This window comes from Triticum aestivum, chromosome 1B (assembly GCF_018294505.1).
Source record: "Triticum aestivum cultivar Chinese Spring chromosome 1B, IWGSC CS RefSeq v2.1, whole genome shotgun sequence".
Classification (NCBI taxonomy): Eukaryota; Viridiplantae; Streptophyta; class Magnoliopsida; order Poales; family Poaceae; genus Triticum; species Triticum aestivum.
In genome coordinates, this window is record NC_057795.1 from 1,156,256 (window position 1) to 1,227,787 (window position 71,532).

The following is a 71,532-nucleotide window of genomic DNA, read 5'->3' on the forward strand; positions in this document are numbered from 1 at the left end:
CTCCATAATTTTCTAAAATACTAGTCCACATTTAATATACAATTGACCAAATGGTTGGGTGTCAAAAACTTTGATCCACCTCACGTGAAAAACAAAAAATTCAGCAGATTCAGCTAGAAGCGGGTCAAATTTGAACTGCAGCAGCCTCATAGTTTGCTCTTTATTTTCTCCAAAAATCATTTAAAGGTACGTAAGTATCTACTTAATCGTAGAAACATAAAAAAAATTCCAAGATTCAACCACTAGCTAGGAACGGTCATTCTCGTCGTTTTGACCGCATTTCAAAACGGGCATACAAAATTCAAAAAAAATCAAAAAATTGGAAAACCTTCGCATTGTGTCATTACATGTGACCAAGTTACCAGGAAAAATAAGAAACTTGTAATACGACAATTCTTTTTAAAAAAGTGTTCTCAGAAATGAGCTATCATGTGTGAAGATTCATGGCTTTCATGCCAAATGATCAATCTTATGGCCACATTCATGGCATTGTTTGTTCAAATGATCTCATATTGTGCACAAGGGTGCATCTTGGGATGGAAAACAATGTTACCTAAGGAAGTTTTCATTTTCTTTGGACGAAAAATTCATTTTCTCTTTTCCGAGTGCCCAAAATGAGTTTTTTGTGAAGGACCTACCATATATTTGTCGCAATATTGGACCAAATCATTTTTATAAAATAATAGGGCATATTTAATGCAGAATTGACCAAATGGTTGGGTGTCAAAAGATTTGATCCACCTCTCGTGAAAAAGACAAACTTCCGTCGATTTAGTAGGAAGCGGGTAAAATTTGCACTGCAGCTGCCTCATAGTTTGCCCTTTATTTTTTCCAAAAATCATTTCTAGGTGCATAGGTTTCTATTTAATCATAGAAACACCAAAAAAATTCCAAGATTCGACTAGTAGCTAGGAACGGTCATGCCCCCCGTTTTGACCGCATTTTCAAACGGGCATAAAATATTAAAAAAAATAAAAAATTGGAAAACCTTCGCATTGTGTCATTATATGTGACCAAGTTACCAGGAAATATAATAAACTTGTAATACGGTAATTATTTTAAAAAAGTGTTCTCAGAAACGAGCTATCATGTGTGGAGATCAATGGCTTTCAAGCCAAATGATCAATCTTATGACCACATTCATGACATAGTTTATTCAAATTATCTCATATTGTGCACAACGGTGCATCTTGGGATGGCAAACAATGTTGCCTAAGGAAGTTTTCATTTTCTTTGGACGAAAAATTCATTTTTTATTTTCTGAGTGCCCAAAATGAGTTTTTTTTGAAGGACCTACCATATATTTGTTGTAAATTTGGACCAAATAAATTTTATAAAATACTAGGCCATATTTAATGCACAATTGACAAAATGGTTGGGTTTCAAAAGGTTTGATCCACCTCTCATGAAAAAGACAAATTCCCGCCGATTCAATAGGAAATGGGTCAAATTTGAACTACAGTTGCCTTATAGTTTGCTCTTTATTTTTTCCAAAAATCATTTCTAGTTGCATAAGTATCTATTTAATCAGAAATACATGGTTTCGTGGCGATACATCGAGGTTTGGACGGTGGCCGAGGGCCCCAACTCTAGAGCGCGTAAACTCGCATGCCCGTCGCGTGGTCACCGCATGACTGTGGAGTTGCCATACGTTCTGGGTGGCCTAGGCATGTCTAGTGGGTTGGGCATCATATCATCAACATATATATATATATATACTCTAGCTAGCTAGCTAAAAAACATTGTAGTCGTCATTATCACTATTTAATCATCATAGTCATTACCGCTATCTAATCACCACCAACAGTAGCTTAAAGAAGAAACATTCACTTGTACCAGGAGCAAAAATATCATCGAGTTCAACATGATTGTCATGATATTATAAGCGTTCATATATAACACCACAAAAGCAAATCACTCTTTGAGATTAAGTTAAAAACGAAGAACACGGACATGAAAGGACAAGTACTAAGAGCAGCATGAACTAGCTAAATCACTCCTGCTATCTACTCTCTCTCTCTCTCTCTGGTAAAATAGCATAGAACATGTATAGCTCTCCCGATTCATCATACTGGAGCATGCAGATGAACCTGTCTCCTAATCGTGAGTTGCGCTTCTCATTGCTGCCCCCTAGTACTTCTCTGCGATCGTTAACAATTTTGCTCCAATCTTTCACTATTAAGCATTCATCGCTTTTAGAAATCCTGAATGCACTCATGTGCAATGTAGGATATCTTGGTCGTAAGCTAACCATTGACATGTGACCTTTAGTCTCGATCCACTAAGGCACAATTGTCATCGGGAGTCCATGTTGAAGAATATCGTATAGTAATTAATATACTTAGCAATGAAAGTTTAGCAAAAAATAATGTATCCAAAAGATGCACTGAGGACAAATAGTAAAAATATTACCATCTTTCGTAAATAGATGTGACTGTTGTTCAATACGATCACTATTGGTCGCACATTTTGAGTACTAACATTTCTAAGTGCAGGAAGAATATTTGTCTTGACAGTATGAAGATCCTCAAGCCATGAAACATAATGACTTATCTCCTCACAATTTAGTTCAGCTCCGGGACAGTAGTAGGTCATGTCTACCAAGCGCCGGACATGTTTGCTTGAATGGAGATAAGCTGTCAATAGAAATTGGTTGTCAATTATTTTTGAATAAGCAATATCAAAGACAAAAATATAGTTGAGAAGAACTCACATAATGGTAGAATTGGAGGCGTCTGCACATCGACCCATATGTCTCTATTACCTTCAATATCATCTTCCGGACGAATATCAAAGATGATAACCGTACCAGGCTCAAATGCATAAGCCTTGCATAGTGCTTGCCAAGTTTTGCATTTAAAATAGGTGTACGTGTGTGCATTATATACATTGACGTTGAAAGTATAACCATGCTCAGTTTTCAGGTAAACTCTCTTTACCTCCATAGTTTCCATATCATTGAAACCTATCTTATCCAAGACAAAAATTCTTGCATGGCAGGGGATGCGCTAGTAGAATAGTGAAAATAAAAAATTATAAGTCAGGCAAATGAAGCATATATAAGTCATGCTTAATTACGAAAACAGACTTGTCGTTGTGACTTACTGTATCGAATTCGAAGTTCTCATCCAGCTTGATGTTGAATCGCCTATCATCAACAAGGAAATTTCTGTCGCACTGGCCGCGCTGGTCTTCACAGTATTGGCACATAATGAAATTTTTTCCGTCGTCAGACGACATTTCCTATATATGTTCATATTAGGCGAAACATTAAACACTTACTAATTCAATTAATTCAACTAGTTCAAATAATAATCTCATATACGCACCTAAATTTTCTTACTAAAAATAAACTATTTCTATTAATTCAACTAGTTCAACTAAACATTTACTAAAAATAAACTAGTTATATTAATTCAATTAGTTCAACTAACCATTTACTCAAAATAAACTAGTTCTATTAATTCAACTAGTTCAAATAATCTCATATACATAAATTTTCTTAATAAAAATAAACTAGTTCTAATTCATCTAACATGCATTAACATTTCTAACATTCTAAAAATAAACTAGTTATATTAATTAATTCATCTAAACAATAGAAAACAGAAAATGTGTGTGTGTGTCACTAGTAGAAAACGGAGCTTTAGCGCCGGTTCGTAAGGGCCTTTAGTGCCAGCTCTATAACCGGCACTAAAGCCCCCCCCCCCTTTAGTACCGGTTCGGCACGAACCGGCGCTAAAGTGCCACCACGTGGCGTGAGCTCGCGCCCTGGTATGGGGGACCTTTAGTACCGTTTGGTGTTATCAACCGGTACTAAAGGTTTTCTTTGAATTTTTTTTTTTGAAAATTTTGGAAAAAAAATTTGATTTTTTTTCGATTTTTAATTTTTCTAAAGTATTTGATGATTTATTCTCTAATCACCTCTCTTAACTGCTCAAATGTGGATCACTCATTCCAAATCATCTAACTTCCCGACCGGTCACCCATCCCTCTCACTACTCTAGCCCGAGCACGCTTAACTTTTGGGTTCTATTCTCCTTCGTTTTCGAGTCTGCACTTGTTGTTTTCCTGACAATAGTAGGATGTCAATCCTATTAACTCTTGGGAGTTTAGCTTGAGCATGAACTCACACATTTCACCGTTTGAGTTTGAAACTATTATTCTAAAAAACTGTGATTATTTAGTAACGCTAATATTCCTTGAATAAGTTTGACCATAGTTTGACCACAGTTTGACCATAGTTTGACCACAGTTTGACCATAGTTTGACCAGATTTGACAAAAATTCAAAAAATTGAAATAATTATTTAGTAACACTAATATTCTTGAATAATTATGTAGTAACATTAATACTTCTTGAATAAGTAGTTTGACCAGATTTAACCAAATTTAAAAAAACTGAAATTTGACCATATCTTTTTTCCTTTTGGAATTTGCGGATTCTAAAAAAATTCCAAACAGGCTGTAGGCGGTCTCCATTGGATGCGGATTTTCGTGCTAAATTTTTTGATATATTATACGTTTTTTCCCGACATCGTATGCAAAAGTTATAGCCGTTTTACGTTTTCCCTACACTTTTTGCAAAACATGTCCAAATTGTAGTTTTCAAATTTTCCTAACTAGTAGATGTAGTAATATAACTACCTCTCGAAGGATTTTATTTTTTGAAGTTTTTATCATTTTCTTTTGATTTTTTCAGAACTGAAATGGCGACACACGGGGGGGGGGTAGAGTTTGAAAATTGCCCTATAGTGCCGGTTTGTGTCACAAACCGGTACTATAGGTCAGACCCCTTTAGTACCGGTTCGTGGCACGAACCGGGACTAAAGGTCTCAACCCCATTAGCACCGGTTCGTGCCTCAAACCGGGACTAAAGGTATAATCTTTAGTCCCGGTTTGAGGCATGAACCGGGACTAGTGGGCATCGCACCCTTTAGTCCCGGTTTGAGGCACAAACCGGGACTAAAGGGCACATGTGAACCGGGACTAATGCCTTAGCCGCATGAACCGGGATAAATGCTCACATTAGTCCCGGTTCATGATTGAACCGGGACTAATGTGAATATTGGCCCGGAACCACTGCCCTGTTTTCTACTAGTGTCTTGATGATTTAGTCAGTTCATGGCCACCAACGGAAATATTAGGGGGACATGATAAGGAGCTGTAAAATACAAAGAGCCACCGAGACTTATATCAAATAGTAATGCATATATTCAGGAATATGAAGTTCGCCAATTGTTCCAAAAAACAAGGAAAATACTTGTTGATGTTTCAAGTGCACCAGAATAGATCAAGTCCCAAGCATCCAGATGACTACTGTAGTCGATTGATACGAGTAAATGTATACAACAACAAACACTGCTTGACAATTGAGGTAATTAAACATTAAAGAACTTATTACATATGCTTTTCTTCATCCAGCATGATAACATGTTACTGCTATGATATGTGATTAACAGAGTAAGATTTCATCAAGCCTATGTCATGCATAATAGGAACATATTATAAAATACAGAATAGTAGTACAGTGCCTTCAAGTGTTGAATGACTCATGGTACAGTAATAATCACAATAAACTATCAGTACTTGTGTGGCTAGTTGCAAGGTGTCTATCATCAGACACATCCTCATCACAGTGGAGTAATATAGTGTAGACACATACCATGAGAGGATTGTTCCTTCCATTATGACAACAACATTGTTGCTGCTGCTGATGGACACCTCGCTGCTGCGGCCGTTGTGTCCGCGAGCATCAGACACCTTGCAACATTATGACAACAACATTGGCTTGGACTTGTCAAAATACAGAGGGAGAGGGACCTTCTCCATGGTTGAGTCCATGGGCATCAGGTAGTGGAATGGAAGAAGATGAAATCGAGAGGCGGGGTCGAACCTTGCTGCTGCTGCCGTTGTGCCCTTGACACTGGAGCTGGCTCCGTGGACAGCTGTTGGAGCTGGAGTATGGGGGTGACCTTGTTGAAAGAAATATTCTCCTCCTACACAAGTTGACAACAACACCAACTTGAGAAACCAAGATTGAAGATTGAACACCAATTTGAAAGCAAGACCAATTTTCTGTCTGGATCAACAAGTGGTAACCGGGAGCCTTGCTCTAGGAGGAAATTAAAGAGAAGGGAGTAGAGGAGATAGCCCTGCTTGCGTCTGCCTTGGAGGAAGAACCACGATGAGGAAGTTGCTCTCCTTGAGCTTGCTTGATGGGGATGAGGGTTTGCAGGGGCCTGGTCAGCGAGACATCTCCTCGTCGCTGAACTGCATCAGATCCGCGGGGAGGAAGGCGGAAGCGACAATGGAGGAGCCGTCACCGGAGCCCACAAGGTCGATGGGCTTCCCGAGAAAGACCCGTCGACATCGAGTGAGGTTCATGTCCCCCGCCAGTGCCGTTCACCGACACCATCGCTGGAGTGGTGGTGCGGATCTGACCTCTCGGACGCCATCACCTATAGGTTGGAGGCGAGGCTAGGGGGAGCGTAGGAAGAGGCGTGGTAGTGACGGGATCCTCCCGGACAAGGGAGATATGGTGGGTGTGGTGCGGCGGCAGCGGGGGGGAGCACGGCAACCGGTGGATGCGGCGGTGGGGGGTGGGGGAGTCGCAGGAGAGGAGGAGAAGAGATAGAGTGAGTGAGAATGGGCTTGGGGAGGGAGGTGGCAGCAGTGATCTGGAAGGGGAGGAAGCGACGAGTGGATGGGGAGGGAGGTGTCGGCGACGATCTTCATGGACAGGAACTACGTGCGTGCAGCGAGCGCGGGGCGCGGGGTGGCGAAGCGACAGGCGAGGTTGGAGAGGTAGGAAGGAGGAGGCGGCAGCGAGCGGGTGGGAGGTGGGGAGGGCGAGGGGCAGAACGTGCGGCGGCGGTGTCGATCTGAATCGGGGGAGAGGATGAGATGGGATCGACGGGAGTTAGGGTTTGGGGTTGTTGGGCTGTGGGTGGGGTTCTTTTCTCCTTTTTCCTTGTAGATAAATGGGATGGATGGATGGTTGTGGGATGGAGAGATGGATGGATGGGTGGGCGCCATGTCATCGATCTGTGGGAATGCTTCTTACTGTTTCGAAAAACCAGTGATTTAAAAGAGTTTCCAAGTACTAAAACTAAAGGGATTTTGTGAAGTAGCTATCAAAAATATTTTGCAAAAGGGTACCACACAAATTTTCACTAGAGTTGGACAACATTTTGTGGATAAGGACCAATTTGTAGGCATTTCTGATCTTTCTAGCTACTTTTAATCATTTTTCGAGTGGCAAAAATGGTTTTTTGTGAAGAACCTATGAAATATTTGTTGTAGAACTGGACTCCATAATTTTCTAAAATACTAGTCCACATTTAATATACAATTGACCAAATGGTTGGGTGTCAAAAACTTTGATCCACCTCGCGTGAAAAACAAAAAATTCAGCAGATTCAGCTGGAAGCGGGTCAAATTTGAACTGCAGCTGCCTCATAGTTTGCTCTTTATTTTATCCAAAAATCATTTAAAGGTACATAAGTATCTACTTAATCGTAGAAACATAAAAAAAATTCCAAGATTCAACCACTAGCTAGGAACGGTCATTCTCGTCGTTTTGACCGCATTTCAAAACGGGCATACAAAATTCAAAAAAAATCAAAAAATTGGAAAACCTTCGCATTGTGTCATTACATGTTACCAAGTTACCAGGAAAAATAAGAAACTTGTAATACGACAATTCTTTTAAAAAAAGTGTTCTCAGAAATGAGCTATCATGTGTGAAGATTCATGGCTTTCATGCCAAATGATCAATCTTATGGCCACATTCATGGCATTGTTTGTTCAAATGATCTCATATTGTGCACAAGGGTGCATCTTGGGATGGAAAACAATGTTGCCTAAGGAAGTTTTCATTTTCTTTGGACGAAAAATTCATTTTCTCTTTTCCGAGTGCCCAAAATGAGTTTTTTGTGAAGGACCTACCATATATTTGTTGCAATATTGGACCAAATCATTTTTATAAAATAATAGGGCATATTTAATGCACAATTGACCAAATGGTTGGGTGTCAAAAGATTTGATCCACCTCTCATGAAAAAGACAAACTTCCGTCGATTTAGTAGGAAGCGGGTAAAATTTGAACTGCAGCTACCTCATAGTTTGCTCTTTATTTTTTCCAAAAATCATTTCTAGGTGCATAGGTTTCTATTTAATCAGAGAAACACCAAAAAAATTCCAAGATTCGACTAGTAGCTAGGAACGGTCATGCCCTCCGTTTTGACCACATTTTCAAACGGGCATAAAAAATAAGTAAAAAATAAAAAATTGGAAAACCTTCGCATTGTGTCATTACATGTGACCCACTTACCAGGAAAAATAAGAAACTTGTAATACGGCAATTCTTTTTAAAAAAGTGTTCTCAGAAATGAGCTATCATGTGTGAAGATTCATGGCTTTCATGCCAAATGATCAATCTTATGGCCACATTCATGGCATTGTTTGTTCAAATGATCTCATATTGTGCACAAGGGTGCATCTTGGGATGGAAAACAATGTTGCCTAAGGAAGTTTTCATTTTCTTTGGACGAAAAATTCATTTTCTCTTTTCCAAGTGCCCAAAATGAGTTTTTTGTGAAGGACCTACCATATATTTGTTGCAATATTGGACCAAATCATTTTTATAAAATAATAGGGCATATTTAATGCACAATTGACCAAATGGTTGGGTGTCAAAAGATTTGATCCACCTCTCGTGAAAAAGACAAACTTCCGTCGATTTAGTAGGAAGCGGGTAAAATTTGAACTGCAGCTGCCTCATAGTTTGCTCTTTATTTTTTCCAAAAATCATTTCTAGGTGCATAGGTTTCTATTTAATCAGAGAAACACCAAAAAAATTCCAAGATTCGACTAGTAGCTAGGAACGGTCATGCCCTCCGTTTTGACCGCATTTTCAAACGGGCATAAAAAATAAAAAAAAATAAAAAAATGGAAAACCTTCGCATTGTGTCATTATATGTGACCAAGTTACCAGGAAATATAATAAACTTGTAATACGGTAATTATTTTAAAAAAGTGTTCTCAGAAACGAGCTATCATGTGTGGAGATCAATGGCTTTCAAGCCAAATGATCAAACTTATGACCACATTCATGACATAGTTTATTCAAATTATCTCATATTGTGCACAACGGTGCATCTTGGGATGGCAAACAATGTTGCCTAAGGAAGTTTTCATTTTCTTTGGACGAAAAATTCATTTTTTATTTTCTGAGTGCCCAAAATGAGTTTTTTTGTGAAGGACCTACCATATATTTGTTGTAAATTTGGACCAAATAAATTTTATAAAATACTAGGCCATATTTAATGCACAATTGACAAAATGGTTGGGTTTCAAAAGTTTTGATCCACCTCTCATGAAGAAGACAAATTCCCGCCGATTCAATAGGAAATGGGTCAAATTTGAACTACAATTGCCTTATAGTTTGCTCTTTATTTTTTCCAAAAATCATTTCTAGTTGCATAAGTATCTATTTAATCAGAAATACATGGTTTCGTGGCGATACATCGAGGTTTGGACGGTGGCCGAGGGACCCAACTCTAGAGCGCGTAAACTCGCATGCCCGTCGCGTGGTCACCGCATGACTATGGAGTTGCCATACGTTCTGGGTGGCCTAGGCATGTCTAGTGGGTTGGGCATCATATCATCAACATATATATATATATATATACTCTAGCTAGCTAGCTAAAAAACATCGTAGTCGTCATTATCACTATTTAATCAACATAGTCATTACCGCTATCTAATCACCACCAACAGTAGCTTAAAGAAGAAACATTCACTTGTACCAGGAGCAAAAATATCATCGAGTTCAACATGATTGTCATGATATTATAAGTGTTCATATATAACACCACAAAAGCAAATCACTCTTTGAGATGAAGTTCAAAACGAAGAACACGGACATGAAAGGACAAGTACTAAGAGCAGCATGAACTAGCTAAATCACTCCTGCTAGCTACTCTCTCTCTCTGGTAAAATAGCATAGAACATGTATAGCTCTCCCGATTCATCATACTGGAGCATGCAGATGAACCTGTCTCCTAATCGTGGGTTGCGCTTCTCATTGCTGCCCCCTAGTACTTCTCTGCGATCGTTAACAATTTTGCTCCAATCTTTCACTATTAAGCATTCATCGCTTTTAGAAATCCTGAATGCACTCATGTGCAATGTAGGATATCTTGGTCGTAAGCTAACCATTGACATGTGACCTTTAGTCTCGATCCACTGAGGCACAATTGTCATCGGGAGTCCATGTTGAAGAATATCGTATAGTAATTAATATACTTAGCAATGAAAGTTTAGCAAAAAATAATGTATCCAAAAGATGCACTGAGGACAAATAGTAAAAATATTACCATCTTTCGTAAATAGATGTGACCGTAGTTCAATATGATCACTATTGGTCGCACGTTTTGAGTACTAACATTTCTAAGTGCAGGAAGAATATTTGTCTTGACAGTATGAAGATCCTCAAGCCATGAAACATAATGACTTATCTCCTCACAATTTAGTTCAGCTCCGGGACAGTAGTAGGTCATGTCTACCAAGCGCCGGACATGTTTGCTTGAATGGAGATAAGCTGTCAATAGAAATTAGTTGTCAATTATTTTTGAATAAGCAATATCAAAGACAAAAATATAGTTGAGAAGAACTCACATAATGGTAGAATTGGAGGCGTCTGCACATCGACCCATATGTCTCTATTACCTTCAATATCATCTTCCGGACGAATATCAAAGGTGATAACCGTACCAGGCTCAAATGCATAAGCCTTGCATAGTGCTTGCCAAGTTTTACATTTAAAATAGGTGTACGTGTGTGCATTATATACATTGACGTTGAAAGTATAACCATGCTCAGTTTTCAGGTAAACTCTCTTTACCTCCATAGTTTCCATATCATTGAAACCTATCTTATCCAAGACAAAAATTCTTGCATGGCAGGGGATGCGCTAGTAGAATAGTGAAAATAAAAAATTATAAGTCAGGCAAATGAAGCATATATAAGTCATGCTTAATTACGAAAACAGACTTGTAGTTGTGACTTACTGTATCGAATTCGAAGTTCTCATCCAGCTTGATGCTGAATCGCCTATCATCAACAAGGAAATTTCTGTCACACTAGCCGCGCTGGTCTTCACAGTATTGGCACATAATGAAATTTTTTCCGTCGTCAGACGACATTTCCTATATATGTTCATATTAGGCGAAACATTAAACACTTACTAATTCAATTAACTCAACTAGTTCAAATAATAATCTCATATACGCACCTAAATTTTCTTACTAAAAATAAACTATTTATATTAATTCAACTAGTTCAACTAAACATTTACTAAAAATAAACTAGTTATATTAATTCAATTAGTTCAACTAAGCATTTACTAAAAATAAACTAGTTCTATTAATTCAACTAGTTCAAATAATCTCATATACATAATTTTTCTTAATAAAAATAAACTAGTTCTAATTCATCTAACATGCATTAACATTTCTAACATTCTAAAAATAAACTAGTTATATTAATTAATTCATCTAAGCAATAGAAAACAGAAAATGTGTGTGTGTGTGTCACTAGTAGAAAACGGAGCTTTAGCGCCGGTTCGTAAGGGCCTTTAGTGCCGGTTCCATAACCGGCACTAAAGTGTGGGCACTAAAGCCCCCCCCCTTTAGTACCGGTTCGGCACGAACCGGCACTAAAGTGCCACCACGTGGCGTGAGCTCGCGCCCTGGTATGGGGGACCTTTAGTACCGGTTGCTGTTACCAACCAGTACTAAAGGTTTTTTTTGAATTTTTTTTGAAAATTTTGGAAAAACAATTGTTTTTTTTTCGATTTTTAATTTTTTTGAATTATTTGATGATTTATTCTCTAATCACCTCTCTTAACTGCTCAAGTGTGGATCACTCATTCCAAATCATCTAACTTCCCGACCGGTCACCCATCCCTCTCACTACTCTAGCCCGAGCACGCTTAACTTTCAGGTTCTATTCTCCTTCGTTTTCGAGTCTACACTTGTTGTTTTCCTGACAATAGTAGAATGTCAATCCTATTAACCCTCAGGAGTTTAGCTTGAGCATGAAGTCACACATTTCACCGTTTGAGTTTGAAACTATTATTCTAAAAAACAGTAATTATTTAGTAACGCTAATATTTCTTGAATAAGTTTGACCATAGTTTTACCCCAGTTTGACCATACTTTGACCACAGTTTGACCATAGTTTGACCAGATTTGACAAAAATTCAAAAAATTGAAATAATTATTTAGTAACACTAATATTCTTGAATAATTATGTAGTAACATTAATACTTCTTGAATAAGTAGTTTGACCAGATTTAACCAAATTTAAAAAAAAACTGAAATTTGACCATATCTTTTTTTTCCTTTTGGAATTTGCGGATTCTAAAAAATTCCAAACGGGCCGTAGGCGATCTCCATCGGATGCGGATTTTCATGCTGAATTTTTTGATATATTATACGTTTTTTTCCGACATCGTATGCAAAAGTTATAGCCGTTTTACATTTTCCCTACACTTTTTGCAAAACATGTCCAAATTGTAGTTTTCAAATTTTCCTAACTAGTAGATGTAGTAATATAACTACCTCTCGAAGGATTTTATTTTTTGAAGTTTTTATCATTTTCTTTTGATTTTTTCAGAACTGAAATGGCGACACACGGGGGGGTAGAGTTTGAAAATTGCCCTATAGTGCCGGTTTGTGTCACAAACCGGTACTATAGGTCAGACCCCTTTAGTACCAGTTCGTGGCACGAACCGGGACTAAAGGTCTCAACCCCATCAGCACCGGTTCGTGCCTCAAACCGGGACTAAAGGTATAATCTTTAGTCCCGGTTTGAGGCATGAACCGGGACTACTGGGCATCGCACCCTTTAGTCCCGGTTTGAGGCACAAACCGGGACTAAAGGGCACATGTGAACCGGGACTAATGCCTTAGCCGCATGAACCGGGATAAATGCTCACATTAGTCCCGGTTCATGATTGAACCGGGACTAATGTGAATATTGGCCCGGAACCATAGCCCTGTTTTCTACTAGTGTCTTGATGATTTACTGAGTTCATGGCCACCAACAGAAATATTAGGGGGACATGATAAGGAGCTGTAAAATACAAAGAGCCGCCGAGACTTATATCGAATAGTAATGCATATATTCAGGAATATGAAGTTCGCCAATTGTTCCAAAAAACAAGGAAAATACTTGTTGATGTTTCAAGTACACCAGAATAGATGCAAGTCCCAAGCATACAGATGACTACTGTAGTCGATTGATACGAGTAAATGTATACAACAACAAACACTGCTTGACAATTGAGGTAATTAAACATTAAAGAACTTATTACATATGCTTTTCTTCATCCAGCATGATAACATGTTACTGCTATGATATGTGATTAACAGAGTAAGATTTCATCAAGCCTATGTCATGCATAACAGGAACATATTATAAAATACAGAATAGTAGTACAGTGCCTTTAAGTGTTGAATGACTCATGGTACAGTAATAATCACAATAAACTATCAGTACTTGTGTGGCTAGTTGCAAGGTGTCTATCATCAGACACATCATCATCACAGTGGAGTAATATAGTGTAGACACGTACCATGAGAGGATTGTTCCTTCCATTATGACAACAACATTGTTGCTGCTGCTGATGGACACCTCGCTGCTGCGGCCGTTGTGTCCGCGAGCATCAGACACCTTGCAACATTATGACAACAACATTGGCTTGGACTTGTCAAAATACAGAGGGAGAGGGACCTTCTCCATGGTTGAGTCCATGGGCATCAGGCAGTGGAATGGAAGAAGATGAAATCGAGAGGCGGGGTCGAACCTTGCTGCTGCTGCCGTTGTGCCCTTGACGCTGGAGCTGGCTCCGTGGACAGCTGTTGGAGCTGGAGTATGGGGGTGACCTTGTTGAAAGAAATATTCTCCTCCTGCACAAGTTGACAACAACACCAACTTGAGAAACCAAGATTGAAGATTGAACACCAATTTGAAAGCAAGACCAATTTTCTGTCTGGATCAACAAGTGCTAACCAAGAGCCTTGCTCCAGGAGGAAATTAAAGAGAAGGGAGCAGAGGAGATAGCCCTGCCTGCGTCTGCCTTGGAGGAAGAACCACGATGAGGCAGTTGCTCTCCTTGAGCTTGCTTGATGGGGATGAGGGTTTGCAGGGGCCTGGTCAGCGAGACATCTCCTCGTCGCTGAACTGCATCAGATCCGCGGAGAGGAAGGCGGAAGCGACAATGCAGGAGCCGTCACCGGAGCCCACAAGGTCGATGGGCTTCCCAAGAAAGACCCGTCGACATTGAGTGAGGTTCATGTCCCCCGCCAGTGCCGTTCACCGAAACCATCGCTGGAGTGGTGGTGCGGATCTGACCTCTCGGACGCCATCACCTATAGGTTGGAGGCGAGGCTAGGGGGAGCGTAGGAAGAGGCGCGGTAGTGACGGGATCCTCCCGGACAAGGGAGATATGGTGGGTGTGGTGCGGCGGCAGCGGAGGGGAGCACGGCAACCGGTGGATGCGGCGGTGGTGGGTGGGGGAGTCGCAGGAGAGGAGGAGAAGAGATAGAGTGAGTGAGAATGGGCTTGGGGAGGGAGGTGGCAGCAGCGATCTGGAAGGGGAGGAAGCGATGAGTGGATGGGGAGGGAGGTGTCGGCGACGATCTTCATGGACAGGAACTACGTGCGTGCAGCGAGCGCGGGGCGCGGGGCGGCGAAGCGACAGGTGAGGTTGGAGAGGTAGGAAGGAGGAGGCGGCAGCGAGCGGGTGGGAGGCGGGGAGGGCGAGGGGCAGAACGTGCGGCGGCGGTGTCGATCTGAATCGGGGGAGAGGATGATATGGGATCGACGGGAGTTAGGGTTTGGGGTTGTTGGGCTGTGGGTGGGGTTCTTTTCTCCTTTTTCCTTGTAGATAAATGGGATGGATGGATGGTTGTGGGATGGAGAGATGGATGGATGGGTGGGCGCCATGTCATCGATCCGTGGGAATGCTTCTTACTGTTTCGAAAAACCAGTGATTTAAAAGAGTTTCCAAGTACTAAAACTAAAGGGATTTTGTGAAGTAGCTATCAAAAATATTTTTCAAAAGGGTACCACACAAATTTTCACTAGAGTTAGACAACATTTTGTGGATAAGGACCAATTTGTAGGCATTTTTGATCTTTCTAGCTACTTTTAATCATTTTTCGAGTGGCAAAAATGGTTTTTTTGTGAAGAACCTATGAAATATTTGTTGTAAAACTGGACTCCATAATTTTCTAAAATACTTGTCCATATTTAATATACAATTTACCAAATGGTTGGGTGTCAAAAACTTTGATCCACCTCGCGTGAAAAACAAAAATTTCAGCAGATTCAGCTGGAAGCGGGTCAAATTTGAACTGCAGCTGCCTCATAGTTTGCTCTTTATTTTCTCCAAAAATCATTTAAAGGTACATAAGTATCTACTTAATCGTAGAAACATAAAAAATATTCCAAGATTCAACCACTAGCTAGGAACGGTCATTCTCGTCATTTTGACCGCATTTCAAAACGGGCATACAAAATTCAAAAAAAATCAAAAAATTAGAAAACCTTCGCATTGTGTCATTACATGTGACCCACTTACCAGGAAAAATAAGAAACTTGTAATACGGCAATTCTTTTTAAAAAGTGTTCTCAGAAATGAGCTATCATGTGTGAAGATTCATGGCTTTCATGCCAAATGATCAATCTTATGGCCACATTCATGGCATTGTTTGTTCAAATGATCTCATATTGTGCACAAGGGTGCATTTTGGGATGGAAAACAATGTTGCCTAAGGAAGTTTTCATTTTCTTTGGACGAAAAATTCATTTTCTCTTTCCAAGTGCCCAAAATGAGTTTTTTGTGAAGGACCTACCATATATTTGTTGCAATATTGGACCAAATCATTTTTATAAAATAATAGGGCATATTTAATGCACAATTGACCAAATTGTTGGGTGTCAAAAGATTTGATCCACCTCTCGTGAAAAAGACAAACTTCCGTCGATTTAGTAGGAAGCGGGTAAAATTTGAACTGCAGCTGCCTCATAGTTTGCTCTTTATTTTTTCCAAAAATAATTTCTAGGTGCATAGGTTTCTATTTAATCAGAGAAACAACAAAAAATTTCCAAGATTCGACTAGTAGCTAGGAACGGTCATGCCCTCCGTTTTGACCGCATTTTCAAACGGGCAAAAAAATTAAAAAAAATTAAAAATTGGAAAACCTTCGCATTGTGTCATTATATGTGACCAAGTTACCAGGAAATATAATAAACTTTTAATACGGTAATTATTTTAAAAAAGTGTTCTCAGAAACGAGCTATCATGTGTGGAGATCAATGGCTTTCAAGCCAAATGATCAATCTTATGACCACATTCATGACATAGTTTATTCAAATTATCTCATATTGTGCACAACAGTGCATCTTGGGATGGCAAACAATGTTGCCTAAGGAAGTTTTCATTTTCTTTGGACGAAAAATTCATTTTTTATTTTCTGAGTGCCCAAAATGAGTTTTTTTGTGAAGGACCTACCATATATTTGTTGTAAATTTGGACCAAATAAATTTTATAAAATACTAGGCCATATTTAATGCACAATTGACAAAATGGTTGGGTTTCAAAAGTTTTGATCCACCTCTCATGAAAAAGACAAATTCCTGCCGATTCAATAGGAAATGGGTCAAATTTGAACTACAGTTGCCTTATAGTTTGCTCTTTATTTTTTCCAAAAATCATTTCTAGTTGCATAAGTATCTATTTAATCATAAATACATGGTTTGGTGGCGATACATCGAGGTTTGGACGGTGGCCGAGGGCCCCAACTCTAGAGTGCGTAAACTCGCATGCCCGTCGCGTGGTCACCGCATGACTGTGGAATTGCCATACGTTCTAGGTGGCCTAGGCATGTCTAGTGGGTTGGGCACTCCCCAGGTAGGTACTAGGAATAAAACTACAACATAAGATTCTCATGAGGAGACCGAACTATGCTCAAACATGAATTAGCAGCCAAATGTTTGATTAACGGTACGGAAAATGCACATGGCCAATGGGCGTGAGTTTTGGCTGAGGATGATCACCTACTAAGAATACTGTCTTCACAAATTTTCAGCTCAAAAGGAGGAGCCTTGGTGGTACTTGCTTTGCAAAGTACAAAAATATGAATGTTGAAGCTGGGCTCAAAATAATGAATGAATTGAGCTGAAATTTGATGGAGGATGGTTATTTAAGCATAGGAAAGCACTGTAGAAAATTGATACCATTTGGACATGCCAAAGTGGTACTTCCTTCACAATGCTCTTCTCTGGACAGAAACTTGGAAAAATTAGCGAGAGAAATTTGATAAATGAGATGAGCTCAAATTTGGTGCAGGTAAGTTACATAGGTATGGTCATGCACTGGTAAATTTTCACATCATCTGGGTAAGCCTAGCTAGTACTTACTTCACAAAGTTCTCTTGAGATAGAAACTTTGGAAATTTTTTGAGAAAATTTTACCAGGAAAATGGAGCTGAATATTATCACGTGGCAATTATTTGGGTATGGAAGAGTGCCCAAAAAGTTTGAGGGTAATAGGAGGGGTCTAGATAACACTTGCTTTGCAACGTGTCAATCTAACCATAAAATATAAATTGAACCTGGGCTCACATAGATGATTTGACTAAGCTGCAATTTGAAGGAGGCTGATAATTTGGGCAAATAAAGGAACTTTACAAATTTCATGTCATTTGGATATATAAAAATGGTACTTCCTTCACAAAGGTTTTAGGTGGACAAAAACTTTGGAAATTTCCCGAGGAAGATTTACTGGGCAAATGGAGCTGAATTTTGTCATGAGGTAATGATTTGGATAGGAAATAGTGCCCAAAATTTTTGAGGGCAATCAAGAATATATAAATAGCACTTCCTTCACAAAGTGTTGTTTTGAATAGAATAGGAAAATGAATATTGTTGAATTATTTTTGAACTAGGCAAGGAAGGGTTTTTACATATTTGACAAAGATATGACCCAAAGAATTTATGAGATTTTTTTGGTAATTTTGGGAATGACAGAAATATAGGTTGCTTCACAACCTAGGGCAAAAATTGACACATGGACATGACACATAGGCAAAACTGATAAGGTTATGACCATCTATATTGGTCGTGATCAGCTAGAAATAAGGCAGCAGACCACTGCTGTCTGCTTTATGACCATTTCGTGTAAGGAAATTACGACCTTTCTGACCAAAATGGTCGTTATAGTTTAGGGTTTGGAGCCCCCTGGACAGCTTTTGACCAATTGGTCTGAAATGGTCATAGATCTATGACCAATTCTTCCAAGGTCACTGAAAGAAGGTCACTAGTTGACATATTTCTTGTAGTGGACACGAGGACGGCATAGGGGGAGCCATGGCATAGACAAGGTCGACCAGACGGTGTCCAACAGCAAGGGGAGCACCAGATCCGCTGCAAACACCGCCGCCTCTTCCACCGCCGCTACCTCTAGCACAAATCTAAAATCGTAGCCGCTGCCGGTGGTGAGGCGGTAGGGAAGCAAGGGGATAGTAGCTATGAGTGAGCGAGTGAAAGGGGTGAGGCAAGATTTGGCACCGGGACGGCGCGGCAGATTTCCCATCTCCCCCCCCCCCCCTCGCCCTCGTGTCGCACCCGCCCGTGTGACCTCGCGCCGCACTCAGCCTGGATCGCGACAAACTGCCCATCCAAGAGTTTCTAGCGCCAGGCTCTGGGCTGCTTTGAGAAGCGTGTGATGCAGGCCCAACAGTGAAACTAGGCAACCAAACAGGCCTCTTCCTTCCCGCGCGGGCCTGGTTGGGCTCAATGCGGGCAACCAAACACGCCCCTAGTTCATTTGTTAATTGGAATATACTCACTCCGTCTCGTAATATACTATATCACTAAGCTCGCAAGGATTGGAGGCCTCACAATCAATTGAGGTCTCCAATTGGAATTTGGTCACCCAATTTTGATCGGGTCAACAATTTCTTAAAAGTCTCTCATTTCATTTTTTTATACAATACACTATGCTTCCTAATTTTTAAGCTTCACAATTAATTGAGGCTTCAATTTATAATTGGGTTACCGATTTTGACCTGGTCAACAATTTCTCAAGGAGCTCCCCCATTTAATTATTGTAATTCTCTATGTTACCTAATTTTAAAGCTCTTTCATTTGATTGAGGTATTCAATTTATAATTGGGTTACCGATTTTGACCTGGTCAATAATTTCTCAAGGAGCTTCCCCATTTAATTATTGTAATTCTCTATGTTACCTAATTTTAAAGCTCTTTCATTCGATTGAGGTATTCAATTTTTAATTTGGTTTATGATTTTGATCGGACCAACGATTTTTTGAATCAATCGGGAACAACCGGCCTATAAAAACATATCAACATATCGCAAACTCCGTTCACCCAGAAAAAAAGCGCCACCATGTGATACTATAGCATGAATATAGTACATACAATCACCAACGCAAAAAAAATCCCAAATAAATATGGGTTTATTAGCGAATAACACAAAAAACACCACGAAAGGCCTACCAAGTAACCACACTATAATTAAACATAAAATACACTTCATCATCCCCCCACCGGCTAACTAAATATTCCGTCAGTTTCAACATATAAGGGGTATTAGTTTTTTGGAAAGTCAAATTTCTTTAACTTTGACCAAGTTCGGAGCCAAAAATATCGACATCCACAACATTAAAAATAATAATATGAAAATCCATTTCATGATGAATCTAATAACACCGATTTCATATTATGGATTTTTAATTATTTCTCTACAAATTTGATCAAACTTAAAGAGGTTTAACTTTAAAAAAAATTAATACACCATATATTTTGAAATAGAGTGAGTAAAGAAATTTAAGAATCTCAACATAAACGGCGCAGCAAAGTGCGCCCAACCCTTCTAGTGTAAGACGCTTTTTGACACTAGCTAGTGGATGGAGGGAGTAGTATTTATATATAACAAATTGGTACTTGTCCTAAACTTCGCAATGCTTGTTAGTCCAGTATAATGTAATTTAATTCTCATAAGTATTTTGCAACATAATACAACATTATTGTATGTACCATTCGAGTTTTACCTCGCCATCGAATTCCAGGGACTCCGGGACTCTTGCACAGCGCATGGGTCACCCGACCTCAACCATGAAAAGATGCCCGTGGTATGCCAGTGCGCGTCGTCGAGGCACTCCTGCACCAAGCGCTCATCACCATGTACTTCGGTGAGGGGCTGGACCACGGTGTCATCATGTCCGTCAACGATCTGATTCCATGCTGTCGATGCATACAGAGGAGCTATTCATTCTTCTAATTAAACAGGCACGTGGCACCTACACCTATGCCGACTCTGTCCTCTACCTCCCGGGCCTCCTGATCCATGAAGACGGCGGCAGCAAGATCACTGAGAGTGAGCTGAGGCACCTGGACACCTCCTATCATTACCCTCCAGTATTGCTTTGAGATGTGTGCTCGACAACTAACTTACTATATGATTTTTTTTGATTCATCTAAATAAACAACATATGAACTTCAAACTTTGCAAGACAATAATAAATTCTTACTAAAATGTAGGGAAAAAAGTCAGATTTTTTGTCCGACACAAATATACAAAACGAGATTTTTTTTGAGTAAAAAATATTATTAGTAGTATTTATGATTCATGAAAAAATGTAAAAGTTTTTTCCCACGTTTTAGTTAGAATTTTTTCCATGCAATATACAAAATGAGATTTTTTTTTTTCTTCTGAGTAAAAAAATATTATTAGTAGTATTTGTGATTCACAAAAAAAATCTAATTTTTTCCCCACATTTTAGTTAGAATTTTTTTCATGCAACATATGAACTTCCGCGAATCACGATGAAAAAAAGCTAAATGTTTTTTCCCACATTGAAGTTCATATGTTGTTTTATTTGGAAGAAACAAAAAAAAAAGTATTTGCATGAATCACGCTGTAGAAATTGATGGCTAGATAAGGAGGTGCACCCAAACCTAAGCTCTACAACATATTTTGCGTGAGCTGGTGCGCCTATGGTCCGTACTTCCAAGCTTTAGTTGGTGCTCCATTTGCTGGCCATTAGTGTTGGTGTCGGATCCTGTCGACCTGGCCTCTAACGTGGATGGAGACGTGGGGATCGACTCGTGCCAGGGGTTGCGGCTGCCGCCCCGGAGATGGTTGCGCGTTGACGTGCTCGCTCTAGCCAAAATCTCAAAACAAGATGGTTGCTGCGGGCCAATCCACGAGGGCATGTGGCGTATGGTTCCCATGTGTCCATGACGGAAGTGGTGGAAGTAGGCCGGCTGAGGGAGAGAGGAACAGTGCTGATCTATTGGTCGTGTGCTCCTGATCTAGCTATGATTGTACTCTGCGTGAGCTATGTTGATCGGCCTTGGGTGCTCCGGCTCCGGCCATGCCGGTTCCTGGGCAGCGTACTCTCCAGCGAGGTTGTAGTTGGTGGTGCTGTTTTTCATTATCGATGCTGGTCCTTATGATGACCAAATCTGACATGACGATGTTGGAATAGCTGCGGATTGCGGTGGCCACCAAAAGGTATGAGACCTGGCGCGGCGTGACGACCATGTGCCGATCGAATTCGTCGGTTGGAAGTTGAGCTATTATCGAGCTGAGGCCTTAAGCCAGAGCGCCAGGTATTCAATGGCGTGAAGATTATCTCCTTCTGCTACGTGGACCGCAAAAAGAAAATCCTCGTTCCATACCTAGGGGTCCATGGTTTTATTGTATTGCTCGATGTTTGCTGCTTAAACACTGCTGGGAATTTGTGCTCCATCACCTCTTCCGTAAAACAGACAGGGTGAGACGCTCCATGGACCCATGCTATGGCATGTCGCACATTTGACGGAGCAATGCTACACTCACGGAAGGATTTTGACAGATTTCACGAACCTGCACAGCTGGCATCTTTTGATTGGGATTAGGAAGAGAAAGGGGCCCACCCACCTGAAAATCAAGGGGGTGGAAGTTAATTAGCATAAGAAGGGTCCGTAAAACGCCCGTGTTTGTCCGTGAGTGTAGGATAATTGCATCTGACGTGGGTCCACCGTGATTCCTTATGTAGTCGCGCACATCACTGTTTTTGGCAAGCCAATCTAACTATCCCGCCTGTCCAGCAGGTGGGAATTGCCTGGGCCGATGGATTTACCGGGGAGGTGGGTCCTTGGCCCATTCGGGTACGGGCCTTTTATCCCGTGAATTTTCTCTCGGGCTTCCCGACCTGCGCGGTTGAGTCACGTCCTTATCGGTTCTTGGGCACCTCAAGGCATGCTTGCCGGCAACAACCAAGCCTTCGTTTATGCGAGAGGGTCGGTCGTGGTTCTCAGCCCACTTGCACGTAGATATGGTGCTGTTATCGGGGAGCTCCTGTACGCCGCTCGCTGCGGCAATGTGCCCGCCCTTCGCACAGGAGCGGCTAGCCTGGGCCCATTTACAGTTACACGCGGCGGCATCCCGAGATGAAAAATCACAAAAAATAAAACAAATAGCGCTACCGCTGAAAGTCGAACTGGCGACCTCGTACTAAATGGCCCGGCGTGCAAACCACTCGCACAAAGACAATCTCATGTTCAAATCCGCAGCGCAACATTTAAAAACACATGCGACAGCGACAAAACTAGAACATTATTTCGCAAAAACCCCCAAAAACTGCAGTCAATGTATTGGGTCGAACCGAGGACCTACAACTGAATTTTTTAAAATTACAAATATTTTCTTCAAAACAAAAACATTTTCTCAATTTTCGAACAAATTCTGTAAAACATAAACATTTTGATTACGTGAACAAATTTGGCAATGGGGAACATTTCTTGAATTTGTGAACAAAATCTAAAAATGTTTACATTTTTTCAAACTTCCAGAACAGTTTTTGAAACTCTTAAAAAAATGAAAACACGAACAATTTTTATAAATTTGTGAACAATTTTTTAAAACAGGAACATTTTTTGAACATTGTCAAAAATTTGAAAAGAAAAACATTCAAACATTTTTTGTAAAACAAGAAGATTTTTTGAAAACTCCAGAACAATTTTATTAGAGTTCAAAAACGCGAAATTTTTCAAAAATGCAAACAAATTTCGAAGACTTCAAAAATGCGAAAAACTATTTTATATTTTTTTCCTATTTGTGAATATTATTCAAAAAAATGCGAGCAATTTGAGAAGATTTAAAAAATTCGAAATTGTTTCAAAAATGCGATTTTTTGGAAAATTTCAAAAATGTGAACAATTATTTAAAAAGAAACATTTTTTCAATTTGTGAATTTTTTTAAAAAAATGCGAATAATTTTTGAAGATTTGAAAATGCGATTTTTATTTAAAAAATGAACTTTTTTTTAATTTATGAATAACTTTTTGAAACACAAACATTTTTGTAAATTTTGAACATTTTTCAAAATAGGAACGTTTTTTTAAATTTTCAGCAATTTTCAAAAGATGGTCTTTAAAAATACTAAAAAAATAAATAAACAAAAAAGCAAAAGAAATAAACAGAAAAAATAAGAAAGAAGAAGAAGCAACAAAAAGAGCGGAGAAAAGAAGAAAATAAAAAATGAAAAACGAAAAAACTTAAGAAGAAACAGGAAAACCGGGCAAAAAGAAAAAAAGGATACTGTAGCAAGGTAATCCAGCAGTAGTGGACGGGCCATGTCGCTCGCTCGCTCTAGGGTTCGTTGTGCGTTCGTTGACAATTTGCCGCAATTAGCGGCAAATAAGATATTCCCTCTATCGGCCGCGGTGTCCATCTCTCCGAGGAGATTCCTGCGAGGTGTGACCGTTCTGCGGGGTGTGCCATGGGTATTTCTTTCACTATATATACTAGAACTATCTAAACAAGTCATGTACCCATATGTACGAGCGTGCGTGTCAAAGAAAAGGCTTGGTCTAAGCGGTAGTAAATTTAACTTTCGGACATGAGCTATTGTCATCAAGGAATTTTGTACGTGAGAGAAAGCTCCACTAGAAGAAATGTACAATATTTATGTATTGCAATCTTGAGCTATTTCATCCTATTTTTGTTCTGGTAAAGTATAATGTTCCTATTTTCCAGGTTTGATGTGTAGAGTCAAATGTAGAGTCAAATGTAATTGTCCATTGGAGAGTTTATGTACATGTGTAAGAAAATTAAATAATATAAATGTAAAATGTGGGATGCATAAATATTTTATCATCGTGTGACCTACTATTAATTTTGAATCAACTATTCTAAACTAGACAATTGCCTGTGTGCTGTAATGGGGAATAAATATCCTAGCACATTAGCCCATGATTTACTTGACCATGTTAATATGATTGTGTAAAAAAATGTTCACAACCGACGGTGAGATCGATCATCATGCATCTCATTCGACGGCCCATGCCACGTCCAATAGGAAACAATGGACCAGCAATCTGATCCTTATGCTGGTTGTAATGGTAGTACCATAACTAGTATCATACATATCAACTAGGCAATTATAATGAGGTAACATAGAATTAAATGAAAAAAAAGAGTTGAGTATCATATCATTTAATGTGCACTAATACAACTGTCATGTTAAAATTTAGAAAATTTCAGTGGTCATTTGACCTTTTAAAAACGTTTAAGTGATTTTCTAGCCATTTAATGACCGTAATTCAAATTTGAACTATATCTACATGCAACGGCTAACCATAACGGTTTGAAAAAAGAACATATTTGCGTACTTGTGTGTGAGTTAATTCCATGTACAGTAAGTTAAAGCGAATTTTCAAAATATTGGTCTCACAACATGGACACATGTACATACATGCATGGAGTGTCATGGCATTTTAATTTCAAAAAATCAAAAAGTATCAGAGAAACATGAAACATTGATTGATGTAATGTAATGCCACCAAGATGATGTGGTAAACAAATTGGCCTGTTTGACAAAATTTTGGACACACACCCCTCACAAACCGGAGCAACTCACTAGAAGGCTCGTGGTTCCGAGAGGCAACAACGCATGTTTGGTGATGAACGAGAGATAGCTTCCCCTTAAGGCCTTCAAGTTTTTCTACGTTTAACATGAACTAATACAACTGTTTGTGCAAATTTGGAAAATTTCAGAGGTCATTTGACATCTTAAAGACATTTAGGTGATTTTCTAGCCATTTAATGACCGTAATTCAAATTTGAACTACATCTACATGCAACGGCTAACCATAACAGTTTGAAAAATCATATTTGCATACTTGTGTGCAAGTTAATTTCATGTCCAGTAAATTAGAAGGAATTTTCAATAATATTGGTCTCACGGCATGGACACATGTACGTGCATGGAGTGCCATGGCATTTTAATTCCAAAAAATTAAAAAATGATCAGAAAACATGAAACCTTGCTTGATGTAATCTCAGGCCACCAAGATGATGTGGTAAACAAATTGGCCTGTTTGACGAAAGTTTGGACACACAAACCGGAGCCACTCACTAGAAGGCTCGTGTTTCCGAGAGGGAACAATTGATACGTCTCTGACGTATCCATAATTTATGATTGTTCCATGCTATTATATTATCCATCTTGGATGTTTATGTGCATTTATATGCTATTTTATATTATTTTTGGTACTAACCTATTAACCTAGAGCCAGTGCTAGTTTCTATTTTTCCTTTTTTTTGAGTTTCGCAGAAAAGGAATATCAAATGGAGTCCAAATGAGCTAAAAATTTACAGTGATTTTAAAAGGATCAGAAGAAGCCCCAGAAGAGTCTCGAGTCAACGACAAGGTTGGGGGGCACGCCCACCCACCTAGGGTGCGTTCCCCTACCTTGTCGTGGACTCTGGAAACCCCCTGACTTGTTTTCGACGCCAAAAATTGCTATAAATATAGAAACCCCCTAAAAGAAAACTAGATCGTGAGTTCTGCCGCCGAAGCCTCTATATCCATGAAAAACCAATCGGGAGCCCGTGCCGGCACCCTGCCGGATGGTGAAACCATCACCGGTGGCCATCTTCATCATCCCGGTGGTCTCCATGACGAGGAGGGAGTAGTTCACTCTCGAGGCTGAGGGCATGTACCAGTAGCTATGTGTTTGCTCTCTCTCTCTCTCTCTCTCTCTCTCTCTCTCTCGTGTTCTTGATTTGGCACGATCTTGATGTACCTCGAGCTTTGCTATTATAGTTGGATCTTATGCTGTTTTCTCCCCCTCTACCTTCTTGTAATGGATTGAGTTTTCCCTTTGAAGTTAGCTTATTGGATTGAGTCTTTAAGGATTTGAGAACACTTGATGTATGTCTTGCATGTGCTTATCTGTGGTGACATAGAAATTGTGGAAATGATAAGCTACAATAGGCATTGTGTGAGAACAATTACGAATCTTGTCTTTGAGAGTACCCAAGTGAATGATATGCTTTATTATACTAATGCATCTTGCGAAGTTCCGTTAAGTTTTGTGTGATTGAAGTTCTCAAGTTTTGGGTGAGATATCGATACGGGGAGAATAAGGAGTGGAAAGACACTAAGCTTGGGCATGCCCAAGGCACCCCAAGGTAATATTCAAGGAAGATCCAAGCAACTAAGCTTGGGGATGCCCCGGAAGGCATCCCCTCTATTGTCTTCAACATTATTGGTAACCTCACTTGGAGCTATATTTTTATTCATCACATGATATGTGTTTTGCTTGGAGCATCATTTTCTTTCTGTTATTTAGAATAAAGTTTTAGTATCTTTTATTTCAATAAAAGTGTCAAGTATAGCCTTACCATGCTTATTTTGCAAGTATATATATATATATTGCTATTTGAAAACAGAAAGTTTTCTATCATTGTCTGAATTCTTCTGGATAGTCCGAACGTGAAAAATTCTTGACATTTTTACACAGTGATCATGAATAAGTTCTCTGTAACATGGTAATTTTTCAAAAAAAAATAGAGCTAGGCAAGTATGAGCACAATTCCACTCTTTATAAACTGTGCTGTTTAGACAGATTGCTGTTATGTTTGCATTTTGTGCATATGCTTGCATGTTAAATGACTCTATTTGAGAATATGAGTATTAAATATGCAAAGGCATTTAGTATGCAATGTTAAATTATAATTTTAGTAATTTTCTACAGTAGGGAATGATAAGGTTTTGAGTTGATTTATGCTAACTTATCTCACGAGTTCTTGTTGAGTTTCGTGTGAATGAAGTTTTTGAGATTTTGGAAAACCGCAGCATGAGAGGAATTAAGGTGACACAAAAGCTCAAGCTTGGGGATGCCCAAGGCATACCGCATTAATATTTCAAGAATTCTCAAGCATCTAAGCGTGGGGATGCCCTGGTAGGCATCCCACCTTTCTTCATCAACAACTATCGATTAGTATCTCTAGCATGATACTAAGAAGCATCTAAGAAGTTTTTGCTTCTTCACATGATATGTGCTATCCTTGCAATGTCATTTTATTTTGTTTTGCTTGTTGTTTGAATAAAATACTTAAGATCTGAAATTCTTAAATGAGAGAGGGTCTTCTCATAGCTAGTTAATTATTTGACTACTCATTGATCATCACTTATATCTTTTTGGAGTAGTTTGTCAGTTGCTCTAATGCTTCACTTATATCATTTTAGAGCACGGTGGTTTGTTTTTTTTTTGAAGAAATTGATGAACTCTCATGGCTCACTTATATTATTTTGAGAGTCTTTAAGTATTTTATTATGAGTCTCATTGATCGGAAAGTCTGTACATATGAGAGCATAGGGTCTTCTCATATCTAGTTAATTATTTGACTACTCATTGATCGGAAAGTCTGTACATATGAGTTCAGACTGAGACTGAGAGAGTGATATAGATTTGCTCGAGTTTACGAAATATATTATGTTGTTACTTGCATCTTTCTTGGATTTTTTTCCTTGCATTTCTTCTTCTTTTCCCTACCATCTGTTTTATAGAAGTTTCTACATCAAATTAAGCAAGTACATTATCCGTTCTTGTCCAAGTTTATCTTATTCCTTTCATCGGAAGTCTGTACAAATGAGTTTGGACGAAGAGAGTGACATAAATTTGCTTGAGATTTTGAATTATTTTCTGCTTTTGGGTTTGCATGCTATACTGCTTGATTAATGATTATTGAGGAAAATTAGTGGCAAACGTTGGTTGAGAAAGCTCCTGCATTTACTGTAATGCACGGTAGTTTATTGCAATATGATCTGCACGGTAGAAAGCACTCATATTTGATTTGATTCTGTTCTGTGCTTGCCAATAGTAATAACTTGAAATATGCTTTTATCATGATTATAAAGTTTATTGATGATGCTTTGTTTCAGGATATGTGTAGAGGCTATTTGCAATGTGTTCAAGGCAGATAGTAGATTATATGGTTAAGCATCTCACTTATATTGGTAATTTTTATTTGTTTTATTTAAATTAAAATGGTTTATGTATTCTGCTCTATAGGTGAATTTGCTCCAATGATTCTGCAACCCTCGAGGAGGTGACATTTCCATCAAATGATTTTACAGTTCGTTTGGTGTCAACAATGGGTGGCAGTAAACTGCATTGCTACTAAGTGCGGAGTAAGGACTAAAGCATTTGTCTTATTATACACACATTACAAATATCAAAATGACCATGAAGGATATAGTTGTTTCCTCAGCTTCTGTCTGCCAAGGACGTGGTGGATCCAAAGAAGTTTCTGATGCAGAGTTAGCTTTGGAAGGAACTTCTTCTGCTCACTGTTTACATGCTGGTGGTACTCTTGGTGTTTTGCCAACTGGAAAGAAGATAGTTAGCATGGGCATTATTCATTCATCAATGCCAAAACACAAAAGGCTTAGACAACAAAAAAGAATGCCCGTTTTTCAGTGGTCTATTGAAGAAAAATCAAAGGGGACAAAAGATAATACTCCCTCCATTCCGATTTACTCGTCGTGGTTTTAGTTTAAATTTGAACTAAAACCACGACGAGTAAATCGGAACGGACGGAGTAGTATTTCTAAAGGTATTTTTCTGGAGATCCGACATTATCCATTTCTTATATATTTTTCCTGAAAATAAGTAAATATATTAATTAGAAGTATCAGGTATAGAACTATTCTAAAGTGATTTTTAGTATCACTAGCACTACCAACAATTGGCATGTGGGCTTGTTTTCCTTTGTAAGACGATGATGACAAAGTTATCCCCGGGTCTGAGTGCCTCAAGTGTGCATACAATGGCTTACATATTAACTGAATATTGGGTTTGATCTTCAGAGAATTCTCAATGCGTAGAGCAGTCCTCTCCATATTAACACATAAAGCCCCATTCCCTCCCAACACTGGCCGGTGGCGGAGCTTGGCAACGGTTAGATTCTTTTATGCTGCCTCTTCATTTCCTGATAAATGAAATTGAAATCTAATTCTATGATGTGGTAGGTGGTGATGTGGAGGCGATGACCATCATGGAAGAGGGAAATATGCTGCTAGATACTGATGTTGATTGCAACGACTCCATGACATTGTAAGTTGGTTAATGGAACAATTTTGAGCTTACATATATTATAATGACATCTTTCTTGGAACTCGCAGTGGTAGAGAATCTGTTGTTTGCATAGGCAAAAAATTATAGAGGCCAACATTGGCCATAATATCCCCTTTCGCTTTGAGAACTGATGATGCATAACAAGAGGCAAATATTTGTAGGCTTGAAACCATGACCTTGGTCCTCTCTGCAGCCTCAGTATTCAAATTTAGATTTTCTTTGTAATAAGTCGGTATTTTGCCACCTTATAGATGGCCTACCATTAAGTATCATATGCTCCAAAGCTATATTTTGTTGTCGCATTGCTGCTTTAGTATTCTTCGCTTGCATATCAACAGTGCAACTTACACCAGGGGCAATCCATGTGAGATGACACCATTGCTAATACATCTCCTAACGAGTTCACCTTTTCCCTCTCATATGGAAGCAGCATACACCATGGACAATCTATGTGCTGTCCCAGTAGGAAGTACTGAGCCCCCAACTAAAATCGCCGAACATTCAGTCTGAATCATAAACGGTGGACCCTTTCCTGGATTCATAAATTTGGTCAGGTCGAGAGCGCAAGATTTCGACTTTAGTTCTTGGAGATGATGAAAGAATCTCAGTGCCTTTTAATTATTCACATCTCAGTGCCCAACCCGATTATTATCAGACTGTAAACTGTGTCTTTGAGTTGCGTGTAGGTTATTTGAATGTATTGAATTTCTACAGTAATATTAAGATCCAAATTACCAATTTTTGTAGGTAACGAGGGGATACCGCAATGGACAAGGCAGAAATCTTGTTCAGAGGGACAATGCCCACGGGTGACTGCGGTGTGAGCTGGTGTTGTCCTGTCATGGCAATAGGGACGCAGAGGCAAGGTGGAGGCCAGAGATGGCATGGAGAAAAATTATGACGAGCAAAGCAGTGACATTGTACAGTAACACGGTCATGTGTGTGGCCTCTGCGCAGCAGCGACAGGTAGCCATCGGAGCAAGGACAACGGCGCACACACATGTTTATGATGCTGCTCGAGGCCACAGGGCCAACCAGGATTTGTTATTCCTTCAAAGTGATATGAAAACGAAGATTCTACTTGTATAACTAAAGTTTGATCTTCAGTCCTACTCCCTCCGTCTGGAATTAGTTGATGCTCAAATGGATGTATCTAGATGTATTTCAATGCTAGGTACATCCATTTGAGCGCCAACTAATTCCGGACGGAGGAAGTACACAACACATCCTTTTTAGCGGAATAAAAGGCCACAACTTCACCACATATGAGTGTAACTAAATCTCATGTTTCATGCTCTAACTTTTGTACTAAATTTTTGTTAGATACAGGCAGTGGCGGGTGGCGGAATAGCAAGGCATCCGGTCAGATGACATGGGTCGATGGGGAGTTGGTGGCTCTCGACTACAACAAAGATCATCGAGGCAATCTATATTGGTTGGTCAATTACTAACAACCTAACACAACATGTTTCGAATTGCATTTTTTCTGACTAAAAGTAGCAGTTGTTGCTGTTGTATTAAGATATCAACGAGAATCCAGAATAGGATCTTAAGGGAGCAAGGGTGTTTGGCGCCTGGAGGAGCGTCCGGGTTCAAGGATCTGGCCCCCGCCATCGAGACGTATGGGGTCGTCGCCGAGTACATCTGGTACGTACACATGAACCTCCCTCCACTCCAATGTCGCTGTTGTTTGTTTCGTCTGTCACTATGTTCCTAGAGACCACAACAGTAGCTTCAGGATAGGGGGCCAAACCTGCATCTTTTTATGATTTCTTTTTATTAGATTAGCACGGGAACGAGCAGTGCAGTGAGGATTTGGCCCCTTAAAGACTTGGTGGGTGATAAGTGACGTCCATATTCTGTAAACGTCTTGGTCCCGGTTCCAACTCATTGAATACATCTTTTTAATATGTGAATAAATTCACTTTTGGTCTGTTTGCTAACTTGCTAATTGCCTTCTTACACCCCATGGCGGATCTGTGTATGAAAGTGTGATTGGCTATAAACATGAAAAAATTACCAAAACAAATAGTAGACCGTACTTCATGTGTGCATTGAGATGAAGTGTAAGGATCACGTGATATATATCATTTCATATATCATGTCAGCAAAAACATGCTGTGGTGGTCGCCATCGGCTGATGGCGTACATTCCTTGGCACTGGGATACCGTAGAGGGGGAGGGCGACGTCGTGGAGGGAAGGGGAGACGACGCTGGAATGTCGTGGCATGCTTTGATGCCAGCAACGTCAGTTTGGAGAGAAGCTGGGGGTAGATATGAGTGTGAGCATTGCTATGAAATGCGATATGATGGTGAGCGTTGTGCCATGCAATGAGAGAGTGAATTGCTTTTTCAAAAATAAAAAGAAAAGGAGTGACATTTTTTTTTTGGGAAAGTATTTGATTGCGATCAGAGAAATGTCACATACTTTTATATAGTTGAAAATATCAGATACCCTAACAAGTCATGTTTATAATGGACCAGACCAAAAAATCATTGAGTTTTAACAATCATAAGAGATGCATACAAATAATGCTTCTTAATATATTTGTTACACATGATAATACAAAAGGTGTGTTTATATATATTCTTAATATATTTATTTATTTTCGTATGAGAGAGATAAAGATGGATTATGTCAATGTTTGAAAAAAAAAACCCACCAAACAAGGGTGTAGGGACGATGCTATTGAAAGAGGTAAAAAATTCATCGAGTTTTGTACAACAAAAGGCCCGTGGCAACGCACGGGCATTCTACTATATAGATTGTATATGAGTTTTTTTTTCTTATTTTAATATATGTTTATATGTTCACCTTTATATATCAAAGACAAAAACTGGTAGCTTATGATTGTGCTTTGAAAATGCTGATTGGCAAAGTCATTGATGTAACTATGATGGGCTGGCCTAAAAGCATGATTTCACAGAATTAGAAGAAATGCATACAAATAATTGTTCTTTTTTGAGAGATGTTGCACATGCATACAAATGATTGTATTAATTTATTCTATAGCAACGGATCCACTGTGGTAGTAGTAGTGGAGGCGGATATAGTGTTGTAAAAATGTTCGGCAATACCGGTTGATTTGTATGAGGATCTGCAAGGACACGACACATGTTGAACCATTGAAATATTTAAGTCCACTAGATAAAAGGATGGACAGATGAGCTCAGGACTTGGTTGTGGGCGCTGGACTCGGAGAAGGTGCGGCGTTGTGGTGAACAGGTTGTGTCGTTGTGGTGGTCACCCTCGGCTATGATTGCGTGCAACCCTTGGCAGTGGGAATTGGCCTGGGATGCCGTCGAGGGGAGAGGAGGGGCGGGTGACTCCGTGCAGGCTAAATGATGTGCCGTTGAGGGGAGGACAGTGAGAGGCCGTTGTGGGCAGAACAGTCCGGGGGGAAGGAGATGTGAGTGTGAGCGATATGTCGTGCTATTAGAGAATAAGAGGGCATATTGATTTTTTTAAGATAAAAATAGGAGTGGCTGCTTGTTTTTGTAGCGAAAAGCGATTGCTTGCTACAAGAGGCATGTCTCATTTTTTTTTATATAGTTAAAAATATCACAAACCCTAACGAGTCATTTCTGGAGAATAATTATCAACAAATAAATTACAGGAAGCACACATGTTATTAAAATTTTGATGTGACTCACTCTACTAAAAAGCACAATGCGACTCACTGTGACTAAAAATGGTCACCTGCTTATATGAATATAGATTGTATATGAGTTTTTTTATTATTTTAATATATGTTTATATGTTCACCTTTATATATCAGAGATAAAAAGTGGTAGCTTCTAATTATGCTTTGAAAATGCTGATTGGCAAAGTCATTGCGTAACTATGATGGGCTGGCCTAAAAACATGATTTTACAGAATTGGAAGAAATGCATACACAAATAATTGTTCTTTTTTGAGAGATGTTGCACATGACAATATAAAAGGTGTATTTCTATATATGTTTAATTTTGCAGGTTATGAGAGAGATGGATATGAATTATGTTGACGTTCAAAAAGAAACCATCGACAAGGGACAATAATGATGAAAGGGGCAAAAAATTAACGAAATTTTAAGTATATATGTGCAATCAGAAAAAAATTATTTAAAAGGCCTGTAGCAACTCATGCAAGGTGCTCTCACGGGTGTAGGTTTGTCCATCGCCATTTGACTTTATAACCGTGCAAGACAGTTGACAGCAGATCGCTTATGGTAGGACCTAGCTATTACCAATGATTTATACTATCAAATGCAGTGTCAGTGAATGGTGTTCCTTTATCATGGTTGAAGGTTGCATGTCTTCTGCTAGGTTCATTGATACTTCTCGGTATGTACTTGAATGTTTCTTACCTAATTTTTTAGTGGCTACTATTCTTAGTGGACAGATATAAGGTTTACATGATAATTGTTGTCGAGTCACTCAAATACATGCATGTTCGTCTGCTCTGACGGCTACAAGGAGCAAGAGATAGTGGGATGAAGGATGAGTGGGGATAGGGCGAGACGGAGCTATATAGAGAGGGGAAGAGTGGAGAGATAAGGTTTACGTGACAATTATTGTCGAGTCACTCAAATACATGCATTGTAGCCCGTAGCAACGCACGGGCATTCTGCTAGTTTACATAGTTAGATGATGTTTACATCTAATATTTCCTACCAAGTTCTAAAAACCAACCGATGTATGATGTTCGGTGTATTCTTTTGTGTGTGCATCCGAATGGCATATTAATAGTTGTTGGTGTTTTCTCATGATGTGTTTGCAACTCCGCATGAAAAAAGAGACTGAGGTATGATGTTGTTGGTGTTTTCTCATAGTTGTTGGCAAAGGATGTTGGCAAAGGATGATTGACGAGGCCAAATTCTTTCTCCTTCACGAGTTTCTGCATTCCGATGAGTATTTGAGAAGGAAAAAAAATCAAGTCTTTAAAGAATCGATTGTGCCAACGAGAGGTTGTGTTGACATTGGACGGTCGTCATGTCCCTCGTTGGTCCTTGATCCCATCGCCGCAAACACTTGAACCCGAGCCCGTGATGGAAAACAAACTGGCCCAAAACACTGGAACGACCGGCCCAAAGCTGGTTGGTCTTGTTTGTTTTTTTGAGAACTCGAATTCACAAGTGGGATTGGGCCGGCCCGCCATGTTTCTAGTAGTTAGTTATTATCCTCCTCCTCCTCCTCTTCCGTCCGTCTTATCCTGAGTCTGTGAGTGAGTCTAGTTTGGCATCCATCCATCCATCCATGGCGTCCATGCTGTGCTCCTACTCCGTCTCCATGCCCGCCGCCGCCAGGGCTCCGCTCCTCCGGTCCAACTCCCTCGGGTTCGCCACCTCGCAGCTCGCCGGCCTCAGCCTCGGCCTCACCTCCACGGCCGCGGTCTCCCTCCCCACCAAGAACACCATCGTCGCGCGTACGTCCCTCCCTTCCCCTCCCTCCCTCCCTTTGTTCCCCTGCCAAGTCTAAGTTGCATTGCTCTGCTTTTCTTCAGAGTTGAGTTCAGGCTTGAAAAGAGATACATACATTACATAGCATAGGTAGTGGATGAACATGCATTATTATCTTCCCAAAAAGAGTATCTATCTATCTATCAATCAGTTGAATGAATTCAGTAGGTAAGAAAGAAAGAAAGAAAGAAAAGAATGAATGTGAATCTGATGTGTCATGGTTCTTCAGGCCGGATCTGCCCCTTCTTGGAGAAGAAGACGAACCGGGCCAACAAGGTGTCCTTCTCCAACCACAAGACCAAGAAGCAGCAGTTTGTCAACCTGCAGTACAAGAAGCTGTGGTGGGAGGCCGGCAAGCGCTACGTCAAGCTCAGGCTCTCCACCAAGGCCCTCAAGACCATCGAGAAGCACGGCCTCGACGCCGTCGCCAACAAGGCCGGGGTCGACCTCAACAAGAAATGAAATGGTCCATACAATTCAGCTTGAGACCAGGCTCCTCCCCTAGCTACATGGTCTCCTCCTCTTGTTGGTTTTCTCACATGATGCATCTACCCTCTCAGTGTAATGTAGTATGCAAAAAAGATCTCCCCCCGTTTTGCTATTTATTATCTTGATTGATGAGTTCATGTTAAGCATCATACTGTGGGTTTGTGCCTTGCAGCTACAAACCAAATTGATGAGCGGAAAGTGATTTATCAGCAAAGAAATTGTTACTCCCTACGATCCAAAAAAAAAGTGTCTGGATTGGGGGGGGGGGGGGGGGATGATGTTTTGTTCAGCTTCCTTCCTTTGAACCTCCCAACCTGAGAAATGCATCATGCCACTCTGGGCTGAACATGAATTAAGAGGCTGGCAATTTTGTCAGTTAATGTTAAACATGTGATTGTTCAGCTGTCCATTGCTCCCAAATTGATGTGGAAAGGAAGGAAAAAGGAGAAGGAAGCTGCAGAGAATCAATGGGGATTTGCATGTCTCCAAATTTTGAGCTATTTTCTAGTTTATTATTCCCATTCTACCTTTAGTACTAGTACATAAAATAGATAGTATTTCCGTTCAACAATCTGTTGATACTAGTCATTTATGAGATGATGGTAACACATCGTAGGAGGAAGCAAAAATATTCACCAATACTGCAGCATATGAATTCAAGATCATCCGGAAAACCGAAGAAGGTTACGTGCTTTTACCCCCACACACACCCCGCACCGTAAACCCGGGCAGATACATTACCCGTGTCCCCGCAATCCCACGTAACATTTATGTGTCATATCATCCAGATTTAACACAAATTCAAGTCATTTTATGTGTTACCCCATGCGCTGGATTTATGAACTCATCAACATATGCCAAAAATAAGACACAAAATATTGATCGTTGGTCATGTATAAATCATCTTCATCGTGTAGCTGAGTGTGGCTTGAGAAATGGCGTCGATTACCAACCTCTTACCACCACTTCTCTTGCTCGCCGCCCTCTTTCCTGCGCTTACACTATGCTATCTCAGCCCATCCGCCACGAGGGTACAACAAAATTGCCACGAAAAACTCCGCTCACCGTTCTTACATCGTGCTCGTCGAGCCACAGCGCCCGAACGCCGACGAAGACGCCCACCGCCAATGCCACGCCTTCTCCACTCGTACGTTCAAGTGTTCAGCGGATTCGCCGTGAGGCTCACCGACGCTGAGCTCAACATGGTGGCCAAGAAGCCGGGGTTCGTGCGTGCACGTGCACGTGTACCCAGAAGCATGGGTACCATACCAGGGCGACATCCAGCATGCATGCCCTCTAGTTGGTCGGTTTGTCTACCGTCGTGATGTCGGTGATCGTTTGAACTTTAGCTGGGTTCAGCCGCCCCGGGGCCGTGCACGTGTATCGGATGCCCTTGTTGTCCTGAACTTGTGCTATTTACGTGAAGCGTTGTTTTTTTATGTGACCTGCTGCATTTCGATGGTGAGGCCGTCACGTTTGAAAGGGGTGAGTAGAACACTCCACGGTGCGTACTTGCATAGCACGTAAGCAAACAACAACTGTGGCTTGCGTCTGCTCACCCCTGAAAGCATAAATATCATGTCCTAATCTGATCACTGTTACTCCCTCCGTTCCAAAAATAGATAACCCAACTTTGTACTAATTTTGTACCCTCCGTTACAATGCAGACAACCAAACAATATCAATGTGGTGTGGAAAGGAGTAAAGAAGACATTGATGGTTGAACCCACCCGACACCAAGACCAAGACCAAGGAGAAAAAAGTTGTAAGGAGGAGCACGGAGCCACCGGATCCACAGATCGCCCTTCCCCCCCTTCGTCTCCGGCGCCCTCATGCTCATGGACGACGCCCCACCACCCGCGGCCCAAACACTCGCGCTCGCCGTGGAGGACAAGGGGGCCAAGCGCGCGCGCAAGAGGAGCAGGTACCTCGACGACTACGAGACCCCCACCATCCTCAGCGCCCTCCACGGCGGCGACACCCCGCCTCCAAGAAAGGGGGCGGCGAGCGAGGGCCCGGCGCTGCTCCTCCGGCTCCAGCAGGCCGACGTCGCCGCGCCCGACCTGCTCGCCGCGCTCCGCCGCTGCGCCGCATCCCCCTACGACTACGAGCCCCTGGTGGGCAACGTCGACGCCGGCGCCCTCCTCGCCTTCTTCGCCCTCCACAGGGAAGCCTCCGCCTCCGTCTCCGTGCCCGCCACCGGCCGCGCCGGCAAGGACGACGCTGCCCTGGTCAGCAGCACAGGTCAGCATCGCTCTAACGAAGCTCCTGCCACCGCCGCCGCTCGCCCGAATCCATGCCAGGCCATGGCCGTCGCCGTCCCCCACGGATCTGCCGGCAAGGAACAGGCCGGTGGCATTGCCATTGGACACGCACAAGCCCACCACCACGTTGGAGTTGGACCAACGAATGCAGCAGCAGCAGCACCAGGAGGAGCCGGACCCAGCAAGAGGAGGAGGAAGAAGAAGGTGACATTCGCACTCGGCGCGCCTACTAGTGCCGCCGACGCCGGTTGCTCTGCTCAACTCGCTGCCACCCACAACGGCGGCGCCGGTTCCGCACCCAAGAAGCCGGCCAAGAACAAGAAAGCTGTCAACGGGCAGCAGCATTTCAGCAAGCCGGTGGCCCTCATCCTGCAATTCGCCCCGGGCACCGCCGCCGACCAGCTCCCTTCCAAGGAGCAGCTCCACTCCACACTCCGCGGCTTCGGGCCCCTGATCGAGCCCAGCACCGAGATCACCAAGAAGCAGGCACGCGTCGTGTTCCAGAGCGGCGCCGCGGCCGAGGCCGCCTACAGCTGCGTGCACACGCTCGGCCACTTTGCCGCGGCGCGGCTGCAGTACCTGCGCCCGCCGCCGCCCCCTCCAAAGATCCCGCTGACAGACGTCCGGAAGAACCTTGAGAGGATGATCGCGTCCCTCACCGGCCCCTCTCTGCTCGGCAAGGAGGACAGCGCGTGGAGCCTCGCCGGAGAGATGCAGCACCTGCTGGTCAAGGTCGACAGGGCGCTGAATGCCGGCGGGGCAGGGCCTTCCACCTCAGTTGCTGCTCATCGCCATTGATCTCTCAGCTTGGATCAGCTCTGCTCTGCTCTGGTCTGCTACATGGAGATAAGCTCTCCCTACCTCCTAGTATAGTTTGTTAGTGATCCAGGTGCTCTTGTATATTACTAGCTCTAGTCTAGTTCCACCTCAGCTGCTGCTCATCACCATTGATCTCAGCTCAGCTCAGCTCTTCTGTGGTCTAGTCTGCTACATGGAGATAAGCTCCTCCTACCCCCTAGTATAGTTAGTTTAGTCAGTGATCCAGTTGGTCTTCTTGTATATTATGAACCCTAGTCCTCCTTAGGTACTGCTACTGCTCGAATAATCGTAGCTGCTAGTCTCACTCGGTATGTTTCAGTGTCGATCCATACTGCCTGCAGCGACGATCGAGCTTCTAATCTCATGTGTAATATATATCTACCTGCTACCAATGAACTAAGCTATGGTGTGCTTGATCCCTCCCCTTGGCATGATGATGATGATGATGATGATAAAATGCAGTTGGTTTCATTGTAAGTACCTTCCATATGTGGTTGATAGGCCAGAAAGAAACTGCAATCCTGGAGTGAGTTGATCTGGTTGCCATCTTCATTTCAACCTGAGACAGCAAACAGAACCAAAAAAAGGAAAGCTTTTATGCAGAGCTGCAGGCTGATGATAATAAAACCAAGCAAGCAAAAAAAAAATGATGTTTGCTGAAACTAACTGACATGAGTGGTCAGGCTGCTGGCTGGCTGGATCTGCATCAGCAGTCACCACATGATTCAAGATCCAACTGAATTTTGGCATCTTGGGTGATGCATGCACAACAGGATACCAAAAGCCCTCAATGATGGATACCAACATCATCAACAAGACAAGAATGCATCATAGCTCACAACCATAACAGTCTTTTCTTGTTATTTTTCAGTATACAGCAGATAGTATACATAATCTAAAATTCACAATCACATATAGCTAGATTTTAAGTCTGGCTTATTCTTTTATTCCATCACTAGCCACAATCCAAACACTCGTCACAAACTTATGACAAACTGCCATATGTAGTACCAGGCTCTGGCCTAGGACTTTTAGATTGTGTTGCGGTTGTCGGATGGCGCAACTGTTGTTTAGACGGCTTCCGCCTGCTGCTCTTCGATCTCGCTGCGTCCAGCATCGATTGCGGCACTCCCATTAACCGGCACCTCAGCGGCAGCGACGGAAGGCGAGCTCGCGGCGCCGTTCACCTGCACCTCACCAGCAGCCTCGGACGTGTCGCTAGACGGTTGCTTCGTAAGGGACTTCTGTTGACGGATGGCGGCCGCCGCTTCCGGCATGGCGACACCTGGAGGCTGAGGGGGGACCCACTGGCGCTGAGGCGGCGGCCTTTCCACAACACCGCCGCCGTACGCCAGCGGCCTCGGCTCCTCTGCGTGGAAATCAGGGGCCTTCCCGTTCTGGTGGTACGAGGGGGCATAGTTGTCCTGAGCTTGAGAGTACGATCCATCCTCGCTCAAGTAGGCGTTGGATCTATAAGCAAGCTTTTGCTCTGCGTGTTGCAGCATCTCCAATGCCTGCTGCGTCTAGCAATAGAGATAAGACACTGTTAGTTATTATTATTACAAGTAATAAGAAGCGCTTTTGTTTGCAGCAAAGATAAGGCTCAGGGTCATCATATCATACCTTGGTCCCAGAAGATCTATTATCCCCTCGCTGTACCGTCTGCTGAAAGTCGGAATGTCATGCAAAGACATGTCAGACAATATTCAAGAAATAAGGTGTCAACACATGTATATGTAATGAAGAAATGTCACACGAACTTAGATATATACATCTCATTGAACAGGCTACGACAGGGGTAGTCAGAATGTCAGATTTTGTATAAAAAAAAAGTAAAATACGGCGACTCACTGGAGTCAGGTTTTCGATACACTAGCAAATTGTGTTTGGTCAACATGCAAATTTTGATATATAGTTTACTGGAATACCAAAGCTGGACAGGAGGTTATAACTACAGAAAACGACATAATCTGTGCATCATACAACACCAAATTGTGTGTTGAAGAGTCAATCCAGCTCATTCACTATTTCAGCAAAAGCAAGGTGTATATGATTGGTTTCTTACCTCAACATAAGATCTTGAATATGACCCAGAGGTAGGTTCAGTAGGTGCTGGCGCAAACGAAGGCCTCCCTGCTCAGCAAACACCCAATGGTAAGTAGCAAGAAAGATGGAATCATCCAACTAGGAGCTTAGCAAGAGATGCTGACCTGAGCCGAAGTCACTGTTTGGAGCACCATACATATTAGGTTGCTACAAAAAAGGAAAAGCAGTTCAGTAATAGGACAGTTATATCCAAAGCATGAGCATATTATTGAAAGTGTTATTATAACAGGATGAACAAAACAAGTGCACACCTGAGGAGGTCTCCATGGAGTGTTAACAGGGCCTGAACATTGTGGTCAAACAAACAATAATTTGGTCAGATCCTCGTAGTTATCGGCATCAACAATCATTAGTAAAATCTGTCTGGTCTAGGACATGCATGCTTGCATATGGCTTTATATGGCATTTTCACAACATAAGCTGTACACGTTCCGATACAGGGTGGATGGAAGGTTGAACAGCATAGAAAGGACCTTCTAAATGGTGGAGAAAGGTAGAGGCAAAGGTCTTTACCATTGTTCCCTCTACAATTAGATCAGCTTTGAAGCGTGTTTGATGCAAAGAAAGAACAACGAAGTATGAAACGGTACAGGTGGGTTTATACAGCATTATGAAACGGTACGCATGGATTTATACATAAGGTGGTATCTTTTGATGCAGGTGAAAAATAAGCTTAGCGTTGGCTAATGTGAAGTGGAACAGCATAGCAAAACAAGCCTTCCCTTTAAATGATGGGCAACGATGGTCTTTAAGGTTTTCAGCGTGGTTCCTGCTGTAGCTAGATTAACTTTGCATCCTAAATCAAATACAACAACAAAGAGAAATGCTACACAGATTTGCTTGATACTGACCATTCCTCGCGGCAGAGGGGCCATGATCCTCCAGTGGGCGGTAGTGCGAAAACCTATCCTCCCTGGTAATATTTACGGAGTCCCGGCTATTATGGCTCAACGACTCGCTCAGCGATTTCAACACCTTTGCTTGGGAATCCAGGGCCTGCGTCAAAGTCACAAGTATCTTCTTTTCTGCCAAAACATAAGTAGAATGGATATACTATTATGTAAGATAAACAGAAACAGTGTGATCAACCTGAGATGAAGATATAAAGTTGCATCTGTGGTTAACTGAACTAGTGTGATGAACTAAGAAGAAGCAGTGTTTAGTAGGTAAGGACACCTTCGTCCTTGGAAGCGAGCAGCTCCTGGTTGGTCTGGGCGATGGCGGAAACGGCCGTCGCGGAGGCCTTGACGGCCTCCCTGGTCTCCTCGTCGATCTTGGCCTTGAGCTCGGTCGCCTCATCGCCCTCGGCGACGACCCTGCGGATCCATGACTTGAGCCTGGGAAGGAGCAGCTTCTGTGCAACAGATAGGTAAACTTGCTGTTAATGGCTGAGTCACAAAGGCTAAAAGAAGACCTGCAGGCAAGATATGAGAGGTGAAGATAAATACTACCTTGACAAAGACGGCGGCGCTGGCTCCGAAGCCGAGCAGCAGCCCGGCGGCGACGAAGGCGCGGTACCAGGTGAGCCTGGGCTGAGGCGCGGCGACGATGATGGGCCCCGCCGCTGGCTGCGCGTAAGCTTGCGGAGGCGCGGCGGCGGCGGGGACCTGGGCCTGGGCCTGGGCCTGGGTCGGAGGGGACGCGGTGGTGGGCGGCGGATCCTGCAGCAGAGCAGAGCAGAGCAGGTTAGCTGGAGCGAGCAGGAGTAGATGGAGGAAGGTGACTGGAAGAAGAAGGTGCGTACGGGGACTCGGCGGAAGGCCTCGTCGATCTCGTCGGCGGTGAGGCCCTTGTTCTGGAGGAAGGAGCGGCGGTAGACGACGGCGGAGCCCCTGACCTTGGGGTGGGAGAGGAACTTGACGGCGTTCTGCACGTACTCCTCCCTCACCGGCTGCGGCGCTGGCGCCTCGAAGGCCGGCTGCTGCGGCTTCTCGCCGGCGTCTGCTGCTGCTGGTTCCGGGCAGAATTGATTGGTTGGGTTGGTCAGCAGCGATCGAATTGGGGAATCGAGGGGGGGCAGAGAAAGAGAGAGAAGCAGATTACGGACCTTGCGGCGGCTGCGACGGCGGATTGGAGTCCATCCCCCTCCGATGAGATGAGATGAGACGGGAGTCGCCCCCTGAGCTTGAGATCTGTGTGGGCGTCAACCCAGCAAGGTCAAGAAGAGATCTTTTTTCCGATCGATGAGTTGAGGAGGCGATGCACACGGCGCCGCCTCCCTTCTACAGCAGCAGCAGCAGCAGCAGTTTGAGAAGCAGCTGGGTTGGATTATCCTCCTCTCTTCTCTCCTCTCCCTTCTTTCTTTGCCTTCCACCCAAAAATTACAATTTGTGTGTTCCTTCTTTTTTTTCTTTTTTTCAAAACTAATTCTTCTTCTTGTATTTTTTGTATTATTATTATTAGGGCAACTCCAATGCCGTGCATCAAAACGGCACTACAAATTTTGAACCACATGGTCCACACACATTTTGTCATCTGACGCCGTGCATCAAATGTCCGTGGGGCGGTCCCAAGTCCGGGCATCTAAAATCCCCACAAACCACCTGTAGCGGGTTTGTGGGCGTTTGGGAATGCGCCACGTAGGCACCCACCCGACTAGGTGGTCCCATCCAAACCCTCTCCGCGCGTTCCGCTCAAGAAAACCTCGTCAAGCATTCACTGCCCTCCAAGCCGACACGACCACACGACCCCGCCCGAACCCAGCCCCAAAAACCCGGGTCGGGAGGCCTTGTTTTGCAGCACGGAAGGTAGTTCGGGCTCGGCTCGGGCTTCTCTTTTTTTTGTATTTCAAGTCAGGCTTGCACGTGTGTACAATAAAAATAGTATTCAAGGCGGGCTTTCAGGAATGATTTTGGGTCGGGCTTGGACTTGAAAACATAGTGTTTCGGGCTTCGGGCCGAGCTCGAGCTTGAGGAAGGAAGGTTGGGATTTTACAAGCTCGACCCGAAACACAACTCGGCAAAGTGTTTGCCCAGGTCTAGGTCAGGCTGACGTGCCCGGACAGCTCACTGAAGCTGCTTCAATGTGAACGCAATGACCGAGAAGCCTACTCCAGCGCAGCAGGTCAGGCCGGTGTGACCAGACGGCTCATCGAAGCTGCTTTAATGTGAACACGGCGACCAAGAAGCCTACTCTGGCGCAGCAGGTCAGACCGGCGTGACCAGACGGCTCATCGAAGCTGCTTCAATGTGAACATGGTGACCAAGAAGCCTACTCCGGCACAGCAGGTCAGACCGGCGTGACCAAACAGCTCACCAGAGCTGCTGCTTCAATTTGAGCACAGCGACCGAGAAGCCTACTCGGGCCGCTACGCTCGTTGAAGTGGTGTTGGTCCGCCAGACCAGCCTATCTATTTAAGTAGGCTGGTCTGGCTGACAAACCCCATATCCACTCCGCGCATCATCACCTCTCCTCTCCCATCCTCCACACACCGCAAAGATGGGCAAGTCCGACAGTGACCCCGGGTGGTTCTCAACACCAACAGGTGGACCCCCAAGGTCGTTTGGATTGCGACGCCCCCACCCACGGTCTCCGGGCCTGTCGACGGACACAATTAAGGAGGGGGTGGTGATCTCCGACGACAAGAAGGATGCCCCCCCCCCCTATAAAATGAAGAAAACTCAATAAATCCTATCAATCACAAAACAAATCAACAAGCAGCAGCCTATCCTACGCTTACTTCAACACACGAATTGCTACAAAGAGAATGCAGGAGCCTACACATACACACATACATATAACCTCTCCATTTACTTACTATAGCAACACATCTTTCAACAAGTCTCCCTCTCTTTGTAACAACCATACATACATACCATATGTAATCTACACGCCAAACATGTTTTCCAAACCCCCCCCCCCCTCTCCCCCTCAGCGACCCCGCAGCTCAAGCCCATCATCAACCACCACCACCACGCCGCTCGCCACGTCAGCCCCATCAACCGCCACGGCTCGCCCGCCCTCGGCGTCCTCACCGCCGTCGTGATGCCCCACCACGGGCCGGAGCAGCAGGCCCTGCAGCCGCACCAGGTAGCTCTGCCCCTGCGCCGGCTGCGGCCCCACGTACCGGCTCACAACCGCCTCTCCGCCGCTGCTGCCCGAGGGGCGGTCCTGCTGCAGCATCTCGCTGCTGGAGCGGATGCCGTTGAGCGCGCTCAGGTCCAGGTTGGGGAACACCGAGCAGCGGCAGCGCGGGCACTTGACGTTCAGCCGCAGCCACTGGTCGATGCACTCCACGTGGAAGTTGTGCGCGCAGGGGAGCCCCCGCACCTCGTTGCCCACCTTGAACTCCTCAAGGCAGATCGGGCACTCGCTGCAGTCCGTCGGCACCGCCTTCAGCATGAACTTTGGGAGCTCCTGGATCAGAGCCTCCACCGCCTCTCTCTGAATGAAGCACCACAGCAAAAATAGCACATTTAGACGCATTCTTCTTCTCGTCCATGTGAATTGCTACACCTATTTAATTTGAGTGAGCGACTCACCTGGGCTGCTGTCAGATAAAGGCCAGGATGGTATGCAGTGTCCTGGCCCATTCCTCTCAGTTCCAAGCCGACCGCCTCAAATGCCCAGTCAGGCACACGGATCATGTCAACCAAAACCTGCACACCACACACATCAACCTAACATTAATTATGCCGTCACCGCCATATTATCTTCCTACTGCTAGAAATAAGGTAGCTTAGCTAGCTCTAGTGTAGATTTGAATTTGAAACTTGCGTGCTGAGGCATAATATGTAATCCTGACTGCTTTGAACATGCTGAACAGAAGAATATGGATAAAGATTCATGACAATTTGATCTGATACATTTAAGCTTCTAATGTTGACAGATCACTTCCTACATCCAACGTCAGCACAGAAATAAACGGAAACATTACCCCATATTCAGAGACCGGAATCCCCTGTTGTGCCCTCAGTTGGAGTGCATGCCTTCGGTTTAGCCACTGCCACGTAAATAAAAACATGGAAAATATGAGGTTCCACTGATAACTACTACTTCCGTCCGGAAATACTTGTCGTAGAAATGGATACAAATGGGTGTATCTAGAACTAAAATACATCTAGATACATCCATTCCTTGGACAAGTATTTCCGGACGGAGGGAGTATAACAGAAAGTTTAGCCAGCACAATCATGGCCACTGGTGTCTACACATCAGTTTGTCTTGTGCAAATACAAAGAACACTCGACAGATTCATAATGTTTTTAGTAACTGGATATGATACTAACTGATGCAAATTAAATTTGAACACTCCGATGTTGAATTGGCAACTCAGTACACGCATCAAGCACAAGCTTAATACCTTCAATTCAAACGGCGATAGACATGAATGTCACTGCAGCCAAGTAATACACAAGCAGGCTAAACTAACTAAAATAGTCTATGAAGAGCATATGCTAAAGCTAAATATTGCCATCCTTTGTATAATAATCATGTGTAAGCGGCACTTCAATAATATTTTGACCGCGTGCACGCTTTGATTTTGTATGGACAAATTATGCAGCAGTACCTTTCCAACAGCCACGCATGCAATACAGGCGAGCCCACAGTAACTGAAAAGCAGCCATATCAGGAAGCCCCATTTTTGTCCTTCCTCTGGCAACTGTACATGGAGTGAATGTGCAGTGAGTAGCAAGTCTCTCCATGTATATATGGTGATAGTAAAATTTGCTTACACAATAAAGAACTTACGCAGCTCCTTGCACTGTTAAACCACAATGTTCCTATCACAGTCCAAACCCACAGGAAGGGATACAGAAGAAGAACAAGGACTGAGAGAACAACTATCCTCCCACAGAAACGAGTATATCTCTGTTGCCATCCAAGATCCCTGCAATTTGTTACAGAAAAATGTCACTGATGTACAGCAAGGTTTACTATCCAGTTCTCTTGGAAAAGGAGAGAGATAGAGAGCTGGAATCTTAAAACACCAACATAAGACCCCCTACAATAGGCAGAGTACCATCTGCTGTTGTAGAAAATTGTTTTGTCTTAAAGACTGCCAAATGCGTCAAAAGAAACGGCGTGTCCTGTTTTATTGAATATTATTACTATTGCCATGGAATTCTACCGCACGATGTAACTCTAATTACAGAACCATAAACACCCACAGCCCACAGCTAACTCTTAGTTTCTTCAGAAATACTACCTCCGTTCCGAATTACTTGTCGCGGGTATGGATGTATCTAGATGTATTTTAGTTTTAAATACATCCATTTCTGCGACAAGTAATTTGGAACGGAGGGAGTAAGTGTCATGGTTTACGATCAAGTTTGAACTAATATTTTGGAATGGAGGGAGTATTTGAAGACACAGTTCTGTTTGAATCAAAAATTAAGGTATCCCCAAAACCAGATTATGCAAAACGCTGGTGTTGTGCTATGTGTTTGAAATTAATAATGTGAAAAATGCTCAAAGACACTAACATTACTATCTCTGGTTAATGATGCCACCATAATATGTAGTGTGTCATGTGGGTGGCTCCTCCACAACTGGCGGAATATTCAGAGGGTTATGACCGTGGTTAAGTAATGAACATGCCAATAAGTCATGAGGTATACTTGGAGGCTATATTCAGTCAGTCGGATCATTTAGAAAGGAACAAATCAGTACTGTGTCCCCCTACTCTAGTAGTTAGTACATGAATCTTGACCTATGTTCCTCGCACACATACACAAAATCCACAAGAATGCATCTGTTTAATTATGTCCTGTTTTATCCCATATGTTGTTACTACTGTCACGGTATTCTACCGCACAGTGCAACTTTAATTATAAAGCCATACACTCTCACAGCAAACTCTAATTATGTTAAAAATAATAATTCAAGATCAAGTTCTGCTTGAATAAAAAAGTCATAAGGTACCCAAAAGAATCAGATTATGGAAAACATTGGTGTTGCCCTATGGTGACGCTTGGAAATAAGGCAGTAACTAGGCCAAAATAATGTGTACAACGCTCAAAGACGCTAACGATGCTAGCTCTGTATGCACTGTGGCTTCCTCCAAAATTGACAGACTATTCAGAGGGTTATGGCCATTAAATTTGGGATAATACTAGTCTGACATATCCAAATTTATGCGTTTAGAATTGATTGCAATAAGACTGGATGACCGGAGGCCTTGCATTCTTTCACCAAAGCAGAAGCATAACACTGAACCCGAAACTAGAGGAATGATGAGTTGAGGAATGTGCGCAATTGGGCTATAGGCAGGGGCATGTGAAAAAGAGAATGGTGGTGCACTATAGAAATGATGAAAAGGGGAGTGACTTACAGCCCCATCCCTGCGGCGAGGCCGTTGTCGAGGAACATGAGGAGGCGGAAGACGAAGACGGTGGTGTAGTCGACGACGATCCATATGTGGAGCGGGTGGGCGCAGAGGCGGTACCTCCTCCAGTTGATGGACACGATGATTCTATATTATGAGAGCAAACACTTAGGCATTCATGCATACATACATACATAGATACATAGAAAATTGAAGAAGCAAATGAAATGAAAACAGATGAATTCAGACGTACACGCTGGTGGCGAGCATGGAGAGGAAGAAGCCGTCGTACCTGCAGCATCAGTAGCACATACAGATTCAAAAAGTACATTCATTCAGTGGGGAAAAACAAGGGTGTGGAGTGGATAGAGGAAGGTTAGAGGGGGGAGGGGCGCACGTACCACTTGAAATCGACGCCCCGCATCGCCATTCCGGTCAGATCTGAGACTAGCTGTCGTCGGAGCGCTCCGGCGGCCGGGGCGGCGGCGCCCGCATCCGTCGCCTCCGCTCCGCTCCGCGTCGAGGGTTTGGGGCTCCGGCGGTGGGTGGGACAAACGGGAGCGGCCAAACGGAACGGAACGGAATCGATTGGGATGGAGCCGATGAAGATGGTTGTGGGGACAGTGACGGACAGTAACCGCACGGCGGAGAGGGGGAGGAAGATGAACTCGCAACGCTCGGCTACTCCTACCTACCCGCCTACCCCCTGCCCGGCCGCCACGCCTCCGCTTCCCTCTGCCACGTGGGGCAGGACTGCACGGGCCCAGATGTCTGTGGCACGTGGGTAGGTCATGTGTCCGTGCGTGCTCCCGTGATTGATGATGTTACAGGGCCACGGCGGCAACAGTCAGTGGTGGGGCTCCTACCGACGGACGGACGGAAGGGACACTACTACGGCAGCGTATGTATGTCAAGGCATCTATAGCCCTCTCTCTCACTGACTTGTATCATCCAACCGGTCATATTCGTCCCGGCTAACCAACCCCCTTCATATCCAGGCTCATATCTCAAAGAAATCCGGGCTCGAGCGGTGCAGGGAGGTGCCGTGGATTTTCATGGTAGATGCCCTAGTGAAAGGACTTGGGTGTGGAGCCATCGCAACTAGGTTAGCTTGAAAGGGGTTGAACGGGACAAAGGACACAAGGAGTTTACCCAGGTTCGGCCCCTCACCGTGCAGGTAAAAGCCTACGTCCTGCTTCTAGTTGTATTGCTTGTGTTTCGATTACAAGGGAGCGGATACGCTTGACCTAACTCTCGATTACTTATTCCTTGAGTTAACCCGCCGCCGGATCTCACCTTTATATACACAGGTTGGGACCCGGCAGCTTACAGAGTCCCGTCCGGCTCACACAACGTGACCGGCTCGGTTTCTAACTAGTCATGCCTTACGGGGCAAGTCTTCTCTCGGCGGTTCACAGGCCCCGGTCTTGGGCCTTCACCAAGCCTGCCTCTATGAGCCGCCGTCTTCATACTTCTCCTTGGGTCTCTTTGAACCTTCTTCATGTTAAACCACCATCAGTGTAACCCGGCCCCTCTTGGGCGGGTCATACCTCGAAGTTATATCTCCAACATTAGGCCCCAGGTTGATTTGAACTCATTCACATCAATCCTCACTTTTTACCTTAGCCAACATTAGGCCAGCCTTTTCACAGGAATGGGCCACTGTTGGGCCGTGCCACATGTCGACGTATCATAGGCGCCTTCTGTCCAATGAGTGGATGACATCTATCCCAACGATGAGCCGACACGTGTTTCCTTCAGCCAATGATGATTTTACACGTGGAAAATCCCCATTGGTCAGGGCTGTTAACGGGTTATCGGATCCAAAATCCGACCCGATAGCTTAATAACGTTCCGTTACGGTGGATGCCACGTGTGAAAACACCCTTGACGAAAGCACTTCTGTGACACGTGATTTATTGTCATGAAAGTGGACACTTCCGTGATGATAATTTTGGTAATGTCATGAAACACTTCTACGACAGCACAGGTATGACTATCTTGATTCTGTCATAAAATCGTCATGGATGTACATGCATGACAAAAAACGCGACCTACTGTGACAAACACGTATCATCATGGAAGTGTATTTTTTTATAGTGTTGGGTCCAACTCCGAATCTGAACTTTCCAAAACTGTTTGGTTTACAACCTGGATGCACCTTGCGGGTCACTTCTGAGGCAGTAAACAGGCTCGGATGGAAACGAGCGAAAAGCAATCTTGACCATTTCGACGAGAAGGACATCTTTCATGTTGAATGTTTTTCTTATCAGAGGTCGTCTTGAGGGGTTTTCGTCCGTTTCCCGAAGTCTGCAACAGAGAAATCCAAAACCCGGGCGAACATCCCGGAGTGTCCGGCCATCCTTAGAGAAATCCAAAACCCGGATGATTATCCCCGGAGTGTCCAGCCATCTTGATGCAGCCACGCATTTTCGGCTCTAACATTTGCATACGACCTCGGATTAAGACAATTTTTATATCAAAATCGACTGTTTCGACGAGACGAAGACAATTCATGTAGAATTTTTTCCTCATATGAGACTGTCTTGGAGGCGTAATTGGCCGAACAGTACTTTTAGTGCCAACATCTTATTACTTCGAGCACAATTTCGGCCGTTTAGATGAGATCATGCGTTGATGCCCCAAATATCAAAGTTTTTCATTTTGACAATACGAAACTTTCACATGTTGAAAACTTTTCTATTTGAGGTCATATTAACTAAGGTTTTGATCATGCCATAATCTGGTGTCAACATATCCATTTCTTTTTTACAATCCCAAGCTCTTCACACCCATAGCGGCCTCCTCAAATGCCCTCCCCATGGTCCCGGCGAACGGTTCGGTCCGGTCAGTGACTTGGTATCACCCAATTGGCCCCTCAAACCGGTCATATTTGCCTAGGCTGACCCCCCCCCCTCTCATATCCAGCCCATATCTCGAATAGATATAAGGAGGCCCAGACGCGCTTAGGCACGTCTGCCACATCCCATATTTTTGTCATCGCTGCATGATGAAGATCCGACAAGACCTAGATGCATGAGGCGTCAAAACAGGTGATTAGGGTTCTAGGGCGGTGGGGCATAGAGGTGCGGCTGAGTGGGTAGGAGATGGATCAAGAAAGCAAACAATGTTGGATGGAAGTGCTAGAATCAACGGGCCCGCATCCGTCCAAGTAAATCATCTTATCAGTACACCGACAAGGAGAAATCCCCATTGATATTTCGAGGCCATGTCTATATGGCCATCGTTGTGGCACTTATTATCCATCGATAGTTTCAAGAGGCTTCCGTCCAAGCGGGCGTGGGAAGATGAAGGCAGGAGTTGAAGTCTCTAGTATGCTTTTCGATCGCACTTGTGCGAGGGGGTAAGCCGATATTTCGAGTCTTCGAGGGGCACCCCCAAGGGCACTTCTGAAGGAAATATGCCCTAGAGGCAATAATAAAGTTATTATTTATTTCCTTATATCATGATAAATGTTTATTATTCATGCTAGAATTGTATTAACCGGAAACATAATACATGTGTGAATACATAGACAAACAGAGTGTCACTAGTATGCCTCTACTTGACTAGCTCGTTAATCAAAGATGGTTATGTTTCCTGACCATGAACAATGAGTTGTTATTTGATTAACGAGGTCACATCATTAGTTGAATGATCTGATTGACATGACCCATTCCATTAGCTTAGCACCTGATCGTTTAGTATGTTGCTATTGCTTTCTTCATGACTTATACATGTTCCTATGACTATGAGATTATGCAACTCCCGTTTACCGGAGGAACACTTTGGGTACTACCAAACGTCACAACGTAACTGGGTGATTATAAAGGAGTACTACAGGTGTCTCCAATGGTCGATGTTGGGTTGGCATATTTCGAGATTAGGATTTGTCACTCCGATTGTCGGAAAGGTATCTCTGGGCCCTCTCGGTAATACACATCACATAAGCCTTGCAAGCATTACAACTAATATGTTAGTTGTGAGATGATGTATTACGGAACGAGTAAAGAGACTTGCCGGTAACGAGATTGAACTAAGTATTGGATACCGACGATCGAATCTCGGGCAAGTAACATACCGATGACAAAGGGAACAACGTATGTTGTTATGCGGTCTGACCGATAAAGATCTTCGTAGAATATGTAGGAGCCAATATGGGCATCCAGGTCCCGCTATTGGTTATTGACCAGAGACGTGTCTCGGTCATGTCTACATTGTTCTCGAACCCGTAGGGTCCGCACGCTTAAGGTTACGATGACAGTTATATTATGAGTTTATGCATTTTGATGTACCGAAGGTTGTTCGGAGTCCCGGATGTGATCACGGACATGACGAGGAGTCTCGAAATGGTCGAGACATAAAGATTGATATATTGGAAGCCTATGTTTGGACATCGGAAGTGTTCCGGGTGAAATCGGGATTTTACCGGGTTACCGGGAGGTTACCGGAACCCCCCGGGAGCCATATGGGCCATCATGGGCCTTAGTGGAAAAGAGAAAGGGGCAGCCCAAGGGGGCTGCGCGCCTCCCCCCTTCCCCTAGTCCTATTAGGACTAGGAGAGGTGGCCGGCCACCCCTCTCCCTCTTTCCCCCTTGGGAATCCTAGTTGGAATAGGATTGGGGGGGGAGTCCTACTCCCGGTAGGAGTAGGACTCCTCCTGCGCCACCTCCTCCTGGCCGGCGCCTCCTCCCCCCTTGGCTCCTTTATATACTGAGGTAGAGGCACCTCTAAACACACAAGTTAACACAAGTTGATCCACGTGATCGATTCCTTAGCCGTGTGCGGTGCCCCCTGCCACCATATTCCTCGATAATACTGTAGCGGAGTTTAGGCGAAGCCCTGCTGCTGTAGTTCATCAAGATCGTCACCACGCCGTCGTGCTGACGGAACTCTTCCCCGACACTTTGCTGGATCGGAGTCCGGGGATCGTCATCGAGCTGAACGTGTGCTCGAACTCGGAGGTGCCGTAGTTTCGGTGCTTGATCGGTTGGATCGTGAAGACGTGCGACTACTTCCTCTACGTCGTGTCATCGCTTCCGCAGTCGGTCTGCGTAGGGTACGTAGACAATACTCTTCCCCTCGTTGCTATGCATCACATGATCTTGCGTGTGCGTAGGAAAATTTTTGAAATTACTACGAAACCCAACAGTGGCATCCGAGCCTAGGTTACTTATGTTGATGTTATATGCACGAGTAGAACACAAGTGAGTTGTGGACGATACAAGTCATACTGCCTACCAGCATGTCATACTTTGTTTCGGCGGTATTGTTGGACGAGACGACCCGGACCAACCTTACGCGTACGCTTACGCGAGACCGGTTCCCTCGACGTGCTTTGCACAGAGATGGCTTGCGGGCGACTGTCTCTCCAACTTTAGTTGAACCAAGTATGGCTACGCCCGGTCCTTGCGAAGGTTAAAACGGAGTCTATTTGACAAACTATCGTTGTGGTTTTGATGCGTAGGTGAGATTGGTTCTTACTTAAGCCCGTAGCAGCCACGTAAAACATGCAACAACAAAGTAGAGGACGTCTAACTTGTTTTTGCAGGGCATGTTGTGATGTGATATGGTCAAGGCATGATGCTGAATTTTATTGTATGAGATGATCATGTTTTGTAACCGAGTTATCGGCAACTGGCAGGAGCCATATGGTTGTCGCTTTATTGTATGCAATGCAATCGCGATGTAATGCTTTACTTTATTACTAAACGGTAGTGATAGTCGTTGAAGCATAAGATTGGCGAGACGACAACGATGCTACGATGAAGATCAAGGTGTCGCGCCGGTGACGATAGTGATCATGACGGTGCTTCGGAGATGGAGATCACAAGCACAAGATGATGATGGCCATATCATATCACTTATATTGATTGCATGTGATGTTTATCTTTTATGCATCTTATCTTGCTTTGATTGACGGTAGCATTATAAGATGATCTCTCACTAAATTATCAAGAAGTGTTCTCCCTGAGTATGCACCGTTGCCAAAGTTCGTCGTGCCCAGACACCACGTGATGATCGGGTGTGATAAGCTCTACGTCCATCTACAACGGGTGCAAGCCAGTTTTTGCACACGCAGAATACTCAGGTTAAACTTGACGAGCCTAGCATATACAGATATGGCCTCGGGACACGGAGACCGAAAGGTCGAGCGTGAATCATATAGTAGATATGATCAACATAGTGATGTTCACCATTGAAACTACTCCATCTCACGTGATGATCGGACATGGTTTAGTTGATATGGATCACGTGATCACTTAGATGACTAGAGAGATGTCTGTCTAAGTGGGAGTTCTTAAGTAATATGATTAATTGAACTTAAATTTATCATGAACTTAGTCCTGGTAGTATTTTGCAAATTATGTTGTAGATCAATAGCTTGCGTTGTTGCTCTCATATGTTTATTTTGATATGTTCCTAGAGAATATTGTGTTGAAAAATGTTAGTAGCAATGATGCGGATTCGATCCGTGATCTGAGGTTTATCCTCATTGCTGCACAGAAGAATTATGTCCTTAATGCACCGCTAGGTGACAGACCTATTGCAGGAGCAGATGCAGAAGTTATGAACGTCTGGCTAGCTTAATATGATGACTACTTGATAGTTTAGTGCACCATGCTTAACGGCTTAGAATCGGGACTTCAAAGACGTTTTGAACGTCATGGACCATATGAGATGTTCCAGGAATTGAAGTTAATATTTCAAGCAAATACCCGAGTTGAGAGATATGAAGTCTCCAACAAGTTCTATAGCTAAAAGATGGAGGAGAATCGCTCAACTAGTGAGCATGTGCTCAGATTGTCTGGGTACTTCAATCGCTTGAATCAAGTGGGAGTTAATCTTCCAGATAAGATAGTGATTGACAGAATTCTCTAGTCACCATCACCAAGTTAGTAGAACTTCGTGATGAACTATAGTATGCAAGGGATGATGAAAATGATTCCCGAGCTCTTCGTGATGTTGAAATCAACGAAGGTAGAAATCAAGAAAGAGCATCAAGTGTTGATGGTTGACAAGATCACTAGTTTCAAGAAAAGGGCAAAGGGAAAGAAAGGGGAACTTCAAGTAGATTGACAAGCAAGTTGTCACTCCCACGAAGAAGCCCAAAGCTGAACCAAAGCCTGAAACTGAGTGCTTACACTGCAAAGGAAATGGTCACTGGAAGCGGAACTACCCTAAATATTTGGTGGATAAGAAGGATGGCAAAGTGAAAAAGGGTATATTTGATATACAGGTGTTTGATGTGTGCTTTACTAGTGTTTATAGCAACCCCTCGGTATTTGGTACTGGTTCAGTTGCTAAGAGTAGTAACTCGAAACGGGAGTTGCAGAATAAACAGAAACTAGTTAAGGGTGAAGTGATGATGTGTGTTGAAAGTAGTTTCAAGATTGATATGATCATCATCGCACACTCCCTATTCTTTCGGGATTAGTGTTGAACCTAAATAAATGTTATTTGGTGTTTGCGTTGAGCATGAATATGATTTGATCATGTTTATTGCAATACGGTTATTCATTTAAGTAAGAGAATAAACTGTTGTTCTATTTACATGAATAAAACCTTATATGGTTACACACCCAATGAAAATGGTTCATTGGATCTCGATCGTAGTGATACACATATTCATAATATTGATGCCAAAAGATGCAAAGTTAATAATGATAGTGCAACTTATTTGTGGCACTGCCGTTTGGGTCATATCGGTGTAAAGCGCATGAAGAAACTCCATAAAGATGGATTTTCGGAACCACTTGATTATGAATCACTTGGTACTTGCGAACCGTGCCTCATGGGCAAGATGACTAAAACACCGTTCTCCGGTACTATGGAGAGAGCAACAGATTTGTTGGAGATCATACATACCGATGTATGTGGCCCGATGAATATTGAGGCTCATGGCGGATATCGTTATTTTCTCACCTTCACAGATGATTTAAGCAGATATGGGTATATTTACTTAATGAAACATAAGTCTGAAACATTTGAAAAGTTCAAAGAATTTCAGAGTGAAGTTGAAAATCATCGTAACAAGAAAATAAAGTTTCTACGATCTGATCGTGGAGGAGAATATTTGAGTTACGAGTTTGGTGTACATTTGAAAAACTGTGGAATAGTTTCGCAACTCACGCCACCCGGAACACCACAGCGTAATGGTGTGTCCGAACGTCGTAATCGTACTTTACTAGATATGGTGCGATCTATGATGTCTCTTACAGATTTACCGCTATCATTTTGGGGTTATGCTTTAGAGACGGCCGCATTCACGTTAAATAGGGCACCATCAAAATCCGTTGAGACGACGCCTTATGAACTATGGTTTGGCAAGAAACCAAAGTTGTCGTTTCTTAAAGTTTGGGGCTGCGATGCTTATGTGAAAAAGCTTCAACCTGATAAGCTCGAACCCAAATCGGAGAAATGTGTATTCATAGGATACCCAAAGGAAACTGTTGGGTACACCTTCTATCACAGATCCGAAGGCAAAACATTCGTTGCTAAGAATGGATCATTTCTAGAGAAGGAGTTTCTCTCGAAAGAAGTGAGTGGGAGGAAAGTAGAACTTGACGAGGTAACTGTACCTGCTCCCTTACTGGAAAGTAGTTCATCACAGAAAACTGTTTCAGTGACACCTACACCAGTTAGTGAGGAAGCCAATGATAATGATCATGAAACTTCAGATCAAGATACTACTGAACCTCGTAGATCAACCAGAGTAAGATCCGCACCAGAGTGGTACGGTAATCCTGTTCTGGAGGTCATGCTACTAGATCATGATGAACCTACGAACTATGAAGAAGCAATGGTGAGCCCAGATTCCGCAAAGTGGCTAGAAGCCATGAAATCTGAGATGGGATCCATGTATGAGAACAAAGTATGGACTTTTGTTGACTTGCCCGATGATCGGCAAGCGATTGAGAATAAATGGATCTTCAAGAGGAAGACGGACGTTGATAGTAGTGTTACTATCTACAAAGCTAGACTTGTCGAAAAAGGTTTTTGACAAAGTTCAAGGTGTTGAATACAATGAGATTTTCTTACTCGTATCGATGCTTAAAAGTCTGTCCGAATCATGTTAGCAATTGCCGCATTTTATGATTATGAAATTTGGCAGATGGATGTCAAAACTGCATTCCTGAATGGATTTCTGGAAGAAGAGTTGTATATGATGCAACCGGAAGGTTTTGTCGATCCAAAGGGAGCTAACAAAGTGTGCAAGCTCCAGCGATCCATTTATGGACTGGTGCAAGAATCTCGGAGTTGGAATATACGCTTTGATAAGTTGATCAAAGCATATAGTTATTGTACAGACTTACAGTGAAGCCTGTATTTACAAGAAAGTGAGTGGGAGCACTACAACATTTCTGATAAGTATATGTGAATGACATATTGTTGATCGGAAATAATGTAGAATTATTCTGCAAAGCATGAAAGGATACTTGAATAAAAGTTTTTCAAAGAAAGACCTTGGTGAAGCTGCTTACACATTGAGCATCAAGATCTATATAGATAGATGAAGACGCTTGATAAGATTTTTTCAATGAATACATACCTTGATAAATTTTTGAAATAGTTCAAAATGGAACAGTCAAAGAAGGAGTTCTTGCCTGTGTTGCAAGGTGTTAAGTTGAGTAAGACTCAAAGCCCGACCACGGCAGAAAATAGAAAGAGAATGAAAGTCATTCCCTATGCCTCAGTCATAGGTTCTATAAAGTATGCCATGCTGTATACCAGATCTATTGTATGCCATACCACTGAGTTTGGCAAGGGAGTACAATAGTGATCTAGGAGTAGATCACTGGAGAGCGGTCAAAATTGTCCTTAGTGGAATAAGGATATGTTTCTCGATTATGGAAAAAGGTTCGTCGTAAAAGGTTACGCCGATGCAAGTTTGACACTAATCTAGATGACTCTAAGTCTTGATCTAGATACATATTGAAAGTGGGAGCAATTAGCTAGAGTAGCTCCGTGCAGAGCATTGTAGACATAGAATTCGCAAAATACTTACGGATCTGTATATGACATACCCGTTGACTAAGATTCTCTCACAAGCAAAACATGATCACACCTTAGTACTCCTTGGGTGTTAATCACATAGCGACGTGAACTAGATTACTGAATCTAGTAAACCCTTTGGGTGTTGGTCACATAGCGATGTGAACTATGGGTGTTAATCACATGGTGATGTGAACTATTGCTGTTAAATCACATGGCGATGTGAACTAGATTATTGACTCTAGTGCAAGTGGGAGACTGAAGGAAATATGCCCTAGAGGCAATAATAAAGTTATTATTTATTTCCTTATATCATGATAAATGTTTATTATTCATGCTAGAATTGTATTAACCGGAAACATAATACATGTGTGAATACATAGACAAACAGAGTGTCACTAGTATGCCTCTACTTGACTAGCTCGTTAATCAAAGATGGTTATGTTTCCTGACCATGAACAATGAGTTGTTATTTGATTAACGAGGTCACATCATTAGTTGAATGATCTGATTGACATGACCCATTCCATTAGCTTAGCACCTGATCGTTTAGTATGTTGCTATTGCTTTCTTCATGACTTATACATGTTCCTATGACTATGAGATTATGCAACTCCCGTTTACCGGAGGAACACTTTGGGTACTACCAAACGTCACAACGTAACTGGGTGATTATAAAGGAGTACTACAGGTGTCTCCAATGGTCGATGTTGGGTTGGCATATTTCGAGATTAGGATTTGTCACTCCGATTGTCGGAGAGGTATCTCTGGGCCCTCTCGGTAATACACATCACATAAGCCTTGCAAGCATTACAACTAATATGTTAGTTGTGAGATGATGTATTACGGAACGAGTAAAGAGACTTGCCGGTAACGAGATTGAACTAAGTATTGGATACCGACGATCGAATCTCGGGCAAGTAACATACCGATGACAAAGGGAACAACGTATGTTGTTATGCGGTCTGACCGATAAAGATCTTCGTAGAATATGTAGGAGCCAATATGGGCATCCAGGTCCCGCTATTGGTTATTGACCAGAGACGTGTCTCGGTCATGTCTACATTGTTCTCGAACCCGTAGGGTCCGCACGCTTAAGGTTACGATGACAGTTATATTATGAGTTTATGCATTTTGATGTACCGAAGGTTGTTCGGAGTCCCGGATGTGATCACGGACATGACGAGGAGTCTCGAAATGGTCGAGACATAAAGATTGATATATTGGAAGCCTATGTTTGGACATCGGAAGTGTTCCGGGTGAAATCGGGATTTTACCGGGTTACCGGGAGGTTACCGGAACCCCCCGGGAGCCATATGGGCCATCATGGGCCTTAGTGGAAAAGAGAAAGGGGCAGCCCAAGGGGGCTGCGCGCCTCCCCCCTTCCCCTAGTCCTATTAGGACTAGGAGAGGTGGCCGGCCACCCCTCTCCCTCTTTCCCCCTTGGGAATCCTAGTTGGAATAGGATTGGGGGGGGAGTCCTACTCCCGGTAGGAGTAGGACTCCTCCTGCGCCACCTCCTCCTGGCCGGCGCCTCCTCCCCCCTTGGCTCCTTTATATACTGAGGTAGAGGCACCTCTAAACACACAAGTTAACACAAGTTGATCCACGTGATCGATTCCTTAGCCGTGTGCGGTGCCCCCTGCCACCATATTCCTCGATAATACTGTAGCGGAGTTTAGGCGAAGCCCTGCTGCTGTAGTTCATCAAGATCGTCACCACGCCGTCGTGCTGACGGAACTCTTCCCCGACACTTTGCTGGATCGGAGTTCGGGGATCGTCATCGAGCTGAACGTGTGCTCGAACTCGGAGGTGCCGTAGTTTCGGTGCTTGATCGGTTGGATCGTGAAGACGTGCGACTACTTCCTCTACGTCGTGTCATCGCTTCCGCAGTCGGTCTGCGTAGGGTACGTAGACAATACTCTTCCCCTCGTTGCTATGCATCACATGATCTTGCGTGTGCGTAGGAAAATTTTTGAAATTACTACGAAACCCAACAACTTCACCTTAAATATTCATCTCACAGATGTTCGGTGCCCAAAAGTAATAGATAATCAACATAAATGAATACCAATAGTTTTACGTGCAACCCCCTGAGTTAGGGGAAAAAGCCGGCCGAGCCACCCAAATCTTCTTTCACTATAATCAAATGTGGGATACTACAAGTTATTCTGTTCATGGCCCTAGAGGCTCTCATACTTCAAGATCTCTCGACCTTGGATGACAACAATAATATTTGGGACTCAAGAGCTAGGGACTAGAACAGCGTATGTATGTCAAGGCATCTATAGCCCTCTCTCTCACCGACTTGTATCATCCAACCGGTCATATTCGTCCCGGCTAACCAACCCCCTTCATATCCAGGCTCATATCTCAAAGAAATCCGGGCTCGAGCGGTGCAGGGGAGGTGCCGTGGATTTTCATGGTAGATGCCCTAGTGAAAGGACTTGGGTGTGGAGCCATCGCAACTAGGTTAGCTTGAAAGGGGTTGAACGAGACAAAGGACACAAGGAGTTTACCCAGGTTCGGCCCCTCACCGTGCAGGTAAAAGCCTACGTCCTGCTTCTAGTTGTATTGCTTGTGTTTCAATTACAAGGGAGCGGATACGCTTGACCTAGCTCTCGATTACTTATTCCTTGAGTTAACCCGCCGCCGGATCTCACCTTTATATACACAGGTTGGGACCCGGCAGCTTACAGAGTCCCGTCCGGCTCACACAACGTGACCGGCTCGGTTTCTAACTAGTCATGCCTTACGGGGCAAGTCTTCTCTCGGCGGTTCACAGGCCCCGGTCTTGGGCCTTCACCAAGCCTGCCTCTATGAGCCGTCGTCTTCATACTTCTCCTTGGGTCTCTTTGGACCTTCTTCATGTTAAACCACCATCAGTGTAACCCGGCCCCTCTTGGGCGGGTCATACCTCGGAGTTATATCTCCAACATTAGGCCCCAGGTTGATTTGAACTCGTTCACATCAATCCTCACTTTTTACCTTAGCAGGAATGCATCCGTGTCGAATCTTCAGTAGACCGATGTAAGCCGCCATGACATCACATAAATAGAGTCATTGTAAACCGCCATGACGTCACATGCATTAATTCCACACAAGGCCCAGAATATCTCAACGAATCTTTATCTTAATGGGCTTCCCGTGAATCGAGGCGTCAGCATTGTTATCATAATCATTTTGCCTCCTCAATTTCCGCGCATGCCATCTTATCACCTCCTTATAAATAGGGAAAGGGGGGCCCTCTTTTTCACTTTTTACCCCTGCCTCTGCATCTTCTTCTTCCTCCTCATGACTCCACTACAACCCGTCCGTAGCACAAGAACAACAATCATAATCATAGGCTAGCTTCTAGGGTTGAGCCTCTACGGTCTCGTGGTCGATCAACTCTTGTAATACTCATATCATCAAGATCAATCAAGCAGGAAGTAGGGTATTACCTCCATCGAGAGGGCCCGAACCTGGGTAAAACATCGTGTCCCCTGCCTCCTGTTACCATTAGCCTTAGACGCACAGTTCGGGACCCCCTACCCGAGATCCGCCGGTTTTGACACCGACATTGGTGCTTTCATTGAGAGTTCCACTGTGTCGTCGCGATAAGGCTTGATGGCTCCCTCAACCATCTTCAACAACGCAGTCCAGGGGGAGGTTTTCCTTCCCGGACAGATCTTCGTATTCAGCGGCTTCATACCGCGGGCCAACTCGCTTGGCCATCTGGAGCAGATCGATAGCTACGCCCCCGGCCATCAGGTCAAGTTTGGAAGCTTAAACTATACTGCCGATATCCGCGGAGACTTGATCTTCGATGGATTCGAGCCCATGTCAGGTGCGCCGAACGGTCACGACGGGCATGACTTCGATCTGCCATCGGACAGTATTCGGGAGATCGCACCGGCGGCGGCGCCGGAAATCAATCCGGAGCAGATCGTGCCTTTTGAGGACGGGTGGATGGACCCCACCATGGAGGTCGCACACTCATCAGCGTCGGAGCCGAACACTGATCCCGCCTCCTGTGAGGGTGGAGTCATCGGACCCTCGGACTCGTCTTCGGCTATAGGGTCCGAACCGCGTACGCCCGTGCCTATCGAATCCGATTGGGCACCGGTTATGGAGTTCACTTCCGCGGATATCTTTCAGCAATCGCCCTTGGGTGATGTGCTAAACTCATTAAGGTCTCTTTCCTTGTCGAGAGATTCTTGGCCAAACTATGTTCGGCTCGCATGGGAAGCGGACGACGAGGAAATTCGTCCCCCACCCACCACCCACTTTATAGCCACTGTCGATGACTTAACCGACGTGCTTGACTTCGACTCCGAAGACATCGATGGTATGGACGACGATGCATGAGAAGAACAGGAACCACCGCCTATAGGGCGCTGGACAGCCACCTCACACTACAAAAAAATACACTTCCGTGATGATACGTGTTTGTCACAGTAGGTCGCGTTTTCTATCATGCATGTACATCCATGACGATTTTATGATAGAATCAAGATAGTCATACAGGTGCTGTCGTAGAAGTGTTCCATGACATTACCAAAATTATCATCACGGAAGTGTCCACTTCCATGACGATAAATCGCGCGTCACAGAAGTGCTTTCGTCAAGGGTGACCGACACGTGGCATCCACCGTAACGGAATGCCGTTAAGCTATCGGGTTGGATTTTGGATCCGATAACCCGTTAACAGCCACGACCAATGCCGATTTTCCACGTGTAAAATTCTCATTGGCCGACGGTTCCACGCATCAGCTCCGCGTTGGCACAGGTGTCACTCATCCAATGGTCGAGATGGGCCTATGATATGTTGACACGTGGACCAGCCCAAAAGTGGCCCACAAAGTTTAAATGGGTCGGCCCAACCGAAGGCCCATAAGATTTAGCGGACCATAATGGGCCGGCCCAGCTAAAGGCCCACAAAATTTAGCGGACCATAATGGGCAGGCCCAGCTAAAGGCCCACACGATTTTGCAAACCATAATTGGCCGGCCCAGCTAAAGGCCCACAAGATTTTGCGGACCACAATGGGCAGGCCCAGCTAAAGGCCCACAAGATTCAGCAGACCATAATGGGCTGGCCCAGCTAAAGGCCCAACATTCTCTGTCAAATCGGCCCGTCAACGGCCTGTCCTAAACTTGTCATCAATGCGGCCCATGGTCACTTCTGGCCCGTTAACTGTCCGCTAAGTAATTGGGCCGAATTACGGCCCGGTGTATTCCTGGCCTGTTAAAGGTCCGGCTTCATTTGGGCCCATTTACAGGCCATCAAAACTTTCGGCCCATAAACGACCGTGAAGGATTTGGGTCATATTCGGCCATGTCTGACATTCGGCCTGTTAGAGGCCCACTATAGATTTGGGCCACTTTCGGCCTGTTGTCATTTTTGGCCTGTTAGCGCCGGATGTAAACCATGGGCCATATGTGGCCCAACGTCATATCGGGCCCATTAACAGCCCATATAAAAATGATGATAATCTAGCCCGACCAAAGTTCCGGCCTGTTAAAGGCTCGTGTATTAGGTCGGTGCATTTAAGGCCCGTCCGAATTTCGGCCTGTCAAAGATCCGCATCGTAAATGGGCCGCCATTTCGGCCTGCTAAGTCGAGTGGGTTATTTGGCACAATCAGGGCCCAATCTCACTTTCGGTCTATTAAAGGCCCATGTTTTTTATCGGCTCGGGATATTTACACCTGTAAACGTCCTAATTTTACTGAGGGCCCAAATTATGTTTAGGCCTATTAAAGGCCCACTATGGGCACAGGCCTACCAGAAAAATATGAAAGCTTATGCTGATTTAGGCCCAGATATTTTTAGTGGGCTACATGCCAATTTTGGCCCATAATCATTTTTAGCCCAATTGGAAGGGGCCCGACGAATGTTGGCATGTTGGGCTCCTACGAAGCTTTCAGCCGAATACATTACTAAGATAAACCTACACTATACAAAAATAGCGTCGTAATTACTGCAGCCTGTTGTTGGAAATATGCCCTAGAGGCAATAATAAAATGGTTTTTATTGTATCTCCTTGTTCATGATAATTGTCTATTATTCATGCTATAATTGTATTGACCGGAAACCGCAATACATGTGTGAATACATAGACCACAACATGTCCCTAGTGAGCCTCTAGTTGACTAGCTCGTTGATCAACAGATGGTCATGGTTTCCTGACCATGGACATTGGATGTCATTGATAACGGGATCACATCATTAGGAGAATGATGTGATGGACAAGACCCAATCCTAAGCATAGCACAAGATCATGTAGTTCGTTTGCTAAAAGCTTTTCCAATGTCAAGTATCATTTCCTTAGACCATGAGATTGTGCAACTCCCGGATACTGTAGGAATGCTTTGGGTGTGCCAAATGTCACAACATAACTAGGTGGCTATAAAGGTGCACTACGGGTATCTCCAAAAGTGTTTGTTGGGTTGGCACGAATCAAGACTGGGATTTGTCACTCTGATGACGGAGAGGTATCTCCGGGCCCACTCGGTAATGCATCATCATAATGAGCTCAATGTGACTAAGTAGTTAGTCATGGGATCATGCGTTACGGAACGAGTAAAGTGACTTGCCGGTAACGAGATTGAACAAGGTATTGGGATACCGGTGATCGAATCTCGGACAAGTAACGTACCGATTGACAAAGGGAATTGTATACGGGATTGCTTGAATCCTTGACATCGTGGTTCATCCGATGAGATCATCGTGGAACATGTGGGAGACAACATGGGTATCCAGATCCCGCTGTTGGTTATTGGCCAGAGAGTTGTCTCTGTCATGTCTGCATGATTCCCGAACCCGTAGGGTCTACACACTTAAGGTTCGGTGACACTGGAGTATTAGTGTGCAGTTACCGAATGTTGTTCGGAGTCCCGGATGAGATCCCGGACGTCACGAGGAGTTCCAGAATGGTCCGGAGGTAAATATTTATATATGAGAAGTCCTATTTTGGCCACCGGAAAATGTTCAGGATTTTTTGGTATTGTACCGGGAAGGTTCTAGAAGGTTCCAGAGTGGGGCCCACCTGCATGGGTGGACCCACATGAACGTGGGTAGTGGGGGCAAGGCCCCACACCCCTGGTCAAGGCGCACCAAGACCCCCCCTTAGAAGGAATAAGATCATATCCCGAAGGGATAAGATCAAGATCCCTAAAAAGGGGGGATAACAATCGGTGGGGAAGAAAATGATGGGATTTCTTTCCTCCCACCTTTGCCAACGCCCCAATGGACTTGGAGGGCAAGAAACCAGCCCCCTCCACCCCTATATATAGTGGGGAGGCGCATGGGAGCTTCACCCCTTGCCCCTGGCGCAGCCCTCCCCCTCTCCAACTCCACCTCCTCCTCGGTAGTGCTTGGCGAAGCCCTGCCGGAGAACTGCAAGCTCCACCACCACGCCGTCGTGCTGCCGGAGCTCTCCCTCAACTTCTCCCCTCCCCTTGCTGGATCAAGAAGGAGGAGACGTCCCCGGGCTATACGTGTGTTGAACGCGGAGGCGCCGTCCGTTCGGCGTTAGATCAGATCTTCCGCGATTTGAATCGCCACGAGTACGACTCCCTCATCCGCGTTCTTGTAACGCTTCCGCATCGTGATGTTCAAGGGTATGAATATGCACCCCCCCTCTCTCTCGTTGCTAGTCTCTCCATAGATTGATCTTGGTGATGCGTAGAAAATTTTGAATTTCTGCTACGTTCCCCAACAGTGGCATCATGAGCTAGGTCTATTGCGTAGATTCTATGCACGAGTAGAACACAAGTTGTTGTGGGTGTTGATTTTGTTCAATATGCTTACCGTTACTAGTCCTATCTTGTTTCGACGGTATTGTGGGATGAAGCGGCCCGGACCGACCTTACACGTACACTTACGTGAGACAGGTTCCACCGACTGACATGCACTTGTTGCATAAGGTGGCTAGCGGGTGCCAGTCTCTCCCACTTTAGTCGGATCGGATTCGATGAAAAGGGTCCTTATGAAGGGTAAATAGCAATTGGCATATCACGTTGTGGATTTGGTGTAGGTAAGAAACGTTCTTGCTAGAAACCTATAGCAGCCACGTAAAAACTTGCAACAACAATTAGAGGACATCTAACTTGTTTTTGCAGCATATGTCGTGTGATGTGATATGGCCAAGAAGGATGTGATGAATGTGTTGGAAATATGCCCTAGAGGCAATAATAAAAGCATTATTATTATATTTCTTTGTTCATGATAATTGTCTTTATTCGTGCTATAATTGTGTTATCCGGAAATCGTAATACATGTGTGAATAACAGACACCAACATGTCCCTAGTAAGCCTCTAGTTGACTAGCTCGTTGATCAATAGATAGTCATGGTTTCCTGGCTATGGACATTGGATGTCATTGATAACGGGATCACATCATTAGGATAATGATGTGATGGACAAGACCCAATCCTAAACATAGCACAAGATCGTATAGTTCGTTTGCTAGAGTTTTTGCAATGTCAAAGTATCTCTTCCTTCGACCATGAGATCGTATAACTCCTGGATACCGTAGGAGTGCTTTGGGTGTATCAAACGTCACAACGTAACTGGGTGACTATAAAGGTGCACTACAGGTATCTCCGAAAGTATCTATTGTTTTATATGGATCGAGACTGGGATTTGTCACTCCGTATGACGGAGAGATATCACTGGGCCCACTCAGTAATGCATCATCATAATGAGCTCAAAGTGACCAAGTGTTTGGTCACGGGATCATGCATTACGGTACGAGTAAAGTGACTTGCCGGTAACAAGATTGAACGAGGTATTGGGATACCGACGATCGAATCTCGGGCAAGTAACATATCGATTGACAAAGGGAATTGCATACGGGGTTGATTAAATTCTCGACATCGTGGTTCATCCGATGAGATCATCGTGGAGCATGTGGGAGCCAACATGGGTATCCAGATCCCGCTGTTGGTTATTGACCGGAGAGCGATCTCGGTCATGTCTACATGTCTCCCGAACCCGTAGGGTCTACACACTTAAGGTTCAGTTACGCTAGGGTTGTAGGGATATGTATATGCAGTAACCCGAATGTTGTTCGGAGTCCCGGATGAGATCCCGGACGTCACGAGGAGTTCCGGAATGGTCCGGAGGTAAAGATTTATATATGGGAAGTCCTGTTTCGGGCATCGGGACAAGTTTCGGGGTTATCGGTATTGTACCGGGACCACCGGAGGGGTCCCGGGGGCCCACCGGGTGGGGCCACCCATCCCCGGGGGCCACATGGGCTGTAGGGGGTGCGCCTTGGCCTGCTTGGGCCAAGGGCACCAGCCCCACATAGGCCCATGCGCCTAGGGTTCAAGGGGGCAAGAGTCCTAGGAGGGTAAGGCACCTCCTAGGTGCCTTGGGGGGGAGGGAAACCCCCCTTGGCCGCCGCACCCCCTAGGAGATTGGATCTCCTAGGGCCGGCCACCCCCCCTTGGCACCCCTATATATAGTGGGGGAGAGGAGGGACTTCAGACCTTGAGTCCTTGGCCTTTGGTTGCCTCATTCTCCCTCCCCAACACCTCCTCCACCTCCTTATAGCTTAGCGAAGCTCTGCCGGAGTACTGCAGCTCCATCAACACCACGCCGTCGTGCTGCTGCTGGTGCCATCTCCCTCAACCTCTCCTCCCTCCCTTGCTGGATCAAGAAGGAGGAGACGTGGCTGTTCCGTACGTGTGTTGAACGCGGAGGTGCCGTCCGTTCGGTGCTAGGATCTCCGGTGATTCGAATCACGTCGTGTTCGACTACATCATCCCCGTTCTTTGAACGCTTCCGCTCGCGATCTACAAGGTATGTAGATGCATCTATTCACTCGTTGCTAGATGAACTCCTAGATGATCTTGGTGAAACGAGTAGGAAATTTTTTATTTTCTGCAACGTTACCCAACAGTGGCATCATGAGCTAGGTCTATGCGTAGTTCTTCTTGCACGAGTAGAACACAATTGGTTGTGGGCGTAGATTTGTCAACTTTCTTGCCGCTACTAGTCTTATCTTGCTTCAGCGGTATTGTGGGATGAAGCGGCCCGGACCAACCTTACACGTACGCTTACGTGAGACCGGTTCCACCGACTAACATGCACAAGTTGCATAAGGTGGCTGGCGGGTGTCTGTCTCTCCCACTTTAGTTGAAGCGGATTCGATGAAAAGGGTCCTTATGAAGGGTAAATAGAAGTTGACAAATCACGTTGTGGTTTCACGTAGGTAAGAAAACGTTCTTGCTAGAACCCTACTTCAGCCACGTAAAACTTGCAAACAACAATTAGAGGACGTCTAACTTGTTTTTGCAGCAAGTGCTTTGTGATATGATATGGCCAAAGTTGTGATGAATGATGAATGATCTATATGTCATGTATGAGATGTTCATGCTATTGTAATAGGAATCACGACTTGCATGTCGATGAGTATGACAACCGGCAGGAGCCATAGGAGTTGTCTTTATTTTTTGTATGACCTGCGTGTCATTAAAGAACGCCATGTAAACTACTTTACTTTATTACTAAACGCGTTAGTCATAGAAGTAGAAGTAGTCGTTGGCGTGACAACTTCATGAAGACACGATGATGGAGATCATGATGATGGAGATCATGGTGTCGTGCCGGTGACAAGATGATCATGGAGCCCCGAAGATGAAGATCAAAGGAGCTATATGATATTGGCCATATCATGTCACTACTTATATAATTGCATGTGATGTTTATTATGTTTTATGCATCTTGTTTACTTAGAACGACGGTAGTAAATAAGATGATCCCTTACAAAATTTCAAGAAGTGTTCTCCCCTAACTGTGCACCGTTGCTACAGTTCGTCGTTTCGAAGCACCACGTAATGATCGGGTGTGATAGATTCTTACGTTCACATACAACGGGTGTAAGACAGTTTTACACAGCGAAAACACTTAGGGTTAACTTGACGAGCCTAGCATGTACAGACATGGCCTCGGAACACGGAGACCGAAAGGTCGAACACGAGTCGTATGGAAGATACGATCTACATGAGAATGTTCACCGACGATGACTAGTCCGTCTCACGTGATGATCGGACACGGCCTAGTCGACTCGGATCGTGTAACACTTAGATGACCAAAGGGATGTCAAATCTGAGTGGGAGTTCATTATAATTTGATTAGATGAACTTAATTATCATGAACTTAGTCTAAAATTTTACAATATGTCTTGTAGATCAAATGGCCAACGTAGTCCTCAACTTCAACGCGTTCCTAGAGAAAACCAAGCTGAAAGACGATGGCAGCAACTATACGGACTGGGTCCGGAACCTGAGGATCATCCTCATAGCTGCCAAGAAAGATTATGTCCTACAAGCACCGCTTGGTGACGCACCCGTTCTCCCTGCGGAACAAGACGTTATGAGCGCTTGGCAGGCACGTTCCGATGACTACTCCCTCGTTCAGTGCGGCATGCTTTACAGCTTAGAGCCGGGGCTCCAAAAGCGTTTTGAGAGACATGGAGCATATGAGATGTTCGAAGAGCTGAAAATGGTTTTCCAAGCTCATGCCCGGGTCGAGAGATATGAAGTCTCCGACAAATTCTTCAGCTGTAAGATGGAGGAAAACAGTTCTGTCAGTGAGCACATACTCACTATGTCTGGGTTGCATAACCGCTTGACTCAGCTGGGAGTTAATCTCCCGGATGATGCGGTCATTGACAGAATCCTCCAGTCGCTTCCACCGAGCTACAAGAGCTTTGTGATGAACTTCAATATGCAGGGGATGGAAAAGACCATTCCTGAAGTATTTGCTATGCTGAAATCAGCAGAGGTAGAAGTCAGAAAGGAACATCAAGTGTTGATGATCAATAAAACCACTAAGTTCAAGAAGGGCAAGGATAAAAAGAACTTCAAGAAGGACGGCAAGGTAGTTGCCGCGCCCAGCAAGCAAGCTGCCGGGAAGAAGCCAAAGAATGGACCCAAGCCCGAGACTGAGTGTTTTTATTGCAAGGAAAGTGGTCACTGGAAGCGGAACTGCCCTAAGTACTTAGCGGACAAGAAGGCCGGCAAAACCAAAGGTATATTTGATATACATGTAATTGATGTGTACCTTACCAGTAATCGTAGTAACTCCTGGGTATTTGATACCGATGCCGTTGCTCATATTTGTAACACACAACAGGAGCTGCGGAATAAACGGAGACTAGCGAAGGACGAGGTGACGATGCGCGTCGGGAATGGTTCCAAGGTCGATGTGATCGCCGTCGGCACGCTACCTCTACATTTGCCTACGGGATTAGTTTTGAACCTCAATAATTGTTATTTTGTGCCAAGTTTGAGCATGAACATTGTATCAGGATCTCGTTTAATTCGAGATGGCTACTCATTTAAATCCGAGAATAATGGTTGTTCTATTTATATGAGAGATATGTTTTATGGTCATGCTCCGATGGTGAATGGTTTATTCTTTATGAATCTCGAGCGTAATGCTACACATATTCATAGTGTAAGTACCAAAAGATTTAAGATTGATAGTGATAGTCCCACATACTTGTGGCACTGCCGCCTCGGTCACATAGGTATCAAACGCATGAAGAAGCTCCATGCTGATGGACTTTTAGAGTCTCTTGATTACGAATCATTTGACACGTGCGAACCATGCCTCATGGGTAAAATGACCAAGACTCCGTTCTTAGGAACAATGGAGAGAGCAACCAACTTATTGGAAATCATACATACTGATGTGTGCGGTCCAATGAGTGTTGAGGCTCGCGGTGGCTATCGTTATGTTCTCACCCTCACTGATGACTTGAGTAGATATGGGTATGTCTACTTAATGAAACACAAGTCTGAGACCTTTGAAAAGTTCAAGGAATTTCAGAGTGAAGTTGAGAATCAACGTGACAGGAAAATCAAGTTTCTACGATCAGATCGTGGAGGAGAATACTTGAGTCACGAGTTTGGTACACACTTAAGAAAATGTGGAATAGTTTCACAACTCACGCCGCCTGGAACACCTCAGCGTAATGGTGTGTCCGAACGTCGTAATCGCACTCTATTAGATATGGTGCGATCTATGATGTCTCTTGCCGATTTACCACTATCTTTTTGGGGCTATGCTTTAGAGACTGCCGCATTCACTTTAAATAGGGCCCCGTCGAAATCCGTTGAGACGACACCGTATGAATTATGGTTTGGGAAGAAACCTAAGCTGTCATTTCTAAAAGTTTGGGGATGCGATGCTTATGTCAGGAAACTTCAACCTGAAAAGCTCGAACCCAAATCGGAAAAATGCGTCTTCATAGGATACCCTAAAGAAACTGTTGGGTATATCTTCTACCTCAGATCCGAAGGCAAGATCTTTGTTGCCAAGAATGGGTCCTTTCTGGAGAAAGAGTTTCTCTCGAAAGAAGTAAGTGGGAGGAAAGTAGAGCTTGATGAAGTATTACCTCTTGAACCGGAAAATGGCGCAACTCAAGAAAATGTTCCTGAGGTGCCTGCACCGACTAGAGAGGAAGTTAATGATAATGATCAAGATACTTCTGATCAAGCTCCTACTGAAATTCGAAGGTCCACGAGGACACGTTCCGCACCAGAGTGGTACGGCAACCCTGTCTTGGAAATCATGTTGTTAGACAACGGTGAACCTTCGAACTATGAAGAAGCGATGGCGGGTCCGGATTCCGACAA

General features: G+C 43.7%; 4 protein-coding genes and 1 long non-coding RNA gene across 14 annotated transcripts; 3 read left to right on the forward strand and 2 right to left on the reverse strand.

Annotated features, from left to right (window-relative positions):
* Positions 1–27,883: 27,883 nt before the first annotated feature.
* On the forward strand, positions 27,884–31,008 carry LOC123102319 (uncharacterized). Of its 8 annotated transcripts, none has more exons than XR_006448915.1 (7): positions 27,884–28,370; positions 28,448–28,566; positions 28,647–28,991; positions 29,245–29,335; positions 29,407–29,491; positions 30,260–30,478; positions 30,836–31,008. It is a non-coding gene; the product is annotated as an uncharacterized lncRNA (long non-coding RNA). The 8 variants fall into 8 exon arrangements; XR_006448913.1 differs by having other exon boundaries at positions 27,889–28,370; positions 28,635–28,991; positions 30,836–30,966; XR_006448909.1 differs by having other exon boundaries at positions 27,885–28,370; positions 28,448–28,991; positions 30,836–30,999.
* Positions 31,009–34,666: 3,658 nt separating this feature from the next.
* On the forward strand, positions 34,667–35,673 carry LOC123102343 (50S ribosomal protein L28, chloroplastic). The gene is made up of 2 exons (XM_044523653.1): positions 34,667–34,919; positions 35,183–35,673. Exons 1-2 carry the CDS (start codon positions 34,751–34,753, stop codon positions 35,413–35,415), a joined length of 402 nt encoding a protein of 133 aa, XP_044379588.1. The 5' UTR covers positions 34,667–34,750; the 3' UTR covers positions 35,416–35,673.
* Positions 35,674–37,148: 1,475 nt separating this feature from the next.
* On the forward strand, positions 37,149–38,944 carry LOC123102364 (uncharacterized). The gene has a single exon (XM_044523697.1). It carries the CDS (start codon positions 37,275–37,277, stop codon positions 38,502–38,504), a length of 1,230 nt encoding a protein of 409 aa, XP_044379632.1. The 5' UTR covers positions 37,149–37,274; the 3' UTR covers positions 38,505–38,944.
* A 412-nt stretch (positions 38,945–39,356) lies between these two features.
* LOC123102351 (peroxisomal membrane protein PEX14) lies at positions 39,357–42,981 on the reverse strand. 3 transcript variants are annotated; one of them, XM_044523675.1, is made up of 10 exons: positions 42,679–42,981; positions 42,376–42,581; positions 42,083–42,292; positions 41,808–41,985; positions 41,483–41,656; positions 40,883–40,914; positions 40,736–40,778; positions 40,591–40,658; positions 40,149–40,187; positions 39,357–40,048 (listed from the first exon to the last, which is right to left on the reverse strand). In XM_044523675.1, the coding sequence occupies exons 1-10, from the start codon at positions 42,710–42,712 to the stop codon at positions 39,596–39,598; spliced, it is 1,437 nt and encodes a 478-aa protein (XP_044379610.1). In that variant the 5' UTR covers positions 42,713–42,981; the 3' UTR covers positions 39,357–39,595. The 3 variants fall into 3 exon arrangements, with proteins under 3 accessions (XP_044379610.1, XP_044379602.1, XP_044379619.1); XM_044523667.1 differs by having other exon boundaries at positions 40,149–40,190; XM_044523684.1 differs by having other exon boundaries at positions 40,149–40,190; positions 42,376–42,578; positions 42,679–42,980.
* Positions 42,982–44,241: 1,260 nt separating this feature from the next.
* LOC123102372 (E3 ubiquitin-protein ligase SIS3) lies at positions 44,242–48,602 on the reverse strand. Its single transcript, XM_044523706.1, has 8 exons — positions 48,300–48,602; positions 48,152–48,190; positions 47,905–48,045; positions 46,323–46,461; positions 46,141–46,233; positions 45,508–45,573; positions 45,113–45,229; positions 44,242–45,014 (listed from the first exon to the last, which is right to left on the reverse strand). Exons 1-8 carry the CDS (start codon positions 48,326–48,328, stop codon positions 44,502–44,504), a joined length of 1,137 nt encoding a protein of 378 aa, XP_044379641.1. The 5' UTR covers positions 48,329–48,602; the 3' UTR covers positions 44,242–44,501.
* Positions 48,603–71,532: the final 22,930 nt, after the last annotated feature.

Coding starts and splice junctions, on each gene's coding strand:
- LOC123102343 (XM_044523653.1), top strand. CDS start 34,751: ATGGCGTCCATGCTGTGCTCCTACTCCGTCTCCATGCCCGCCGCCGCC. Junction 34,920..35,182: donor CAAGAACACCATCGTCGCGC/GTACGTCCCTCC, acceptor ATGGTTCTTCAG/GCCGGATCTGCCCCTTCTTG.
- LOC123102364 (XM_044523697.1), top strand. CDS start 37,275: ATGCTCATGGACGACGCCCCACCACCCGCGGCCCAAACACTCGCGCTC.
- LOC123102372 (XM_044523706.1), bottom strand. CDS start 48,328: ATGGCGATGCGGGGCGTCGATTTCAAGTG. Junction 48,046..48,151: donor TCCATGCTCGCCACCAGCGT/GTACGTCTGAAT, acceptor CTCATAATATAG/AATCATCGTGTCCATCAACT. Junction 45,574..46,140: donor CATGCGTGGCTGTTGGAAAG/GTACTGCTGCAT, acceptor TTTACGTGGCAG/TGGCTAAACCGAAGGCATGC.
- LOC123102351 (XM_044523667.1), bottom strand. CDS start 42,712: ATGGACTCCAATCCGCCGTCGCAGCCGCCGCAAG. Junction 40,915..41,482: donor CCCCTCTGCCGCGAGGAATG/GTCAGTATCAAG, acceptor CACAATGTTCAG/GCCCTGTTAACACTCCATGG. Junction 40,191..40,590: donor ATTCAAGATCTTATGTTGAG/GTAAGAAACCAA, acceptor TCCGACTTTCAG/CAGACGGTACAGCGAGGGGA.